The sequence below is a fragment of the Eschscholzia californica genome, unplaced genomic scaffold, assembly GCF_041429995.1.
Source record: "Eschscholzia californica isolate CP2 unplaced genomic scaffold, dmEscCali1.0.p SCAF_1, whole genome shotgun sequence".
Taxonomy (NCBI): domain Eukaryota; kingdom Viridiplantae; phylum Streptophyta; class Magnoliopsida; order Ranunculales; family Papaveraceae; genus Eschscholzia; species Eschscholzia californica.
The window spans coordinates 60,809,585-60,881,673 of record NW_028238198.1 but is presented as its reverse complement, the minus strand read 5'-3'; the positions used below and the strand labels follow the sequence as shown (position 1 = coordinate 60,881,673).

At 37.6% G+C, this 72,089-nt stretch overlaps 1 protein-coding gene, 3 long non-coding RNA genes and 1 other non-coding gene across 7 annotated transcripts; 3 read left to right on the top strand and 2 right to left on the bottom strand.

Moving 5' to 3' along the window:
• Positions 1 to 12,456: 12,456 nt before the first annotated feature.
• Positions 12,457 to 15,496, top strand: LOC147567986 (uncharacterized). 3 transcript variants are annotated; one of them, XR_015238017.1, is made up of 5 exons: positions 12,457 to 12,652; positions 12,946 to 12,968; positions 13,937 to 14,000; positions 14,309 to 14,366; positions 15,350 to 15,496. It is a non-coding gene; the product is annotated as an uncharacterized LOC147567986 (long non-coding RNA). The 3 variants fall into 3 exon arrangements; XR_015238014.1 differs by having other exon boundaries at positions 13,937 to 14,005; XR_015238015.1 differs by lacking the exon at positions 12,457 to 12,652 and having other exon boundaries at positions 12,717 to 13,016; positions 13,937 to 14,005.
• Positions 15,497 to 22,995: 7,499 nt separating this feature from the next.
• LOC147567985 (F-box protein At5g49610-like) lies at positions 22,996 to 24,943 on the top strand. Its single transcript, XM_086654462.1, has 2 exons — positions 22,996 to 23,014; positions 23,201 to 24,943. The coding sequence occupies exon 2, from the start codon at positions 23,260 to 23,262 to the stop codon at positions 24,655 to 24,657; it is 1,398 nt and encodes a 465-aa protein (XP_086510588.1). The 5' UTR covers positions 22,996 to 23,014; positions 23,201 to 23,259; the 3' UTR covers positions 24,658 to 24,943.
• Positions 24,944 to 42,486: 17,543 nt separating this feature from the next.
• LOC147567984 (uncharacterized) lies at positions 42,487 to 44,864 on the bottom strand. Its single transcript, XR_015230928.1, has 3 exons — positions 44,774 to 44,864; positions 44,056 to 44,126; positions 42,487 to 42,946 (listed from the first exon to the last, which is right to left on the bottom strand). It is a non-coding gene; the product is annotated as an uncharacterized LOC147567984 (long non-coding RNA).
• A 1,893-nt stretch (positions 44,865 to 46,757) lies between these two features.
• Positions 46,758 to 49,043, bottom strand: LOC147567983 (uncharacterized). The gene is made up of 3 exons (XR_015230927.1): positions 48,842 to 49,043; positions 48,124 to 48,194; positions 46,758 to 47,012 (listed from the first exon to the last, which is right to left on the bottom strand). It is a non-coding gene; the product is annotated as an uncharacterized LOC147567983 (long non-coding RNA).
• A 15,280-nt stretch (positions 49,044 to 64,323) lies between these two features.
• On the top strand, positions 64,324 to 64,430 carry LOC147567982 (small nucleolar RNA R71). Its single transcript, XR_015231609.1, has one exon. It is a non-coding gene; the product is annotated as a small nucleolar RNA R71 (small nucleolar RNA).
• Positions 64,431 to 72,089: the final 7,659 nt, after the last annotated feature.

The following is a 72,089-nucleotide window of genomic DNA, read 5'->3' as shown; positions in this document are numbered from 1 at the left end:
GTTTCATGTTGATATAACGGAAGACCATTGTTTGACATTAGCATTTGGCGCTAGAAGGAGGGCATATCTCTAGCAAAATCATCTGTTCGGTAGCCCGAACCCTCTTCATTAGTTTTTCCAGCACTAACTGTTTCTTCAAGACCCTCAGGTAAAACATGTCCTCAGAGGAGCATACTCCACGCGGATCCCAGAACCAGATACCCGACGCAGTTGAGTTCATGGCCACAATTGAACGACTTAAGGCCGATTGCGTACGAGGGAACGAATAGGTAAAGAGATTACCTGAAAGCCTCCGTAAGGCCGAAACAATCAAGAAAAGCGCAGTATCGAAGGAGAGAAAGGAAGCAACTAAGGTGCACGCCTGATGACTTTTCTCGCCAGGTAATGCGTTCTCAACAGGAACACTGGAATTACAGCCTGGCAATCAGATGCACTTAAAGAGCATCTTAGACGAATATGGAGCACTGGACCAGAACCACCCATACGTCCCTAAAAACAAGGGGATCGGAGAAGGATGTATCGATGATCCGACGGTCTGCGAGGTGCTCATACACCAAGTAGGGGAGCTGACCCAAGAGAGAGAGAAAGGTAAGCAGTGGGGAAGAGCAGTGATACACCAGCCCCCTCTAAGTCGGGAGATATTGGAGTCAGAAAAACCAAAGAACTTCAAATGGCCGACACTCGATCACTATTATGGTTTGGAGGATCCAGGAGTATTCATCAATAATTATACTTCGGTGATAAACCTTTATACTACCAACCAGAACGTGTGGTGTGTGGTTTTCCCCACCATACTAAAAGGACCACCTCAGGCATGTTACCAAGCATTGGCACCAAGCTCAATCAAATCCTTCGAGCAGCTCGCCCAAGTCTTCCGCGACGCCTTCTGAGGAAGCACCACAATCAAGAGAGAGGCCGACGAACTGTTTAATATAGTCCAAAGAAGAAACGAATCCCTTTCCACGTACTGGCAAAGGTTTTGGAACCTAATGGTACAGATTCCCGAATTGGAACCGAAAGTTGTGTTCGCTTCCTTGAAAAGGAGTCTCTGACAGGACGACATCATAAAAGAGATCTCCAGCCGACGACCAGGCACGCTCGTGGAACTGATAGAAAAGGTCCAACAATTTATAAGAAAGGAGGAAGATTATCGAAGGATGAAGGAAGTAGCTAACATCCCATATGAAGGAGAGTCATCCAGGAAGAAAGAATGAGAGGAAGCAAAGCCCCCCCAGGGAACGAGATCGGAGATCAAAACCCGATTTCATCACATACACCCCACTAACAAAGGGTAGAGAGGAAATTTTGCAGATACTTAAGTCAAAAGGAAAAGTAGAGCTGCCCAAACCTAATGTCGACAGAGAGGAGTTCAGCGCTAGAGATATGACTGCATGGTGCGCTTTTCACCGAGGATATGGTCATGGCACTAATAGTTGCTGACACCTTAGGAATCTCATAGAAGAAATGGTAAGGAAAGGCGAGCTAGACAAGTACATCCGGAGAGAGCAAGAAATGCTTGAATATAATAACAACATACCAACAAGCAAAGGAGGAATTGGATCGGGATTGGACAGCGATACACATTTCACGAGCTCCAAGAAGACGACCAAAGGACAAGAAGAGAATGCCAGAGTAATCGGCAACATCAATACCATTGCCGGGGGCCAACCCTTAGTGGAAACACCAAGGGAGAACAACGCCGATACGCCAATGAGGCAAAAAACATGACAGCCTTGTTCAACAGGCCCAGCGAGGAAACACCGCCCATCACCTTCACTAATGCTGACCTGGTTGGGGTAATCACTCCACACATAGACCTGACGGTAATAACAGTAGTGGTAGCAAATTGGAATGTCGTACGCATTCTAGTCGACACAGGAAGTTCGACCGAAGTCATGAGCCGTACATGCTTTCGAATGCTCGGGGTAAGTCCTCAATACCTTAAATCATACAAATCTTTTTTGATAGGTTTCGGCGACAATCAAGTAGAAACCGACGGAACTGCGTCATTACCTATACTAATAGGAGACAGGGAGGTAAAAAGGCTATGATGCTAAACTTCTTCATAGTCGACAAAATGCATGCCTACAACATCATATTAGGAAGGAACTTCCTAAGGGAATCCGAAGCCATATTCTCCATGAACCACCAAATGATAAAATTTCCAGTCCCGGGAACAAACCTCGCAGGGACGGTCAGAGGGAATCAAGAGTAGATCTCGGCCCAGAATTGTGGAGAGGAGACGACCAACCCGACGACCGTCGGAGGAGATAAGGTTTTCTACGGAGATCCCACAGCAGACATGCCAGAATAAAAGCAGCTCAGGTTGGTTGTGCGGCTACTACATCATCCTATTTTATTCTTAAAATAAAGCCGTTAGGCGGGAGAACAACGCTGCAAGCAAGATTTTTCTTTCAATAAATGATATTCTTAAAAAAAATATACATATAATGTATACAACTCGATGAAGGAGAAGTCCTAACGAAACTAGTCGTGCTCAAACCGACGAAAACAACTAGCTCTGGTAGCCCAAGCCACGACTAAAGGCATCAAGGAGAAGTCCTAACGAAACTAGTCGTGCTCAAGCCGACGAAAGCAAGTAGCTCTGGTAGCCAAAGCCACGACCAGAGGCCGCAAGGAGAATTCCTAACGAAACTAGTCGTGCTCAAGCCGACGAAACAAATAACTCTGGTAGCCCAAGCCACGACTAGAGTCCTCAAGGAAAAGTCATAACGAAACTAGTCGTGCTCAAGCCGACGAAAACAAGTAGCTCTGGTAGCCCAAGCCACGACCAGAAGCCTCAAGGAGAAGTCCTAACGAAACTAGTTGAGCACAAGCCAACGTATACAGCTTTGGTAGCCCAAGCTACGACCAGAGGCCTCAAGGAGAAGTCCTTATTGATGAGACATGAAAATGTTCCATCTGAATCTCTTAACTCGGGCTAGTTAGTCCATTTCGAGCTGTTACTCTGATGATTTGCTTGTTTTTCTTTCTCAGGTGCCTTCTGAAGAATTGTGCACGATAAACAGATAAAGACGGGAAAAATGCATGCTAAGGGTATTCTGGTCATTTGGAGATCAAAGTTGGCTGGATATTTTGGTCAATTGTGGTACTTGGATGAAATTAGAGTCCAAGACGAACCCAACGACGAAAGCGAAAGTCAAATCGGAGTTCGAACGAGAAAGATAGAGTAAGTCGAAGTTGGGAGAAAAATTAGTTGACTAAATCAACTCCAGTGACACGTGGCGCACACCCGAGCGTTAGCAAGAAGTTTCGGTACGCAGTTGGGCATAGTTGGCACGGGTATCGGACGGATCAGGTCACGCGCGGGACGGTGTTGGGCTAATCTGGATGGCGCTGGTGATTCTCGCGGAGACGTGATCCAATACACGCGAACATCAAAACATCGGTGTTTCAGAATAGATCCAGTGGCTGGTATGCTTTCAACGACACGTGACTTCATCTGGAGTAGCATTGTAACAGACGTAACTCCATTGAGGTGCACCAGATCATCTTCTCATTAACAACTCACCCACGAACAGCTCATGCAATTTCCTTTTCATCTCCTCCTTCTTTTGAAATAAGAAGATAATATGTTTTCAAAACTAGGGAAAGAAAAGAAACGGTAAACCGAGAGAGAAGAAAGGAAAGGGAGACAGAAATGGAAAGAAGAAAGAAGAGAAGGAAAGAAAGAGAGTTGTGGGATTAAAACCGAGAAGGAAAGAGAGGAATGGATGGAAGATTTTTAGAGAGAGAGAGAGAGATTTCGGATTTGGAGATCTTTCTCCCCTTTTATATAGTAAACACTCGGTTTTAGAAGAGATATCACTCCACGACTTACAACAGGAAAGCACGGTTTAGAGAGAAAAGAAAATCACGGTTTAGAGAGAGAAAGAAACAGAAACCAAGATTCATCTATCATCATCACTCATGTTCTTTTACTTTTCTTTTCCCATTTTTTTGTTCCTTCTTTGTGAGAGAGAGGGAGATTACAGAAAGAGAGAGAAAAATTATAGAGAGAGAGAAAAACAAAACAAATTACAAAAAGAAGTTGTTCTCGGATTTTGCTTATTGTTTGTTATTTGATTTACTGTTTTCTTAGTGAGAAAGAGAATACATAGAGTTCTAATATTAAGAGAAAGAGAAACAGAAACAGTAGAGTGAGGAAGGTTAGAGAAATTAATTAGAGATGACGAGAAAATAGGTGAGAAAATAATTTTCCCACAGGGAATCCATTTCCGGAAAGACGAGAAAATCGTTTTCCCCGAGGGTGTGTTTGGCTGCCAGTGGAAAATCAGAAGGAAACCGTTTCCACCAAAGAAAAAAGTCTGTTTTCTCTTCTCCTTCTTTACTTTATGTTCCAAATTTTTTTATATAATGTCCACGAGTAACTAATCTTTTATCTAGGGTTTTAGATGAAGTTCTTCATAATTAATTTTATCGATATGATTTGTTAATAATTTTTATTGTTTTTCATGATAAAAAGTCTGGATTTTTAGACCATTCATGGACTAAAATCTGAGTTATATAAAGAATTTGCTAATTAAATCATAATAAATCGTTGTTAGAATTGTTAGAAGGACGGATTCGAAAACCCTAGGTTCCTCCATCTCTTGAATTTTATATCATTTAAGTTTATTTGTTATTTTTATCCGAATTATATCATCAAAACCAAGTTAGATTCCAAGTTAGAATTAAAGTTAGAATTTAAGTTTGACTAAGTCTCTGAGGAACTTACCGGAATTTATTACAACTTGACACCCGTGCACTTGCGGGTGTAGACCTATTTAGGGTAACCTTCTAGGTCCATCAAGTTTTTGGCGCCGCTGCCGGGGACTAAGTTTGAATTTGTCTTATCTTATTTCTATATTTGGAAAGTTTTATTTTTGGTAAGTTTTTAGTTTTGGACACTTTGACTTGGTTTTTCATTTTTGGTGTGTAGAACACTAAGGAGCAAAAGAAAAGGTGCAACAAGGAGAGGAGCTCAAGAAGAAGAATTTACATTTTATTTTTAGTATTTTTTATTTTTGGTGAGAGAGAGACTTTTAGACTTTCTAGTTTTTATTTTGGTTTTAAAGTTTTGACCCTAAATTAGAGGGCTTTATAAATTGTAACCGAAAACAAAAACGAAGCCTCGGATTCGAACACTCACGGGAGAGTGGCCCGGATCGTCTGCAAGGGTCATTGCCCGTCTTGAACGGGAGGTAGTTTCTCTGATTACCCACGAAGCCCCTGTCAGTGGGTAATTGTGTGTTTTGTGTGCCTAATTACTTTGATCAAATTGTTTAGTATAAACATTCTAGTAAGGGCAATAACCCAATTGAAAGCTTTTTACCAAGAAACTACTTATCTTCCTCCCCATTGAATTGCCGATTAGGGAGCTATTCTACTTGGACTGGAGCTCTTGAAATCATCGAATCCAAAATGTTTCAACTTTCTTTACTCCTCGATTTGATAATTCTACTTGGACGGGAGTTATTCTATTTGGACTGAAGCTATTCTACTTGGACTAGAGTGAAAGTAAATTATTTTTCTTACGCGTAATTTTGTACAGTAAAGTACCTCATGTAAGTAATCTGTTGAGATACATTTAAGTATAAGTATAGTACAACCTAATTTTTTTTTCCAAATACATTTAGTTTCTATGATCTGTTTCCCATTAGTAGCAGAGAGATTCACGCCACACTTACTTGTCTTTTGGTATTTTTTTTCTGTTACTGTTGTATCTATGCAATTTTCAGTTCTTCACCTAATTACGTTATGTTGCTTCACGTAATTACATTGTCTTTCTAATGAAAAAATTGAACGATCTTATTTTTTCATAGTTATTTCTTCTGATCTCTTATTTTTGGTGTCTTTCACCTCGAAGATAGAAGAAGATAACATGGGTAGATGTGAAGAAAATAAAAAAAAATTAATTGCCACATTTGGTACTATGATCAATTTCTCTGGGTGAGTAAGTTCTTGGGTGTTGCGACGAGAACCAATCAACATCCCTCGGTTATTGAAAAGTGGGTAATTAATTCTTGGGTATTGCGACAAGAACCAACCAACGACCTCGGTTATTGAAAAAAACTATACGAGAGAAATGAAACTAAATTGTAGTATTTCTTCTTCTTATTGTCTTAATTTAACTTGATCTAAACAACTTATGCTTGCACCACGATTGATGTATTCCATTCGATTATTCTGGAATTTTGATATTCGTATTTTCCTAATTAACAAAGACATTATTATACGATTCTTGGTTTATGATGTTACTAATTTATTACAGTATATTGTATAGTTAATTATTTGGATAGGTTGTGTTCATGAAATTTTGTTTTTTCATCCATTTTTTGGTTAGGTTGTAGAGTTCAATTGAATCTCTCAATGAGTTAGTGTAATTTGTTGTGAATTGGGTAGAGATTGAAGTATTTCAAATCATTTGTTATCTGATGATTTTAGCTCTGGGAATCAGTGCATCTCCGTCAGAAGACAACATGCGATATCTTAATATCATGATTCTGGGACCATCGCAATCCCTTTACGAGGGTATTTCAGTAGATAACGTCCTCTCTTGCTTAATGATTATCTGTGAGTAGTATTTTTCATATTGTAGTTCGTCGTCATTTGGATATTATTGTTTGATTTTTGGTAGTCTATAGTTGCCCATGAATGTTTCTAATTAATATTAGTTGTGTCCTCCATTACCAGTATGAACAAGAATTGTGTCTTATTATGTTGTAGTGTATGAAACAATTTCTCTTTAGATTATTAGGGCTTTAGGCTTGATTATCAGTCATTTGTGTTCTCTTTTTTGCTTTAGTCTGATCATAACTACCAAATTTGAAAAATTATTTGTTTGCGATTCGCTTTTAAATTAGGCTTGATTAACAGGAATTTGTGTTCTTAACACTAACATGTGTGTCCAATAGGGTTATTCATGCTTTGATTTACTGTTTCGAGTCTCAACTATATTCCTTTTATGGTTTACTTATGCTTTAAATTTTTGCTCAGGCTTTTGTCTTTTCCTTTCATCTGCGCTACAACTTGCAAACGTTTTTTTCTCCTTTGTTGTGCTAAGGCTACCATGATATGTTTCTCTTACATAACCATGGGATTATATTTTCAGTCGAAAACTACTCTAGATTTTATTGTGTACTATTTTTTCTCTTTGCATGATTGGATTGAAGAAAAAAATATTTACTTCCATCCCCATTTCTACACCATCTAGAATCACGCAAATACTTGCAAATCATATAATTTTATGCAATGTTACTTATATAGCGTATCACATATGTGGTATAGGTACCGTACGCGATAACCTATCTTGTGAGTATCCGGTACGCTAGGGTTATAGCTCTTTGGTACATTATTTTTAGCGGTGGTGTATTTTGGACTATTTTTTTTGTATTTCTAGACTTTTTAAGCAATACAAAAAAGCTAGCGTTGGCGCTGCTTTTTTTGACATAGGAAATGCACATTAGTTTCATAGCTTGGAGATGGTTATTGTTTGATATTTCAAATCAGTTCATATTCTTGGTTGATATGTCGGAGATCGTATTTTTCAATTACAAAATAAATTATGTTGTTTAAGTTAAACCTCATGATATGAGAATTGTCCAACAGATGCAGAATTGGCCTATGAATACATAATTTAAGAGATTCAATTTCTTATTTAGTTGAATACACAAACAAAACTTATCATGCATAACGAATCGTGCTTGATTTCTTATTTAGTTGAATACACAAACAAAACTTATCGTGCTTAACGAATCGTGCTTGGCTTATGAATACATGTTATACCCTTTATGACGTTTAAAATGCTCAGGGAGAGTGTTCGTGCCGGAGGCACGGGTTATATCTAGTCTATATAATAAAATAGGTTGAAAAGTGCTGACTGGGACAAACATTGGAGATAAATCTAACCGTCCGTCCTAGATCAACACTAATATCAACCTTTAGATCCATCTACTAGCCTCTTGATCAAACTTGGAGTTACTAAGGAATAATCATCCTTTAAATGGTGATTATTGCGCATGAAAATGTTATTGATGTGAATAAGTGGTGGTTTATTGGTAATGAATTACTAATTACGTTGGACTAGATTATAATGGCATCGCATCTCTCTCCATCTCCCCCTAAATCCATACGTACATTTCACCTTTCTCTATTTTTAGTGCTAATCACAATGGTGATTCATTACCAATAAATGGTGGGTTATGACTCCCCAAAATCATGTTGTTAGATTATAAGTTTATAACTCCTTCATCTCTCTCCATCTCCCAAAATCCACCCTTCCCTTTCTCTATCTTCAGTTTTTGAGTTACCCTCATTAATCCTCTCGTTAGTCTCTCTTTTTATCTTCAGCAAACACGTCTCTATCCATTTGAATTTTTGTGCTAGCGTACGATTTAATCCATTTGAAATTTTTTTTTTTTTTTTGTAACACAGGTTTCTTCACAACAGGAAAAAGATGAGCCATTGACTCCACCCATCTTTTCAGGTATGACTTTTTTCCATTTAAATTTGGTTTTCATCAACTTTTCAATTTGGAATCCCTGTCGTAAGTAGGGAATAGGTCTTTCAGGATTTGTAGTAGATGCTCTTCAGGTCAGAAGACTCCTCTTAGTTGTTATATTAGATTACCTGACAAAATGAACGAATCGTTTTTCTGTTTTGGATATAGAGATTTGGTAGACATTTATTAGATAATCAATTTCTTCAAAGGATGAACATGAAGCTCCTATATAATTTTTCATTCATATGGTAATTCTTGCTACGTTGTCAATTATTAAAACACAAAAGCTTATCTTTTCAGATATTGTGTATGATTTAGTTCACTGTGCTCGATGCACGGTTCACAAAGATGCAAATACTGGGGGGATCTCTCCATCTCTACTTCTACTTCACATGAGGTTCCATTGTCGCTTTATGTTAACCAAATAGGGAAGTTCTTGATCTATAATGGTTTTGCGGTTCAAAATTGAAGGCGAAAATTCTCAAGAGGGCGTGGTGTGGTGGAACGCATAAAATGCTCAAAGAGAGTGTCCGTTTTGCAAAAAATGAAGGGGTATTTTATTGTCAAGGTGGTAATGCTAATGCTAATTAACCAGAAAGAGTTTTGAAAAAAGGTTTTCGGTAGGTGGAACTTAAGTTGCGACGAAATCAACCGTTACATCTCTTCTCCGTTCTCCAACATTTCGCCTTCAAAAATTTTCATCCATTAGTAATGAAATTGTTCTTATTCTATACGCTTGGTTTCAATGAATTGTAATTTATCGTTATGAAATGTTTGTTTTCGTTTCATTTTGAATTTCTCTTTTTTGTAGGTATGTGGCAATGAAATTGTTCATATTCTGTTATGTGATTTTAATTTTGGTTTTGAGAGTGTATAAGTTTTATTAAAGAAAAATAAATGTTTTGATCTTCTCGGAAGTGTATGAAAACAGGAATGCAATGTTCTGGTTTCGATTATGCTTTTCATTTTCATGGTCTTTTATTCTTGTGGATGATGTTCGATTAGAAATATCAAAAAATTATAATTTATATCTCTAGAAATCAACCTAATCGATTATAAAATTGTTCCTTTATTTGCCTAATAGCCTCTTAATGTTGTTGTGCAAGGAGAAACAATTGCTCATATAAATAGTCAAGTACGAACTCCAAGTTTTAACAACTGGGCCGAAAGTAAACAATTGTTCAATCTGGATGGTTGGATGGTTTTGTGAACTTCAGGGGACAAGCCTCCACCTCGATTCAATGTAATGGGTCTGAAATTATAAGTTTATTTTAATAATTTTGAGATTAATAATATGGTTAGTTTCAGTGATCTTTTGATAAAGTGATTCATTTTATCATTGTCATATTTGTTTCTATGTGAATTTGTAATGAATTTGGTTTGGTATGGTCTAGGTTCGTTGCAGTTATAGAATTGTAGTTTACAAATATTTTTCCTATATTTGCATTCAAAAATATTTAGTTTGTGTTAAAGAAAAGATCTAACATGTATGATAACGACAGAACTATTGAGCTTAGAAATTAATCTGTTTCTCCAAAGTTATTTCGGTAAATTTTAATATGTTTTTACTTTGCAATTTTCTTTTAGAGATTTACTTTCTCAAACATTTGGTCCGATTCATATCTGTTAAAAGGGGATTAAATAGTTGTGATAAGAAAGGATATCTATTATATTAAAATAGGTCAGTCGGTTATCCAGGGGATAAGTCTGACCGTCCATTTTATTTGGGAGATTTACTTTTGATTAGATCGAACGGTCAATACAAAATAAATTTATGTAAATAGAATAAAAAGAAAAGAATATTAGTGTAAATATTTAGTTGTTTTTGGATATTCGGTTACATCTCCCTCAAATAACTGAACCTCACACATCTTCTCTCTCTCTCTCTTTTTGTCTCTCACGGTTACACTAAGTTACGTTTTTTTTAGTGTAATTTTTCTCCCACTTTTTTTTGTAACCACCCACATAAAAGCACTAAACCACTAATATCCAAAAATAAAAAATACTACCAAATACAGGCGCCCAAAACTACCCACCCACATAAAAGCACTAAACCACTAATTTCTCATGAAATCAAAATTAATTTAGTAGTTACATTTCCCTCTCTCTCTCAACGTGGATTTTAATATATCTTTGAAACTTCCAAATTTGTTTTCAACTCCCCCTATTAAATCTCCATAATTATAACCGCTATAATTGCTCTCCACCTTCTTTCACTCTTTAAATTCAAAATATCGTAACTAAACATGTTTAATGACATTTAAAATTTCAAATCTAAAATTGGGAGCAAATGGTGTCAGAGAAAATATTGATTCATTTCCTGCTAGCTCTGTAATATTTATCATTCTTTTATTAACTTCTTACTCTTCCATTTTCGTAACTTCTTACTCTTCCATTTTCGTTGTCTTCTTTTTCTTTATAGACAGTGTTTTCTTTGTATAATGAAGAAGAACAACAACCCACCTGCATTCATAAATCCTATTATCAAGGTTGAAAGACATAAAGCGCAGGAACATTAATAATATCTGGACAGTTTTTTTTTTCCTTCATTGATTCTCTTTTCGTGGGTGTTATCTGATTCTATAATGTATTTTTTATTTTTTGGGTCTTATTGTTTGGACATTCTAAATTCTTGCTCATAGTTATTTTTTTGTTGAAACTTGCTCATAGTCTATAATGTAAAATGAATAGGTTTTTGATTGCCCTTATAAGTCATAAGTTATGCATCCAAGTGCCTACTGTCATATTCCAAAAGGGCAGGAGATGATGGGGTTAATCTCTTTGTAAAGTTAGTTCAACAATCCAAGTTCTTCACCTTTTTAAGTATTTTATTTTGTTTCTTCAATAACTTTTTTTTAGTAAAACATTTTTGCAAGGTCTTTTTTTTAAGGGAACTCAGTTGTGACTTTTTTTTTTTATGAAATTCTCAGTTGTGACTTAAAAGAAGAAATTTGTGAAGTGAATGTAGGGTATTTATTCAAGCACGTAAGGGAGCATGAATAATCTTTCCTGCAAAACAAACTGAATTGATCAAAGCACAAAAACGTAAAAGTCCAAATAGTTTCTCATCAGTCCAAATAGTTTCTCCACTTTCTTTGACTAACTAAAATAACCAAAAACTATATGTAAGAAGAAACAAATATTAAATCAAACTAAAACATCAAACAAAAATAAGAAGGTTCTGGAAGTTTTTGTAATACAAAGTGTTATATAATAAGACTATAATTTTGTAATACAAAGTGTTAAATCAAACTAAAACATCAGGACATGCCGAGCAACTCCTTTAAAAAAAATCTTTCGCTTTTTATCGACATTTTCCATTGACTATTTTTTTTAAACGGGTTTATTTTTCTTTCTTTATTGATAATATTTGTTCAGTTTTTGATATTTTAAGACTATAATTTTTTTTCTCATCAACTAGGTTCCCACCGCGTCCTACGGACGCGGTAGATCCCTTTTGGCTAACGCCTTTGTCATTGTATCCGTCGTAGTCAACCACCCTTCAGTGGTGTGTGCATCTCGAAGTTGTGCATATCCAGATGTGACTGCATCACTGATTTCATTGTTACACCATCTAGGATAACACAAAGATCCGTGATTCGCATAGAATATGCGAATTACAGATCCCTGTATAATGTTGGATGGTGTAACAATGAAATCAGTGATGCGGTCACATCTGGATATGCATAACTTCGAGATGCACACACCACTAAAGGGTGGTTGACTACGACGGATACAATGACAAAGGCGTTAGCCAAAAGGGATCTACCGCGTCCGTAGAACGCGGTGGGAACCTAGTATCTATTATATTAAAACAGCTCGGTCGGTTACTCAAGGTATAAGTCTGACCGTCCATTTCTTTTGCAAGATTTATTTTTTATTGCATCCAACGGCCCATAAAAAATACGTTTTGTAAATAGAATATAAAGAAAAGGGTAATAAAGTCATTTTTTACATCTCTCCAACGTCCCCACGATTTGTTTCAATAGAACAAAAAAAAAAACTCCCCACGATTTTCTCAAACTCCTCGCGATTCTGAAACCTCTCTAACCTTTCCATCTAACCTCTCCAAAATCTTAGTTTTTTAGGCTATAAATCTTCTGAATAGTTGGGCGAAAAGTGAAGTAGCGATAATAATCCGAACTGAAGGTCAGTAATTAGTAATCTGGTTAGAATTTCTTGAATTTGAGTTTGAGTTGATACTACTTAATTTTGTAGTTTTAGTTCTGCAATATTCACATGGTTCTAGTTTCTGCAAATTTTTGTTTGAAGAATTAACCTTTGAAGAATTTCTTGAATTTGAGTTGATACTTCTTAATTTTGTAGTTTTAGTTTCAGCAAATAAGGTGTTCGACGATATGTCTGTGAGGCGAATTTTGTATTTTTAGGAATTTTGTTTTCTTAGTTTCAACTAATTTTTTTTCATGTACACTGATTCACAGGTGAATTTGTCTCCTTCTTCCAGGTAAATTTTTCATGTACACTAAAGTTCTTCATGACTGACTACCCATGAGTAATGACATATCTCTTTTAGTTTTGTAGTTTATGGTGTTATTGTTTGGTTGTGAACCATCTCATATGCTAATTTTATATGGTTGTTAACTGTGATTTTACGCTACACAATTCTCTTCCAGAGAAGGAGCTGAGAGAAAGTAATTTTTCATGCTACACACTACACTCTCACAAACATAAATAACTGAGTTAGATCATACTATTAGGATGGCTAAATTTCTCTTTATGTAATGGTAATAATTTTGTAGTAGTATTCATAGGTATTCTACTCATCAGTAAATTGATACCTTGAGTCACCACACTTAAACACCATTGTATTAATTAACAAAACCACCATATTACAGTGAAGAAGTTTTACAACTTCAAAAAGAAAAATTCAGACACGGGATTGATTATTGAATCAACCTGTGATATCGAGGACCCTAATGACCAGTGAGGACTAAAAACATTTGAAGTATTACTGATGAGCAGAGTGATTATTTGTCGTCTGATAGGCTATATTTCGTAGTAGTATTTGTAGGAATCGAATCTCAAAATTGGGGTCTTTGTTCGTTTTTTTATTTTTCAATTGAAAGCCCTAATTCGTATTACGTCTTTTGATTCGTGAAAATTGCAGAGAAATTTCGTATTTCGTGCCTACGAGCTCTTTCAAGCTGGAGTTCGTAGTAGTATTCATAGGATTAACCTATATCAACCATTTTCTTCACACAGACATGTAGTTTTCTTCCTGTTCTCTATCAACCATAGGATTAACCTATATCAACCATTTTTTTTTCGGTTTGTTTCATAATTCATTGTTTAGTATTAGGTTAGCGAGCAGCTCGGTTTGTGTTGAAAATAGGTTAAAACATGTAATAGTTTTATTTCCCCGAACCATTGGTTTGCGATTAATTATCTTTTTTGTTAATTTACGTGTAATAGGTGTCGAGGCGAACCATTATCTCATGCTCTGAAGGGTACACAAGTTGTCCAAACAGGTCAAAAGGTTTAGTAAGTTGTTTCCGAACTTCTACTCTTCTTAATTCAGTTAAAGAACATTTTTGAAAGAGGAGTCATTTGATAGTTTTCTTGCCTCTCATCACTCTTTATTATTGGGTAACCCATGTACCATGTAACCTCTCCTTTTTATTTAGTCGAAAATCATTGAAACAAATTTTCAAATTTACTCTATACCCTTGCCACTCTCCTATACGGTGGTGGGTAAATGGATTATCGTCTTTTCTTTTGGTTTTAGAATCAGTTTGACTAAAAGCCCTAATTCGTATTTCGTCTTTTGATTCATGAAAATTGCAGAGAGAATAAAGGTTCTTCTTCATAGCTAAGAGCTCTTTCAAGCCGGAACACCCTCTCGGTTAGTTATTACTTCCCCCAAACCTATGTATTTTGAATTTTTTTTATCTCCTATTATATTCATCTCTTGAAATCTTATTAAAGTAAAACAACTCATTAGTTATTGAGGGTATAAGTATAGCCGTCCATTTTGTCTCATAATCTAATGGTTTATGCATCTTGATTACTTTTGTTACCAGTGTTTAAAAAAAATCTAATGGTTAGTGAATATGATATTGACAATGGCTACAATGGTGAACTACTAATGCAGTTGAAGAAAGAGTTCATGGGTTCCTCTTAAAATCTTATTTTTCTCACATGTTCCATAATAATTTGGTCTAAATTTATTCTCACAAGTAATTTTATGCTTTCAAACATGGCACAATTTTATGGTTCGGTTAATATCCATCGAATGCGAGTTAGAGGTTTTTAGCATAGTTTATCTCCATTCCATCTATATAAGGTTAGTTTGTATTTCTCACCTTTTAGTTGGAGACAAATTTTATGAGTAAATGCTTCTTAGAGATTGTGAGTTAGAGGCTTGCAACCTCTCCTCTCAAGAGTCTGTCCAAGGTGAACTTTTTGTGCGTTTAGACCTAAATCTTTAGTCTTCATTTTTTTTCGTATAGTTCTCTCTGTCTCAGAACGACTCACTTTTATGCAAAGCAAAATTGACCAACTATTATTTCGACTCTCTAGCAGAACAGTTTTGGGCAACTTCTTAAATTCAGTTCCTATCTAACCGGCTGTCCCTCTCTTTAGGAATCGCTCTCCGTGGTTGTTTGATTTTGATTTGACTTTGATTATCTTCCAAATTGAAGGGAGGTATTGTACAAAGGCTTGAACTTCGTGTCTCTCTCCCTTTACCCGACTCTTTCGTGGTTGTTTGAATAAACGCCTGACTGAATTTCTAATTCTTTGAAGTCTTTTAAGCTGTGTTCATGGTGTTTGAATAAACGTCTGACTGAATTTCTAATTCTTTTGTTATTTTATTTTATTTTGCAGAAAACAAAATGAAAACAACTACTATGTCGAGGCTACGGAGATTCTGTAACCATTTAGATAAAAGATATTATGTTGATGTAAAGCAATTACTTCGCACTCTTTGTTCTGATTTGTGTTTTTTTTCCTTTCATCTTCTTTAGTTGGATGTGGGGTCAGATATATGATTTTTTTATTTTTGGTATCTTTTGCCTAACAAATGCAATGAATGCATTTTCTAAGTTAATGTTATATGTTGATTTGGTTGTGAACCAAACTTTGTTATGTTATGTTTGATTCAACTGGATATTGTTGTTAGTTATTTCATTAAAGAGGCAGTTCTTAGTTTATCAATTTTTAGATTGTTTGTTGTAATCACTATTTGTTGTTGTTGAAATCATTTTGCTGAAATGGTATTCCAAAACCACTCATTATTAATTAAGGCTCTTTTTAGTGTTCTGGTTGATAGACAAAACTTTTGTTTTACATTTCAACTTCATTATTGTTTTCGCGAAAAATATATGAAAACTAGGTTCCCACCGCGCCCTACGGGCGCGGTAGATCCCTCTTGGCTATCGCCGTTGTGGTAGATCACATCTAGGTTTTATAGATAAAGTGTTATCGAGCATTATCTGAGCCTACGTGTATCGTGGTGTTTATGATCACGTTTGGGAGCACGTTGAGTTGAGTGTACACGAAGACGTGCATGTAAGTTATGCTCATTAACAAATCATGTGGTGTCACGTGAATGCCTGTCATCTGAAATCATGTACTGATTTTCAAATGTTTTGTGCTTTTCTACTCAATTTCAATATTATTTTGACCTTTCTAGAAATTACCCCATATATATATATATCTATATAACAAAAGACAAAAGTTGTGACTAGGACAAAAGTAAAGAACAATTGCCAACAAAAAAGCCAACTAGATTGTTGTTTCTACCCTCCATTATTTGATCCAACGATTGAGAACAATACAACCCTACACCTTCTCTCATTAACACCCGAGTGACTCTTCAATCTCTAAGGACGTTAAAAATTTTAATTTCTTCAATCTCTAGGACTTTCTACTGGGAGTTTGAAATCTGTAAATCCAGGAGAATCCATATCTGCCGGAGAAAGAAGAGAAGACGAAGATCACAATTGAAGGTAAAAGTGTAGCTGAGAAACCCAATTTCATGAAGAGAGAGAATAAATTATCTCCAATTTTTCCTGTGAAGAAAAGGGATTGAATTTCCAAGTTTTAAATGAGTCTTGAGTAGTTTCACGGATCTGAGGCATTCATAATAACCTGAAACTGGGTAAAATTTCACTGTGGGAAATAGAAATCATACGACAGGGTAGATGAAGAAACTAGAATTATCCACTCAGGCACAAGTTTAGGGCTTCCTCGGAGATTCAGGTCATGTTAAAAAACAACTGATTTTCGATTTTGTTCGTCAACTATCTTTCTTCTTGTGTCTGCCTTCCCACTTCCGCGTCTGCAGATTTTCATTTATAAATCGTCTATTGTTGGGGTTCTGTGTTCAATTGCAGGTTTTGTGCTTCTTCTGGTTTTGGGATTTTAGCTCCAACCCTATTGAACACAACACTACATGTTCCCAATTTCTCTGAAACTTAATCGGAAATCGAAGAACTAAATCCTCACAAGGTGAAAAAATTTTATATATTTTTTTGAGTGTAATGTGTTCGATTAATTTCCTAAATGGTCATTTTACTGATTGTTTGTATAATATTTTGTATGCAAATGTTAGTTATTATGGCCTACTACTTGTTCCTATTTTGCAGTTTTCAAAGCATCGATTGATTCAGCGATATGGATTCCATTAGTACCTGCACCACCGTTGGAGCTTAAATTTGGACATCATAAACTAAGTGCATCTATGAGTTGTTCCTGTTTGTAAGATCATTCAACTCTACCATTGAACTTGAATGGATCATTACTACCTACATAAGTTATCTTTCATTTAGTTACATCTTTTTCTAACTTCTTAGACAAACAATTTCTAAGAGAAAGTTACTGTTGTGTCCCTCTACAAGGTTGTGAAACATAAAGAAGAATTTATTTTTAGGTTTAGAAAGTTCATTCATAAAAAAAATTAGTTTTAGTTGGATTATAGAATTTTGACTAACTGTGTTCTTTTCGCAACAAATAGCTCATTGTTTGCTTCCTGAACAATCAATTAACTCACCACCTTGAGAAATTAGTCTCTTTATTAGAGTACTCAAGCCAACATTCACTCAATTAACTCCCTTTTTGTACCTCAATAACAAAGTTCACTTAATGTAGTCGATGATCTTATAAAGGAAACACATGAATTATAAACCAATATTCTGAAGGAAAGAACAGATCTAACCAATCCCTTACAAGTTCATCAAAAACATGTAACATTTCGACGAATTCAAGATCGGTGGGTTTCATTTAAACTTTCTTCCCTATAACGATATTTCTTTTCACCTTACTTCCTTTTCTTTGTTTATAGATGCCTAGAAAATGCGTTAGACAAGTCCTATTTCAAGATAGGTCCGTTTCAATGTACTAATATGTTCAAGATCATGCCCTTACTAGGGAGTTTCTGAAAGCACTTGACAATGTACTAATATGTTCAAGATCATGTATTATCTCGATCATCGACTTCTTGATTCACAGTTTACTTTATTTTATTTTACTTTTCTTGATATTACACGGAGAACAAATCTATGAGAAAGTAAACAGAGTCAATGGGAGGAAAAGATGAGAAATCTATATAATAAAACAGATGGATGGGTGCTGATTGGGACAAAACCCTGGATAAATCCAGCCGTCCGATCCACATCAGCACCATCATCAACCATTAGATTGAGTAAAATCAATTACTAATTGGCAACCGATTTCATTTTCCATCAACCGAGCACCTATAACAAATGAATGGTCATACCTTCTCAGTCCCACCGGACATATCTTCTCATTTCCCATCCTTTATATTTTATGGGTAGTAAAACCGACACACCAGATTACTTCAATCCTATTTCATGTTCCCCAAATTGAGTTCTCATCTTCCGCCATTACAACCTCCAACTTTCCCTAAAACGTCGAACCTTACGTTCATCCACGTCCCTTTAGATAGTTAGAACTTGTTTATAAACAAAACACGTATTTTGAAGCCATGTCAAATATAGACCAACTCGTATATATGAAAGGATTTGCATTAATGCATGAATGGTTGTGATATCTGTTCGAGGCATAAACTCATCCTCTGTTTCTACCCAAGTTTAATGGTTGTGATATGTGTAGTATATCTCATTGTTATTTGCTGGGATGACATATATCACAACCATTCATGCAAATCTTTTCATATATACGAGTTGCTCTATATTTGACATGGCTTCAAAATACTTGTTCGAGGCATAAACTCATTCTCTGTTTCTACCGAAGTTTAATGAGTCATAGTCCTCTTATTTTTTTTAATTTCATATGTGTAGTATATCTCATTGTTATTTGCTTGGATGTTGGTTGTGATATCTTTTCGAGGCTTCTTGATAAATCTAATGAAGGTAACAAATAGTTCCTTTTACTTTTGTCGATGCTTCTTCTTGAACTTAGTCATCCCCGCAGTTTTTCTTTGTAGTTTTTCGAGTTGGGAATGGAGGATCATCAAAAAATGGTGTACTTTTTATGTCCGAAATAATGTGAATGTATTTCATTGCCTCAATTTTGTTGATAAGGAAGAGCCTAGCAACTGAATACAGGTATTCTCTTGACTAATAATTATTAAGATTTCCATTAATATGATTGAGTAGGTTATCTTTATATCGTTCTAAAACTAATGAAAGTAAACAAGGCATTCTGAAATTGAGAAGTGAAGTTTTCGGGCGTTTTTTAGTGCAATGAAGTAGATGCTCGCAGTTACATTGGGTTTGATGATGATGTTTCGAGATAACCAGTTATATAAGTGTATGATAAAGTTAGGTATTAGTTTGATATAATGTGGGTAAACTTCAAATCGGATACAACCATTATAAGTGATGTTTAAATATGACCAGGTTATACAATGGTACGATAAAGCTAGGTAACACTTTTTATATCTGCAAAGTGCAGCTTCTGCTTATTAGTATTCTTTTTCTTTTTGACAGGATAATCAACACAGATATGTTTGGGGTGGCGAGATTCAGTTTGGTTTCTACCAGCGATAGTTTGATGTTATAGTTGTGGCAAGTTCTTTATGTGCTTTCACTTTCAGTTCATTACATGATGCAACAAGCTGTCAAGCACTCCATTGATTTATCTGTTTAAATTTCACATTTCTTCATATATAATTTTTGTAACACAGTAGAGCAATCTATTCATCATCATCTTCCTCTGGTGCCTTGAGTCAGTTCTTAATTACTTATGTGTAATAGACAAAATATAGAATTTAAGAGATTACATCATCAAAAGTTCAAGAGAGAGATTGGAAATGTAAATTATTACTACGTACAAACTAGAAATTAATTCAAACCAGAGTTTGAAGTGACATGTCTCTCTTTCTCATTCATGTTTTGATATGGTCTCAAGGTTCACACAAATGAATTTTGCTATGGATCACTCTGTTGGATTATTAATCAGCAAGTTATAACACTAAAAGCAAAAGTATGTTTCTGTGAATTAGTAATAGTTTATATATTATGAGAAAATGGTGTTTCTTTTCAACTACTAAAAATCCTTGATTTCTTCTTTCATCTCACATTAAGTACATAGATTATCCCTTCTAAACGGGTTGAGTTTTTCTATGGAATTTTTTAAGAGAACTACTAACAAGCTATAGAACTCAAGGTAAAAATATGTTTTAGTTAAGCCGCCAAAAAGATAATATCTCTAGAAAAGTCTACTGCTCTTCCTATGTTGTAAATCCAATTCTTAAAATCTTAAGGAGAGACAACTAAAGTTAAGAAAAGAAAAGAAGTACAACTAAAACAAAACATGATTAACTGTAACATTTGCAATCGTGTAAAGTGCTTAATAAATTTCACCGTGCCGGAGGCTAGGGCTATAACCTAGTAGAGAGATAAATTTAGTGGAGTTTGGAGGTTGTGTTTTATGTCAAATACTTCTCTGTCTGTTATTATCAGCTGAAAGGGTGGAATCTGCAGTTGATGGTCTAAGGGAAGCGTTTGGGGACCAACGTGTGTGGGTACCCCCTTCGTCTCTGATACCGTATATCTTTTATGCTTAGTTTTTCAGTTGATGGTCTAAAAGAACATATTGGGTATTTTTTTTGTTAAATGGTAGAATATCATAGTAATAAGAGTACCATTACAATACATAGTAACTAAAAAGTACGGAATATTAAACCAAGTCTGAGATTACTTCTTTTTGCGAGCGCATTTTGCCAGCTTGGATATTATGCATTCTCTTGTAGTGGCTGAATTTGACGCTTGTCAGGCTATGCCTAATTCCTTTGATTCTTTTAATGTGGATCATCGATTGCCATTGAACTTTATGTTTTGGGGTTTTCAGATGCTTAATGATACTGATATTATCTCTTTCAACATATATGTTCTCCTGCTGGTATTCTTTTGCCCAGATGAGAGCCTGGAGAATAACTATTGCTTCACTTTCTTCACTATTTCTAGCTCGGGCCGATGTTACTGTCGCTGCCTTGAATTTGGATTGATTATCATGCACTATGAGACTGGTCCCAATATAATCATTAATGTTAGTAAATGATGCATCAACATTTATTTTTAAATAAGGTGATGTAAATGGTTGCCATTTTTCTATTGGACAGGCAGACGGTTGTGTACTAGATATGTTGGATTTGGGAAAGGCGAAGATCATTTTTATTACTGCACTAGTGTTGTTAATAGTATGTTAGAAGCAGGGGTCACACCGAGTTTTCCATATATGCCAAAGTATAGTAGTAAAGTGAATATTGTTCGCTTTAGAACTGATTTGATTGTGATCCTGCCAAGAAAAGATCCATTCGGTTAGTGAAGTAATGTTAGATGAAATAATATTAAAATATAACCAAATATTTTTCGCTAAAGGGCAATGAAAGAGTCAATGTTCTATTGTTTATATCTCCCTGCAATTCGGGCAAGCCATATTGTTATTAATGTATTTGCCTATTCTCTCTCTAACTGGGAGCGCTTTGGTGCAAATTTCCAGACAAATAATTGAATTCTTGGTATAATGAGAAGAGACCAGATGAAATTCCAGTTATAGGGTTGAGTAGATTGAAGGAGGTTAGTCGTGTTATTAATACTTAAGTGTGGGTACATGGATTTAACCGAGAAGTTGTAGGAGTCAAATTTGAATTTTGGACAAATATGGGACCAAAGTTTCCATTAGCAATAAATTGGGGGCTATTTTATTCTAATAAAAATCCTAGTCCTATTTTATTTAGTGGTTGGATGATAACTTCATCCTGTCCATTCTCTCTCTAATAATGTATAGATACTTTTTTTTGGCAACTCAGTAATTACATTAAAGCCCAGAATGGAAAATAACTGCAACAAGAAGTTAGAATGAGTACAAACAAATAATTTGGCCAAAACAAGGGACCAAATCAAAGTAAGTAGAAAATTAACCTAACACCGACTGGGCCAAGGAATGGGCCTCCGTCGTAGCATCTCGCGGGCAATGGACGAGCGCCCATAAGTGAGAAGATTCCAGCTCAACCCTAGCATCAAGTATATACGGTCGTATTATCATAAGGCCAGCGCTTTGGGGAAAGCTAAATAGTTTCCGGGGTGTGAAATTTTAAAGGGAATATGTAAAATTTTGAAAATTTTCTGGGGAAATATATTTTATGGGGAAATTTTCCACCTCACCTCTCTCTCACCACCTCACCTCTTCTCTCTCTCCTCCACCTCATCTCTTCTCTCTGCCACCTCATCTTCTTGCCGCTCCATCATCTTCACCGACAAAGGTCGTCGGCCGGTCAATTTTCCGACCGGCGACCTTCAAACATAAAACATAAAACATAAAAAAGGTTTTTTTTTTATTTCATCTCTCCTCTCTCTCTAATGTGTCCGAGCAGACCTTGAAAGATCTGCTCGGAGCAGAATTTCATGGTCTGTTCCGGCGAAGGGAAACCCCCTTCGCCGGAGTTTAGAGAGAGAAAGAGGAGATGAAAAAAAAAAAGTTTTTTTTTTAAAGAGAGAGAAGAGATGAAATAAAAAAAATTATTTTTATGTTTAAAGGTCGCCGGCCGGAAAATTGACCGGCCGGCGACTTTTGCCGTTGAAGTAGCAAGAAGATGAGGGGGCAGAGAGATGAGATGGAGGAGAGAGAGTAGAGGTGAGGTGGAGGGAGGTGAGGTGGATTTTTTATTTTTCCCCCTAACAACTTACAAAATAAAAATGTCAAATAAAATTGACCAATTTTTGACCAAGTCTTCACACCCCGGAAACTATTTAGCTTTCTCCAAAGCGCTGGCCTATCATAACCACCATTGGATATTGCAATCCCCCTCTTATGCAACCGAGTGAAGCCCTAAATCCTTCCCCATTTCCATCGCTAGGAGGCAGGCTCTAGCCTCACACTATAAGTTCCACTTTCTGATCTAAGAATTCAGATCTTCTATTTCTAACTCTAGCTGCCATTGCTGCTGTCTAGATACATTATTGACGTCCCACCCCCCCTCCTTATTCTTGTTAGGATCTCCCCAGAATTCTTTAGGTTAAATTCTTTATCTTGATTTTTAGGTTAAATTCAAGCCCTCTCAAGGTAAGCAACAATTTTCCCCCTCTCTAGTTTCTCTTGATTTTTAGGTTAAATTCTTTATCTTATGTAGGGTTTTTATTTGGTATAGCTCGATTCAATCAAAATCATCTTATATCTGACGGTAATCTTTCTAATTTTTGGTTTTGATTCTAATTCAAAACTGATTTTCATTGGCTTCTGTTGAACTAGTTTAGTGGACTTACCGGCTATAATAACCAGAGAGAAGAAAACAAATTAATCAAATTACAATGAAGAAAAGTCGTTCGGATGAAGTCTATATGAGTTATGAATTAATGTTAGAAATACTAAGCAGACTTCCACCAAAGTCACTGATGCGATTTAAATGTGTAAGTAAGAGTTGGTTGTATTTGATCGAAGAAGATAAATACTTCCACCGTTCTCAATCATCAAAATCACACCAAAAACTCCTCATAACTAGTTCGCTTGAGATGTTGCGTGAAGAGGAACATAATGAAAATAATTTTTTTTCTGTAGATTTGTTTCAAGATAAAAGTAGGTATATGGAAAGATATTTGAGTCAATGGGAGAAAGGTCCTCACAGCATATTAGTATCTTCTTATGGTTTGGTTTGTTATGTGAACTATCGCAATTTTTCTGTTAGAATCTACAATAATTGCATTGGAGAAAAAACACCCTGGATCAAATCAAATATAGGAAAAAATCGGTCCAGATTTTCTTATAATCCTTTTTATGGACCTGGATTTGATCCTGTTTGTGGATTTGGATTTGATCCAATTACTCAAAAACATAAAGTAGTGTTTATGTGGAGTAGCTCGGTGAAGAAGGGATATAAATATCGAGATTCTGAGGAATTGCCTTTTTATGTTTGTGAGGTATTGACTGTCGGTGAAAATATTTGGAGAACCAAAGAAACTGACACTCGAAAAATAATTGTTAGGAGAGACCCAATTTATGCGAATGGTTTTTTATATTGGTTGGAAACTCCATTTTCCCCCGATAGCATATTGGCATTTGATGTTGGAAAGGAGAAGCTCAGAGTGATAAAGTACTCTAACGATATTTTCAATAGTCGTTTTCCTGGTGCTACTTGTATTACAAATTTATTGGAAGTGGATGGACATTTAGCAATAATAAACCAATGTTGTCATCGTGAAAACGAGACATGGTCCAAAACAGAGATGAAGTTGTGGATTTTTATTGAGGAAGGGAAGGAGAATAGGTGGATTGAAGAACCTATTGAATTGCCTTGCCATATGAGGAATAATAAACATGCTTATGATTTTCAATCAATTGCAGGAACAAATAAATTAATAGTGACAAGAAGACCAGTCAAAGACTCCGACTTAGACTTATACTCCGACTCCGACTCCGACTCCGACTCCGACTCCGACACAGAAGATGAAGATGAAGATGAAGATGAAGATGAAGATGAAGATGGAGATGGAGATGGAGATGGAGATGGAGATGGAGATGGAGATGGAGATGACAACGATAAAGTTTTAAGTTTATATATTTATGACAGGAAAGAGAAGAAGTTGAATGAATATGGTCGTATCATCGACCGAAGGTATAAATCTCAAAAAAAGTTTTTCATGGATCCATATTGGTGTGAGATTTCTGTTATCGTGGAGAGCATTTATCCAGTTCGCACAAGAAAGGCGTGATGAATATAGTCCCTATCATTATTACTAGAATTATTAGCTCCGTAGAGTTTGTTCATATTGTCATTTGTCTTTTTGTATTATTACTATAATAGTTTCTTGTCAAGTACACAGTAGTTTCAATCAAGAATGGATTACACTCCCAAAAGTGTTTGGGTGAACAGAAGAGTAAATTATGTTGATTTTATGTTAAGTGGGATAATGATCAGGTAGTTATCGTGACTGCAAGTGCTCCTGAGAACTAGTTTTCTTATTTTATGAGGGATAGAATATCTACTTTACGGTTTGCTAAGTTAGAGATTCATAAGTTCACTTATACAACTTGCATGCAATATGTTATTACTTGTGATTTTTCAACAAAAAATAAATGTTATTACTATGATGGTGTAGTTATATATGCTGCATTAATGCTCGGGATGTCGTTAGCCAAAAGGGCCCTCCGTAGGGTGCAGTGGATATCTTGTTTGACAATAACTCATGATGGCGTTAACCAAAAGGGTCCTCCGCAGGGTGTGGTGGATCTAGTTTGACAATAATTTCGTTACAGAAAAAGTACATAAAATAGATAAATATATTCAACAATATGATGGAGAAAGAACAGTCAATCGTAGGGCTCCAGAAAATGGAAGCAATATTAACCCATTTATATTTAACAGATAGAAGAAAAACAAAACAAAAAATGTTACTCTTGTCTTTATGTTTTGTTCTTACAAAGCTTACATAGTCAATTTAATTACCAACCGTTCACGAGTAGCAAATTTGATCTCTTAGGGTCCGTTTGATACGGTGGAAATTGGAGTTAGAAAGTCGATTTTCTTAAGTTCCGTTTGATACGTTGGAAAATGGGGTTCGAAAGTCGATTTTCTAAAGAAAATCGATTTCTGCTGTTCCATAGGCCTAAGAAAGTGGGAAAGTCACTGTCACGTAGGAAAAAAAGATGGGAAAACACGTAGGAAAAAAAGATGGGAAAACACGTAGGAAAAAAAGATGGGAAAATAGGGTTAAACTTTCTCCCACCCAAAACATGGTACAACACAATTCCCACGATCATCTCCCACAAAAAAAACACCCTCTCTCTTCTCTATCTAAACTCGTCTCCCTCCCCGATCTCTCTGTAACACAACATTTACTCTTCATCTTTCTCTCTTAAAAGGTACTCTCAATCTTTTAAACTCTCTGTTAATCTCTCCAACATATCTCTATTCTATTTCTCTCTAGTATCTCTCTGTAGATCCAAGATAAATATGGGTTTTACTCTAATCAACTATTACTTTGCTTCGTTTGATAGTGTGAAGATGTGAAATTTAAGGTTGCAGACAATTGGGATTATAGGGTTTCTGATATCAGTACTAAAATGGGAGCACGAATTTGGTGAATGATGATCTGGAAATGAATGATGATGATCCCAGGACCATGCCATTAGGGTTTCTGTATTGGTATTATTAAATCCGGAAGATGATGATCTCAAATTCTAAAGGCACCTCTAGTGAATTTGTGTTGAAAAGTACATGACTTTTTAGAGGCACCTCCATTAAAGTTGGGAATAAGAGAATAACATGACTTTTAAAGCACCTCCATTAAAGTTGGGAATAAGAGAATAAGGGAATAAGAGAATAACATGACTTCGAAGCTCTTAAAAAAAGGCCGAAACTAATAACGCCAAACTTCAAAGGTCTTAAAAACTTTGAAGATCTGTTACAAGGTCTAAACGAATAACCCCCACTAAAAGCTCAATTCACATGAAAAACTTAATTTTCTTTCCCATTAGAAAGAAAATGACTTTCACATCAGTTATTTTCACACGTATCAAACAGACCCTTAATGAACATTAATGCAAAAGGATCTAGCAAAAAGTTGTATCTTCGTAAGATAATGCCGTAGAATAAGAATCTCTCTAGAAATGAAAAATGTTTTTTTGTCCTGAAATTAAGAAAGAAAAAACCAATTTCGACAAAGATTATCTGTGTTTTCTTCTGACTTCTGAGCTCTCCTCCCAGTAAAAGTAATAACAGGTCGTTGGGCGATCCTAGACGGTGTAAAAACAAGTACTACAATGCATACACGTATGCACTACTCTACGAGCGTGGTGGACACTAGTGAGAGAAAGAAGAAAGAGAAAGAAGAAAGAAATAGATTATTTTGTCACTCTCTAAAATAAATATGTTTACGTGTCAGAAAACAAGAAAGATTTAATTGAAACACAACTATTACAATAAGACAAAGAAAAAGGAGAATACAATTAATTAGCCAAAAGATGTTACAATATGCGATCGCTATATTGAGCCATTAACACTGAAGAGATGGAAAGAGACAAAAACTGATGAAGAGCAATTACAAATCGAAGAAAAAAGAAAGAGAGATATAGTTACGTTATAACAATGTATATAGTCCATTTATATTTGGGGAAAACGATTATACGTTAAATACTAAGCTATTTACATTTAAGAAACAGAAATAGTTACTAAAGAACAACAATTGTAAAAGAGGAAGATAAAAGAATGAATGCAAAGTTAAGACGGTGAAGCCAACAACCCTTGGTTGGAGTGGTGAGAAGTATAGTCTTCCACCTTAGAGGTCAAGGGTTCGAGACACGCTAAACAATTCAAACAAGAAAATGTCAAGATGGTGATGGTGAAATAGCCTTCTATCTTATCGAAGCCAAAAATAAAATTAATATTTCTTTTGAAATCACTTACAATAACATCTGAATTGATATCATTAATTAGAGGCGAATGCGAAAATTGACATGAGAGGTTTTTTTTTTTGTCAAGATCGACATGAGAGGTTATTAGGTAGGTTACAATAAAAAGGAATGAGGCAAAATAACTATGGCAAGAGTCCTATTTATATATTTTTTTTGTTGAAAGCAAGAGTCCTGCTTATGTACTTTTAGAAGTCCTGGAATCAAACAAACCGTGACAATAATGAATCAACTGTTTCTTACAAATTTTAAGCACTAATCATTTCTAAAATGTCTCAAATATCTGACTCTTGATCATATTGTAGAAAAAGATTTCAAACCTTAACATAATTTGTCTTGGTAGGAAAAGTCTTAAAGCAAAAGATATAACATAGTCTATGTAGGTCATGATGTATTATGAGCAATATTTGATACATCATATGTCACCGTCCTCGAGAAGAGTGGATTAGCCATTGATAAACAAAAAAGAACCTTCATATGTAATTGAAATACAAGCTACTAATTTTGGATAAAAGCTTATCCGGAAAACTAACTCCAACTTCAATCAAACTTCTACAAGATACAAGGAGCAAATCAGAAGGGTGATTTCTCCCAAAATAGAAATAACCAAATTTTTAAAAGACTAAATCTTGCGAGGTCCGGTAAGGTGCTCCAACGGAGACTCCCCCGACCTAAACTTCCCATATTGATTAGTCAATATGGTTATGATTCTATGTGGGAATGTTGCGATTTTATGTGATAAGTATAAGTTGTGATTTCATGTAATCTTTTTATAGGTTATAAACTCTATGTAACTTATAAATACCCATGTACAATTGATGAATAAACACAGAGAAATACTTTCTTAATGCTTCTCTTCTCTCTCTCTCTACCTCTCGGTTTCTACCTCTCTCTCTCGGCTAACTCTATAACCATAAGGTTCAACATCTTCACATGGTATAAGAACTAAGTTCGATCTTTTTAAGCGAATACCAACTTATTTCATCATGCCAAATCCCGCTGATGCTTTCTCTGATTATACCCCAACTACACCACTACATTCTAATCCGATGTTTGATGTTCATCACTCTAACTCACCTACTAAGGTTCTCACAACTGCTTTATTAACCGAAGATAACTATTCCTCCGGGTCAAGAGCTATGAAGATGGAACTTTGTGCTAAAGACAAGTTAGGATTTGTTGGTGGTTCCATTCCCAAACCCTCTTCTGCTCGGAATTAAACTCATTGGAAAGGTGTAATGATCTTGTCAGTAGTTGGATTATCAACTCCGTTGCTCAAGACATCCGGTCTTTTATTCTCTATGATGATAATGCGGCCCATATATGGCGAAACCTTCATGATAGTTTCTTTCAAACGAATGCACCAAAGATTTACCAACTAAAACATGATATTGTTGGTAAAATACGGTAAAAATAAAATTATTCTTCTATCCAGCGGAAAAAGGATGTTTAGCATGTTCTATAAACATAAAGCAATAAAAAAGATAATATTATATCATACCTGAGAATTCTGGATTGAATAAATAAAAAATAGAACCAATCCGCAACCTATCCCCAAGCTTTCTGATTTATGCTTAATCCGTACCGCTGTAGTATTGCGGCTATAACTCTCTAGACATAACTCCGAATGCTCTGAAACTTTCAGGGGCGACTGGAAATCTTATTCTGAACCCTAATCCTTATCTTCAGTTTTATCTCTTCTTCTTTCCTGAATAACCCTTAATGTGCATCAATGGTTTAGAGCTTAAGATTAGGATCCAAAGCCTATTATTGAACCGGCTAAGTGGGTCCATCAACCCACAGGACTTATCTACGTCCACCATAGGATATCGTCGTGACTCCCGTTTCAATAAAGAAAGTTAAAACACTTCGTTCCATCGGATATTAAGTATATTGCATGTTGAGCATCCGTGAATGTCTTCCCGGAAATGGTGTCACCACGGAGGATCATTTACATCTTGTTAGTCCATTAGTAACCAACATATAACTACTTAGATCTTATCTCATGAGGAGACATACGCTTTTTCACACCCCGGCAAATCACTTAAGTTAATGCTGCCTAAGGGGACACTCCCATAGTCCATACTAGACTATAATAGCTTTGTCACTATTCACCTAGTGACAGTGTACTCATATCTGGAATCGATGTAATGAACCATACGTCTATGTGACCAGTTACAACGTACTTCATTAAGGTGATCCTGTTCGACCCACCTAAGTGTGCCAACACCACATACCAGAGACTCCCACTCTGATAACTGAGATAAGCCACTTCTTTTGTTTCGGAGTATGTGATGCTACAGTTTCCATATCGACGATTCCCAAAGTCGATAAAACTGAGAACTGATTTATATCGATGTCCTATTACGAAGTATTCCATATCCCTCGCATCAATCCTAGATACCGATGAATACTATGGACTTCGATAATGGATACATATAACCTGCAAACAATATGTGAAACATACAAATGCAAATACTAAATGCTCGTAAGTCTCATGAATATGTATAAGTTGATATTAAATTTCAGAATTCTAAATGTCTTATCACAAATTTGCTTTCAGTTATTTCCTCTTTCAAACAAGAAGGAAGCAATATTTCTTCCTACTTTACTCATCTTAAGTCTCTACAAGATGAACATCAATCACTATTAGCTGTCGACCCATGCATTTGTGAACATGGGAAGTCGATTATCGATCGGTCTTATCAAGAACGTGCCGTGGAATTCCTTTAAGGACTTGATGCACCCGAAAAGGTTGCACACTCAAGCGGAGGTATCAAGTAGTAATCCGGCAAAGCCGGGATCGATCCAAAGATAGGAAGGTGGCTTAGATATCGAAGGGTCTTATACCTCAGCTTAGATGTCAAATACTAACTTAGACAAAGACGGAAAAGAATAAAGGTAAAATGAGGAGTTTTATAATCGAATAAGTAACAAAAGAAGAAAACAAGTACAACAAACTAAATTATCAATGTAAACGGCCGAGAGAGATTCAAGAGAAGTTGGGAGAGCAAGAGTCGGGGAACAACTAGTAAGAGAGGTGTCGAAGTCCGAAGATCAGATGTGGTGGACTTACAACTATGTACGGTCCAATCGAACAGATTGATGTAAATCTAGTCTCGATTCCTAAGGTGGACGTTCATAAGCACTACGTATGTCCGGAGATAATACTTAGTCAAACAAACTTCCTAAACGATTAAAACCGAATCATCGAAAATGTCGTCTAGTCGCCCAACTATGTGAAGTGCGTGACGAGACACATGAAATTTGAACCTAGACTACGAGCGATATCGATCAGTTTGCCTAATCGATTAACTATGCGAAGTACTTAATAAGACACATGAAAAATGATTGAAACAAGTGATGGGCCTAGAAAGTTTCCTAAATAGGTCTACACCCGCAAGTGCACGGGTGTCAAGTTGTAATATTTCCGGAAAGACAGGTTCGTTCCTCAGAGACTAGTTAAACTTATTCTAAAACTAGGAAGTAATAAGATTTTTCAAGTGTTTTGATTTTGGTTTTAAAATGAATAAAATATTAAAATAAAATAATGAAAATGAAAATAAATACGAATGATACAAGGAACTAAAATGGGGGAGAGTCTGGATTTTCTAAATTCACCATATAAAATCATTTTTAAGAACAAATATTTAGACAAATTAAATCACTTTCTTTTTGTAACTCAGAATTTCGGATAATGAACTATCCTAATCCCGGGAGATGTTTTCGTTAAAACTCGATTAAAATTCTGAACATGGTTTCATCATCTACCCTAGATGGAGAATTAACTACTCATAATACGAGATTAAATTATAAAGAATAAAAGAAAAATAGGGAGGAAAACTGAACTTTTCTCACTGATTTTCCAATGGCAGCCAAACGCATCCTAAGAAAAATATTTTTCTCGTCTTCTCCGAAGTATTTTCTCTCTGGGAAAATTATTTTCCAACCAATTTTCTCGTCTTCCCCAACTGATCTCTCTCTCTCTTCCTCTACTGTTTTTCAATTTTTCTAACCTTTCTATCATTAAACTATAAGAACAAGAAAATACAGAAATAGTTTGAATGAATACTGAATTAAACTTCTGATTTCTCTACAGTAAAGAAATTAATCAATCTCTCTTCTCATTGTCTGTTTTATATATCTTTCTCTTCATACACATCTCTCTTGTCACTCCCTGTTTCTCTTTCTGATTTTTTATCTAAGAAAACAGTAAGAAAAAGAAGAATAAAACTTCTATCTCTCACTACAATGGATATGTTCTTCTCTCTCTCTACAAATATAATTCTTGAAGCTCAAAGAAGAGGAGAAGAATAGAGCTTAATTGATGGTTCTAGTTCCCCCCCCCAAAGATGAGATGATGTCAACCCCTGTTTTCTGTCTTATATAAGAGATGAAAGAGCTCCCAAAAACAAGTCCAATCTCTATAATCTCTTCATGATCTCCTTTTATCTGTACACAATGCGAATATTATTATCGATTCTTTCTCTGTCTACCAAATATCCTCCTCTCTATCTAAAACTTTCTATGAGAGAATGAAAGTCGACCAACCCCTGTTCCGTGAGAAGAAGAATAAGACCAGGTTCACTTTATTCAAAATCTCTTCTTCAATCACCCTCTCTATTTTCGAGAAAACCCCAGCCATCAGTTTCCTTCTCGGTCTCTAGTAATCTCCATCTAGGATTTTGTCTTCATCTCTTTCTATTTCTAAAAAAAAAAAGAATCTCTTTCCTTCTCGGTCTACAACTACTGTTCACGTTAAATATGGGAAGATTTAGAGAAAAGGAAGGAGAAGGGAAGTACCCAATCAACGTGTGTTTGCTGGCAGGAGGAGAAAATTCGGTGCTATGCGACTTACTGGAACAACATACAACACACTCCCTGGATGACGCCTGGTGTCACCATAGCAAGCTGATCGTCGTATCTAGTTGCCGCACGGAGGGAAACATTGTAATATCATGCGTCACATTATACAGGATCAGCACTTGGAGAAAATCCCGAGAATGTCCCGCTGGTGCCCACCTTTGTACCGAATTTTTCGTACTAACGTCCAGATTCGGGCCACATGTCATTGAAAAGCCCTAACTTGACCGGATATTGACCAAAACTTCGACGTGATAAAATTGTCTCATCCGAACTCTGATTTGACCTCTGTTTCTGCCGTTGGACTCGTCTTGGGATCTACTTTCATCCGAGCATCAAAAAATTTCCAGAACAACCTCATCTCCAAATGACCAAAATGCCGTCAAGTATGCCTTTCTCTCGATTTTATCTATTTTCACGCTCCATTCCGTAAAAGGCACCTGGACAAGAGAAACACACAATTCATCAGAGTAACTGCTCGAATTGGACTAACTAACCCAAGTTAAGAGATTCAGATGAGACATTTTCATGTCTCATCAAACATCCCCAAACTTAGATTTTGGTAGTCCTCGAGCAAAACAGAAAAATACAACTAAACCCGGTTTCACCACTTTCGTAGGGAATCACGATTGCACTTAGCCCGTGCAACTAGCTGTTAAACCTCTAGGTTACCCAAGAGGACGAGTTTTGTCTCGTGAGGGTTTGCAGTGAATATACCCACAAAATTCAAATATCAAAAATGCAGAAGGGTCTAAATATGATGTGGACTAAAAATGTTCATGCGTTGGATTTTCGAAAGTTAATAGAAATGAGATCCAAGTCAATCAAACCATACAAACGCTAAAAATCTCTTCACTAGTAATCAAGACTCGAAGTGCACGTGACCAGCCAATATGAGCGTCATTTCAGTTTCGAACAAACAAGACCTTGATTACCGTCTCAATACATTTCGCCTCGACTACTGCCTCACGGTCATACGCTCAAAAATTTAAGTCACTCAGAAATGGTTCACTCAATGTGCGAGTATGAGCATGAAAGAAAACTCAACACATGGAAAAGATCGACTAAAAATTTGCTGAACGACTGATCTCATAGGAAGGAAACAACCACTAAAATACGGGATGGGAAAGCTTACCAACTCTTCTCACCTGATCTACTATGTAACAACGTTTTCTAAAGGTCAATAGGTTACAATGATGAAGTCCTATCTTTCTCAGGGTTCTAAATGGTGAATGGAGGTCCTATCTTCCTCTAGTTGGCACTGTTTTCAAGTTTCTCAGACTACAAGAGAAAGGTTCGCTTCTTGATGACATCAACTGAGCTCTAATGAAGTGTTTCGAGGTTGAGTAGCTCTTCACTCTACTCGGAATTAGCGCAGAAGAGATCACTCAAAGCAAAAAGAAAGGCTCAGAATCTCACATAGGTTAAGTCTCCACTAATGATCGATTAAGTTCTCTTAGAAGAGTCTACTCTTCACCTATCTAACACTCACATGGCTAGTGCACAGACAACTTCAAGACTCGAAATTCGTGGAAAAACCTTTAGCAAAAGCATAGTACAACCAACTAGATTCTATGACTATTAACAAGCAAAAACAACTAGACTCACGTTTTCAATCCAAAAATTTTAAAATTTTGAAAATTTTTGAACCCTTTTGAATTTTTGAAATAAGGACTTTAGCAAAAATTTCAATCCTCTATCCCCAAACTTAAACCGAACATTGTCCTCAATGTTCTGAAGACTATGTAAAAATAATAGGATGAGGGAAAGATATTACCTGATTCGGAAGTCCTAAGCGTGGGTTGCCTCCCAGAAAGCACTAAGTTTAACGTCTATAGCCAGACGAAACATATGACTCAAAAAAATAGAAAGAATTAACCTACTGGATTACAAATATGTGATTAACTGTAAACCAATATTCGATACATCTGTGGGTCCACCCAAAACATAAAGTTTTCAGTGAACAATAGTCTCACATTTTTGTGAATTGCAGAGAGTGCATGCGAGACTACCAAAGAAGAAGGGCAATCCCCAAACTTAGTGGATGCACAATCCACTAAGTAACTATAAATACTAGGACGAACGAGTAGAAAGTTATCAAAAGGATCGACATAATAGTGAAGGGCCAATATATCTGTTGAAGATAAAAAATCATCTGCAAGCTTAGTGGATAGAATATCCACTATCTCCATAGACGTTCTTGAAGGAGTTTAAGGAGATGTCCTTCAACCAAGATGGCAATGTGTGCAATATGTTGGCTAGCACAATTGATGAAGAAGATCATCAAAATCGATTGATTTAGGGGTCGTAGTGTTTAGCTAGAAACCAACTACGATCGTCGAATTACGAAGTAATTCGCGGCTAACTTCGATCGTATCCTACATCGGGTTACACATAAGAATGGGTATTTAATCAGATGATATGACTAGTGGGAGTGTGATATAACATTGGGAATATTCCATAAACATATCTCACAGGCCTAAATAGAATTTGGGCAAAAGATAGCAAAAAGGCCCGAAATAAGGGTTTTGGGCCTAGACCGATTCGGGTACTTCTAAGACTCGGATTGGGCTGAATTTTGGAGGGTTAGTTGCTGAAATAATAAGCATTATATCTGCCAATTTTCGTGGTGTTTGGACACCTACTCCTTAGGGAATTGAGAAAATATCAATAGTTGCTATTTTCGACAATTTCCCTAAATCTTATTCTAAAGAGTGTTTTAGGAAACCTAAAAGGAGGTGGATTCTTATTAGGGTTCTATATAAACACTTTTAGGGCAGAGAATAAGGTGTGGAATTTCTCTCTAAGCTTTCTTACTCTACCACATCAAGTAGAGAGGAGAAAGTGAGCTAATTCCCAAGCTATCTTCTAGTCAAGCAAAAAGAAGGTCTTCTTACTATTAAACCACTATTGGAGTGCTAGCGAGCTTTCAAGGAGGGAGATTAAATTCACTTTTCGGTGTCCCAAGTAGAGGAGCTACGTTTGAAGCTCTTGGTCTTCTTTAATCTATATCTATTCAACTAGCTCGAAGGAAATAGCGATTAAGGTAATCTACTATCTTCTTATTAGTTAATTACTAGTTTTGCATGATGATCTTGGGGATACTAGTGTTAGACATTAGATGTCGTTATCCGCTATAAACACTAGTATAAGGGTATAAATCCCTTCAGTGGCGTCAGAGCCTCTTGCAATTAACTAGTTTTTGCTAAGAATCGAACTAATTGATATTTGATATGCTTGATAGTTTGAGTTTATTAAGTTTTAAAAGTGTTTTAAAAGGTATTATAAAATCATGATTTGATTACAATGAATATGATTCAACTAGTATTCAAATTAAAAATCGAAATTGAAGATTGAAATTGTTCCAAAACATTGAATTTCATTGATTTTGAATTGGTTTTCAAAATTGTTCTTGAAAAAGTTTCAAAAACCTAGAATTTTGATCCAAAATTGGTTGATTAAAAGAGTTGTTTTGGAGTTTTAGGAAACTCCCAAAAACCAAAAAATTTGGAATTTGGAAGTATTCTAAAAGGAGTTGTTTTGAGTTTTAGGAAACTCCCAAAATAAAATTTGGAAAATTTAAAAGTTTCTAAAAGTTTTGAAAAATTTCAGAAGTGTTCTAAAAGGATTTCAAAATTTAGAAAGAATTTTAAAAATTGTAAGTTAGCAAATAGAGATTTGCATAACAAATTTTGTTTTTGGAAACTAGGGTTTTGGAAACCCTAGTGTCCGGCCAGGAAGCTTCCTGGCCGGACAGAAGCTGTTGGACGCGTCCAGAGCAGCTGCTGAGACGCGTCTTGGAGACGCGTCCAGGTCGAGTCTAGGACCCGACCACCAGCTGCGGTGGAAGCATCTGGACGCGTCTTGGAGACGCGTCCAGAGCGGCTGGGGACGCGTCTTAAGACGCGACCAGAAGCTGCACTGGTAGCTTCCTGGACGCGTCTAAGACGCGTCCAGAGCTCTCGACTAGACACGTCTTGGAGATGCGTCTAAGAGGTTCTGGGTGTCTCGGACTAGGTTCGAGACACCTAGTGCTGGTCCAGTCCAGCACCAGACGCGTCTGGTACATGGACTAGCGTCCTGGCTTCGGCCAGGACGAGACCAGGCCTTGATAGGCCTCGTCCTGGACATGCCGGCCCTACGGGCCGTGCTATGTCTGCACCTTGTCCGAGCCCTTTTGTGGGCTTGGGCCGGGACTTGTCTAGGACTTGTCCCAGGCTTTTTCGAGGCTTTTCGGACCACGAAAAGGGACCATCATTCGAGTGGGAGTTTTTGCCAAATTTTCTTCCGATTCCAACCAAATAATTCCAAAATTAATCTGGGCCATCCAGAAGGGCAAAACGAATTTCTCTTTAAATTGATTTATGAAATCGTTAAGATTCGAACCAATATTTTTTCCGAAATTGACCCGGGCTTTCAAAACCCGAAATGGAGTTTTTCTTAAAATTGATTTTAGAAATCATAAAAGATAAAATCGGAACGGACCATTAATCTAATTTTTCGAATTTGGACTTGAGGTCCGTAATGTGACATGTGATGTCGGCAAAAGTGTTTCCCAAGATAATCATGCATATATAATTCTTAGCCTTAATATATTATATGAATGCATGTGATGTGAATGCGGGGAACTAGTATGGTCATAGATTTGTTTCAATATTCTTGTTTTAAGCACGGATGGGTGCATATTTGTAATTAATTTTAATTTCAAGTTTATACGATCTGCGAATCGTTAAAGTCTTGTAATTAGAGTTTAGGGTCTATGAGTCCATTGAAGAAACTCAAGGAAGGAATCCAAAGGCGAGTGGGAGAAATCAATGGAGGTTCCAAAGATGGAGATCTAGACGAACCAAAAGGCGAAACAAGAAGCAAACCAAAGGAGATTAGATCTTCTAGGTTAGGGGCCATACTAGCATCCATGTCTGCTTGATTTATTTTCTCGCACGCATTTACTTACTTATGTACGCTTTATGTCGTGGATGTTAGTTAGGCTAAATAGTTCACTATAACAAACGCCAGACTAGCGTAAAAGCCCCCAAAACGTAATCTTGAGTAATCGCCTATCCAGATTAAGACACTCGTTGCGCCCTTGTTCGAGGAAAGTGGGTCGGCCTTCGCAGAGTACCTCCTCTACCTTGGGACAATGCGGGTAGGTCTATAGAAGAGGCCTACACGTCTAAATGGTTCTACTCAACGAGATCAGCAAGAGAGTCTTGGATACTCGAGGCAAAAGGATAGATTAGTCATTCATTAATGAAATCTATCAACCAAGAGTCATAAGGTATGATCAGTGAAGTGGTTCACTCATCCGGAACAACGGAGTCAAAGGGTAGGGCCTTCGTCCGCTTTACTCCGAAGAACTGGGATCTTGGAATCACTTATTCAATCGGGGACGATTTGTATTGAATAATATGGGAAAACTAAGTTTTTCAAAACAATAACGAGTTTTAAAACTTTGCCATTTCTTTTATGTAGTTTTAAGATGACACATGAAAACGGTTTCAACATTGAATCACACCTAAGGGAGGTGCTGATCAACTTCCTAGAATGGAAGAATAAATCCGAGAATAGTTCTCAGATTCAAAAGGAAAGCGTCTAGAATACCCAATCCCAATGTTGACTCATACCAGATAAGGTCAAAAGCCATTTGCAAGCAATCATATATAATTATCTTTGGAAGAGTAATGGATGCTAGCACGACCATTAAGACAAACTGAGGAAGAGGTTCCTACAGAAGTCACAAATGGAGAGGTACGAGACCTCCAAGGCAATCTGAATGCCATCCTAATGGAAGACAACAGAATTCATCTATCACCCAATTCAATATCGATTGAACAAAGATAGATAAGACCTTAGATGAGTCACTCAGATTGTTATGAACAACTGAGCAAAACACACGGGAACATTGACTCTAAGAAACAGTTCTTGAGATTCAATGGAAGGAATCTAAGAAAGAGTTCTTGAGATTCAAAAGGGCAAAGGGTTAGTAAAGTGAGAAAAAACATGTGATCAAAGAAAAAGGAAACAGTTGCTGAGTATATGATCAAGAATATTCCTCATTACTGTGAATGTTTCCAAACAATGGCTAGACCATTTAAGAGGAAACTACCTTTAGCACCTGGAGGACAAAAGGAATGAAATTATGAATTCCGGTTCCAGTATCCTTGTTAACAAAGTTAAACAAGTTTCATAGAATTCCTTCATCAGGTATTTAAGACCAGATGAGCGGCTCAGTGGGAGCTTAAGGGAATTACATACTTGACCAAAAAGAAGTAATGATCCAAGAGGGAGCAGAAGCAGTAATGCTAGGGATGCTGAAAGGGATCAAAGTCTTCTTTTAGACACTGTCTAGCTTAGAACTTAATAGTGATTATTTGTTATTCTAGAAACATCTGATGTTTTAAACCAGTGGTAAATTAACTAAAGGTTAACATTAATAATGGCTGATATCAAGAGATTCAAACTCATTAACTTCAGCATTGTCAATTAGGTCTTAAGGACTAAATTGACATAGTCACCCTTTTCAAAAGGCATAGAGACTAGTAATCTATTAGGACTTATACATTGTTATGCAGACCTATAAGTTTACTTGGAGAAGCTAACAAGAGAAGCTTCAATACGTACTCTGACAAGTTCATTAAGTATGGAAACGTACAAATCATAAAGTATAAGTCGGAATGTTTGAAAGGTTCAAACAGAGTACAAACCAAAGTAAAGAATCATTTTTCACAAGAGAGTTTAAGTCATCCGATTAGATTGGAGTGGTAAAACTTGAGTCAAATACTTGATAACCATAAAAGGAGTTGAGAAACCGTTTCCCAACTAGCTACATGGAACACATCTGAGGGATGATGGATTCAGTGGGAGTAATCGAACACTGCTATGCATGATTCATGATGGGTTTAAGCCAGTCTTCCGAATATTTTTGGGATATATTCCAGAAATGATTGTTTTCACAGTTACCAAAGTCCGTCTAACAGCTAAGCTTGTAAAAGCATTACAAAATTAGCTACAAGTCTGACGCAATTTCTTTAGAAGAAATTTGGGCTTCTTCCACAACCAATCAAGAGAACAAAGTGTTTGTTGCTCATGATAGTATTCTTGTAGTAATTAGCACACCTAGTAGTCTAGGAGAAAAGTACTAATTATTACAAGAATAAGTGGGAGAAAAGTACAAGTCGATTTAATTCGATCATGAGAAAAATCATGAAGAACAATCATGAAACTTGTACAAGACGATTAAATTCGACCAAGAGCAACAAACTTCGGCTCCTCGGAAAAGGAAAGGTGTCTTTAAAAGAATATCTCAAAGTAGTTGAGAAAACTCCAAATTGTTGTTCAAAAGCCCTAAAAGGTTAAAAGTAAAATCTCAATGACTTGGAAAATAAAGGTTATTTTTGAAGAGATAAAAGACCTGCGCAGAAACGGAAACTGACTCTAGATTTTGGCTAGAAGCCAAAATCATCATGGAATCCATATCTCGTCAAGACATGAAGCTTGATAATTTAAGTCAACGAAAAACCTAAATTGGTTTTCCAAAGTAGAAAACTGAGAAGGATGGAAACATTCATGTTTCCCGAAACTAGACAAGAAGAATAAGATTCTTCCAATCAAGTTATGTCCATAAGCATGCTTCAGAAATCCATCGACGGATTAAAAGCACGGAAGAGTTAGAATCTTCAATTCAAAGAGGCAATCAAAGAAGTTTGATTCTTGAGGAATGAAGAAAAATCTTGAATCACGAGTTTTAAGAAGTTAATTGGGAGAAACAAACCTTCCGGGTCCGTATGCAGAGTACATATAAAAGATTGAGTACGACATAAGATGTTGTGTAACAGTGAACACACTAACTCAATAAAAGGACCACACAAAAGGATGAAATGCCATTTTTGGGCATCTGAAGATCTATAAGCATAGATCAAAAAGATGATAGGATTAGAGAGACTCAGTACGCTGAGATGCTTGAGATCCGAAACAGAAAATCTAAGACTCGGAAAAGTCTAAAAGAATTTCGACCCAAAACTCATGACAAAGAGCGTTGCCAAATCAAAGTTTGAAAAGACACCGATGGAGCAAACACACATGAGAGAGACGTTTATGTTTGAAAACATAAATCAAGTCATGTTGAACGTGATGAGCATTTAGACATTCAATTCGGATTGGAATCTCGAAACACTACAAAAACATCCTAGAAGGCTAAAGGATGAAAGTAGTACAAATAGTCATCGTAGCAAACTTCCAGACATCGAAGGAAAGTAGGCTTAATTTGACCATATCCATCACTAATTTGACCAAGTCTGTACATTTGTCGGTATTCTCCTAATGTCGTATGAGATCGATCAGGCTCATATGGACCATCTCTACACACTTGTTGATAATCTCCAAATGTGATACCAGGTCGGTTAGGCTCATTTCTACACATTTGTTGGTATTCCCCGAAGGTCATACCAGGTCGGTTAGGCTCAACTTTCCTATTCCCCTCGTTAAGTCGTTGATAATCTCTTAGAGTCATACCACGTCGGTTAAGCCAGTTTTTACGCAACTGTCGGTATTCTTTGAACGTTATATCAGGTCGGTTGATGACGGGTCCCTTTAGATCAAGGTCATCATCATCAACAGGGTACGTCCAACCATTAGAAAAATGTGCCATGATAGTAAGGCACGATCACAAGATGAGAATTGACTCTTACAAAACTACACTTGATTCCTTTCTTTCAGTCCTATATTTTTTTTTAAACACGAAAATCGAGGAAGCACTACGAAGATCCTAGAAGGAAAACAACCACAATCAAGCTGACTCAACCAAGCAACCTAAAGAAAATCTAGACGACAGACAGGTTGGTCAATTTCACTTATAAATCTAGACAGCTCCTACTTCGTAACAAAGCTTGAACTATGATTGTTATAAGGGTTACTCCGTCAAAGTACTATGGTCAAACAATTGTCCAGGTGACAGCCAACTATGAAAAATTGCAACCGTCCAACCTGAGGCAACGTTTCTTCTTCTCGAGGCGGTCTTTTTTAAAGAATCGTATGACACTTTCCCTTTTGGAATGCCCAAATAAAAATCGAGTTCCTGGATTGTTTTAAAGATCCTATGAGCTCGATACCCTAAGACCAATGTCTAAACCAGATTTTAATTTTAAGTGAGGTTTGGGATTCGCAAAGTTGTTTCCCAAATGGGCAAGAGATCGGTGATGAAATCCGACTCCTATCTTGTAATGGGGTTTGTGCCCTTACTAAAGACGATTAAACTAAGCAGTTCGTCAAATCAATTAGGCACACAAAACACATACAAGGACCCACTGACAGGGGATTCGTGGGAGATCAGAAAAGTTACCTCCCGTTGAAGACGAACGACGACCTTTGTAGACGACCCGGGCCATTCTTCCCTTAAGTGTCCGAACCCGAGGCTTCGTTAGATTTTCGGTTACAATTTAAAAGCCCTCTAATTTAGGGTCAAAACTTTAATCCAAAAAAATAAAATTAAGAAAGTCTAAAGTCTCTCTTTCTCACCGAAATAAATACAAAAAATAAAAAAAAAATGTAAATTTCTTCTTTTGAGGTCCTCCTCCTTGTTGCACCTCCTCTTTAGCTCCTTAGTGCTCTACACACCAAAAATAGAAAAGCAAGTCAAAGTATTCAAATAGTCAAAACTTACCAAAAATAAAAAACTTTCCAAGTTTAGAAAAAAATTTAAAACTAGTCCTCGGCAGCGGCGCCAAAAACTTGACGGGCCTAGAAAGTTTCCTAAATAGGTATACACCTGCAAGTGCACGGGTGTCAAGTTGTAATATTTCCAGAAAGACCGGTTCGTTCCTCGAAGACTAGTTAAACTTAGGGTTATTTCCCTAATAGCCCCCAACTTTGTGACCAGCTTCCCGCTTGGCCCCTTAAATTAGCAAAAATACCCATATGGCCCCCTCTTTCTGTTACTCTCTCTCCTCCATCTTTTTTTCTCTCTCTGCCAAGTCACGCCACATCATCATCTTCTCCGGCATATTCAATTTTGTATTTTTTATTCTCTCTCTCTCTAAAAAAAAAAAAAAATTTTTTCTCTGACATCTCTCTCTAAACTCCGGCGAAGGGGGTTTCCCTTGGCATTTTGATAACCGAACCATTATTAGTTTTCTGTTCCCTTGGCATTTTGAAATTTTTTTTTCATCACGAACAGACCTCCGGCGAAGGGAAACCCCCTTCGCCGGAGTTTAGAGAGAGAGAGATGTGAGAGAACTTTTTTGTTTTTTTTAGAGGGAGAGAGAATAAAAAAATATAAAAAATTGAAGGTCGCCTGTGACGCCCCGTGTCCCAAAATAGACACGACCACGCCCCGGCAATTCACAGACGAGACTAAAATCCGGCAGAGTCTCCTCTGTAAATCGAACCGGTCGCACCTGTAAACTTGTCATGCAAACCATACATTCGCATACACAAAGAGATAAACTATCGAGCGGAAGCTAAACAAACTCAACTCAGTTTCGGGTCGGAACCCGAACCACAAAAATATAAAAGCCTCATAAACAACGACACAATCTATAAACAACTCTAAGTGTTATGTATATACATATTAGAGTTTGGTTTCTGCAATAAGTACATAACTTTAAAATAATGGAAAGCCAATAAACGAAAACCAAAGAAAACGACGCAACACCTCTAGCCTCATCAGACAAGATCACCGGCTGGAATACAACTCCGCCTCGAGGCTACAACCAAGCACCTGTAAACTAACAACTGGTAGGGGGTCAGAATACTCACCGACACGAGTTATTCTGGTAGAAGACCAATCCAAAACCCATCACGTTTTCAAAAGTTCATTTACTAAGTTGTAAACATCATGACAAAATGAGTTATCAAACCAGTTACCATATATACTATATACAAAACCATTTTCCTTAATCTAGCAAGCAATAGCAGTGATTAGCTGCCCACCCATGGTGCGTTCCCAATAAGAGGAGAGTTCCTCAGGAGAGCCTAGAGTGCGTTAGATAGTACCAGCCCATTTATGGCACTAGCTAATGCACTACGTCTCCTCGAGAAAGAGACTTACCCCTAGCCGGTAAGCCCCTCTCCCACTAAGGGACTCCGCAATCATTGAAGAGTTTACCTCATGATACATATGTACCTTAAGTATCTAAATACGTTTTAGATCACCGAGTTCGAATAAGAGAGCCGTCCCCCAATACCCATGGAAGGACCTGAACCTCATTCTCTTCGTTACCCCGTCATCCATCTAATGCGATCTTTCAAAATCAGTTTCATTCGTATATCAAAACCACATTCTCATATTCGATTCAAATCAGTTTCATTCGTATATCAAAATCCATATTCTCATTCGATTCATTATCTTATCAAACACGGAAGTGGAACAACCAAAAGTCATATCGCCACAAAGCAGAGGGATTCCCAATCAATGTCACCTCCCAGACGAGCGGTCAGGAGTACGTCCCTAAGCCTCGAACTGGAGGCACGAGCACCAATGGCCAGCAAGTGAAGCACTCTACTCCCACAGGTCTCATGACTAGTGTCGTCCACCTCACCGGTCTCACACGGATCACAACCATGTCCACATGTCATCCTACCCTCAATGCCTACGTGCCCGTAGGTTGACATAATCCGCAGTCGGGTACATACAAGAAAATCCCAGTAGTTCACAATCATCGTAAAATCAGTTCGAAAGCATTTCTCGTATCACAACAAACCATTCCAGCATATTTCAGTTCATCACATAAATTTGAGTTTCATGCTACCTAAACTCTAGTTATAATGGCGCATATAACTATAGAATCTAGCATATTCATTATCTATAAAACCATGCTGGATCAAGGATTCAGAACCCCTACCTCAGTCCTTGCATCACCAAAGACCTCCCTCCCGCCTACCAGACGACCTAATTCCTCCTCATTCGCATACTCTGGAATAAGGAAGAATAACCAAAAAATCGGATAGAAACATTAGGTTCTAAACGAAGAACCTTCGTTCAATAAAGAAAATATCAAAGAGAAAACGATGAAAACTTAAAACACGACAACAATCAATAACGCTGGAAGACTTCGAATAATCTATTTGATCTCTAACTTTCATAGCCATGTCCACTGAATACTTGAAATGCATACCAACCGACCAACCGACTTCCCATAAATTCTATTTTTCATGTTAGAGGCTTCATAAGCTGACAAATCATATAATGAATTCCATACTATAAATCTATAGCTGAAACTGTCCATTTATATGAAATATGAAAAAATTCGGGTAACTATCTCTAATCCAATTTATTCCAAAAACTAGTCCAAATGTGAAATTCGAGTCGTAAAATAATTCGGCAGCACTTCGTCGATATATGGTCACCCCAATATAGTCTATAACATTCTAAACATGATCCTGAACATAAATAATTAGAAGAAATCGAATAATAATTGTCTAAATAGCTCCAAATTTCGATCCCAAATGAAATTAGTACAACTATATAGTTATCGGAATAACCATCCAATAACCATCAAATTTGGACGAAATTGAAAATTCTGAACGGATAGATATGTAGAGCAAGTCGAATAGAATTACCTGGAAGAAGTTTCGCTGAATTCCGACGACCAAATACGAAGAAATCAAAGAGCGAAAATCGAACGGACAAAACCACCCAAACTGCTCGAACTCCTGTTGGAATGTTTCAAAACCATGGAGTTGGATAAGTGCCCCTTATTTCAATTCACTTTCTTTATTTCTATTCAAGAGAAAATGGTGGGTGACGTGCAAAATAATAGATTCCAATAGTGGATTGTATCACCAAATATAAAGTGGCATGTGACTAAATTGTGTTTTAGTCCCTAACTCTTTAGATACCGCATTAACAACTCCCACCATTTTTCTTCTCAACTAATTCAATCCCATTATTTACTTTATAACCCTTGGTTTAACCATTTCTTCTTTTGTTTTTCATTCCACAACTAATCATGAATAAAATGTATAGTCCTTATTAATTTGATAAAAAGAAAATTACTGAAAATAAAACGATAGCTAAACCATGTCTGATCTTTCCACGTGACCAATCAAAATTCATTTTTTCTCGATATCCATCTAACAAATATTCCTCCAAACCCTAACCCCAATTGACATGATTGAACAGAGAAAGAAGAAAATTCTGATCTTGTTTCTTACTTTTGAATAAGTCCCAATGAAATCTCAGTTTAGTCCCTGGTTTTGTCCCGATTGCAAAATACCCACTAAATTGTCCTCTTTGCTGATTTGGCCCTTCTTTTGACTTCACCCAATTGTTGAATAGTTCCTAAACCAACCTTTTAGAACACGGGATGTTACAATCCTCCCCCCTTAAAGAAATTTCGTTCCCGAAATTTAGATCAGCTCACAAATTATCCTAAAGTATCCCTCGAATTAAATCGTTTTCCTTTAACGACTTCTTAACCAGATCATATCACAACTCTTCTTTATCATTTTATACTATAATGGTTAACTTTTGACACCATAGATTGATTCTCTACGAGTTTCTCTTCTCACAATAACTTATGAATTTATTCAGATGACATGGTGTCTTTCACCATCCTTACATCCTTCACGCAGCTGAATCTTCGAACCTCTCTACTACCCTCATGTATCCTTCCTGAAGTTATGGTCACTCCATTGTGGTCACAATACATCTCCAGTGGTTTAATCAGTAGCTTCTTCGTTACTCAATGGCATTTCTCACATTTCCGGTTCGCCTAGGGTAGCTACTCCTGGCAATGCCTTCATATGAAAATCACCTACTCGAGTGACTTAGGCTCACAAATTTTCACCACTAGTCCATCGATCTTGAAAAAGTTGACCACATATTTTAATCCCTACCTAAATAAACCAATATGTTGCAAAATTCTTTAACAGTTCGTTGTTATCGATCGTTGTAAACTTGTGTACTGGCAAATACCAATCACACTTAACCTCCTCGTACACTCTTCGACACTTCAACATCTTCAATATGTCGACCTATCCAAAATTTATCATCAAAACCTCTTAACCCTTGGTTATCCTCTTATAACATCTTGTACATCAATGAAGGAAATACGTAACCATCTTAAACCATGCTCCGAGTCTTCCTTTTGCGAGTAAACCGACGTAAGAAAACGAGAATCACAAAGAAAACGAAACAAAATCAAATACTATATATCATCTTTTATTCTTGGTAGTTATTAATCTTGAAGCTTTTAGACACCTAGTCTTGTCATTTTTTATCTTCCCCTAAAGTCTAGAGCAGTCAATGCTCTAAACTATACACGACTTATCGGACACCAGAACTAACTGCTATGATATAGGTCACCAGAACTAACTGCTCTGATATAGGTCACCAGAACTAACTGCTCTGATACCAACTGTGACGGCCCGTGTCCCAAAATAGACACGACCACGCCCCGACAATTCACAGACGAGACTAAAATCCGGCAGAGTCTCTTCTGTAAATCGAACCGGTCGCACCTGTAAACATGTCATGCAAACCATACATTCGCATACACAAAGAGATAAACTATCGAGCGGAAGCTAAACAAACTCAACTCAGTTTCGGGTCGGAACCCGAACCACAAAAATATAAAAGCCTCATAAACAACGACACAATCTATAAACAACTCTAAGTGTTATGTATATACATATTAGAGTTTGGTTTCTGCAATAAGTACATAACTTTAAAATAATGGAAAGCCAATAAACGAAAACCAAAGAAAACGACGCAACACCTCTAGCCTCGTCAGACAAGATCACCGGCTGGAATACAACTCCGCCTCGAGGCTACAACCAAGCACCTGTAAACTAACAACTGGTAGGGGGTCAGAATACTCACCGACACGAGTTATTCTGGTAGAAGACCAATCCAAAACCCATCACGTTTTCAAAAGTTCATTTACTAAGTTGTAAACATCATGACAAAACGAGTTATCAAACCAGTTACCATATATACTATATACAAAACCATTTTCCTTAATCTAGCAAGCAATAGCAGTGATTAGCTGCCCACCCATGGTGCGCTCCCAATAAGAGGAGAGTTCCTCAGGAGAGCCTAGAGTGCGTTAGATAGTACCAGCCCATTTATGGCACTAGCTAATGCACTACGTCTCCTCGAGAAAGAGACTTACCCCTAGCCGGTAAGCCCCTCTCCCACTAAGGGACTCCGCAATCATTGAAGAGTTTACCTCATGATACATATATACCTTAAGTATCTAAATACGTTTTAGATCACTGAGTTCGAATAAGAGAGCCGTCCCCCAATACCCATGGAAGGACCTGAACCTCATTCTCTTCGGTACCCTGTCATGCATCTAATGCGATCTTTCAAAATCAGTTTCATTCGTATATCAAAACCACATTCTCATATTCGATTCAAATCAGTTTCATTCGTATATCAAAATCCATATTCTCATTCGATTCATTATCTTATCAAACACGGAAGTGGAACAACCAAAAGTCATATCGCCACAAAGCAGAGGGATTCCCAATCAATGTCACCTCCCAGACGAGCGGTCAGGAGTACGTCCCTAAGCCTCGAACTGGAGGCACGAGCACCAATGGCCAGCAAGTGAAGCACTCTACTCCCACAGGTCTCATGACTAGTGTCGTCCACCTCACCGGTCTCACACGGATCACAACCGTGTCCACATGTCATCCTACCCTCAATGGCTACGTGCCCGTAGGTTGACATAATCCGCAGTCGGGTACATACAAGAAAATCCCAGTAGTTCACAATCATCGTAAAATCAGTTCGAAAGCATTTCTCGTATCACAACAAACCATTCAAGCATATTTCAGTTCATCACATAAATTTGAGTTTCATGCTACCTAAACTCTACTTATAATGGCGCATATATAACTATAGAATCTAGCATATTCATTATCTATAAAACCATGCTGGATCAAGGATTCAGAACCCCTACCTCAGTCCTTGCATCACCAAAGACCTCCCTCCCGCCTACCAGACGACCTAATTCCTCCTCATTCGCATACTCTGGAATAAGGAAGAATAACCAAAAAATCCGATAGAAACATTAGGTTCTAAACGAAGAACCTTCGTTCAATAAAGAAAATATCAAAGAGAAAACGATGAAAACTTAAAACACGACAACAATCAATAACGCTGGAAGACTTCGAATAATCTATTTGATCTCTAACTTTCATAGCCATGTCCACTGAATACTTGAAATGCATACCAACCGACCAACCGACTTCCCATAAATTCTATTTTTCATGTTAGAGGCTTCATAAGCTGACAAATCATATAATGAATTCCATACTATAAATCTATAGCTGAAACTGTCCATTTATATGAAATATGAAAAAATTCGGGTAACTATCTCTAATCCAATTTATTCCAAAAACTAGTCCAAATGTGAAATTCGAGTCGTAAAATAATTCGGCAGCACTTCGTCTATATATGGTCACCCCAATATAGTCTATAACATTCTAAACATGATCCTGAACATAAATAATTAGAAGAAATCGAATAATAATTGTCTAAATAGCTCCAAATTTCGATCCCAAATGAAATTAGTACAACTATATAGTTATCGAAATAACCATCCAATAACCATCAAATTTGGACGAAATTGAAAATTCTGAACGGATAGATATGTAGAGCAAGTCGAATAGAATTACCTGGAAGAAGTTTCGCTGAATTCCGACGACCAAATACGAAGAAATCAAAGAGCGAAAATCGAACGGACAAAACCACCCAAACTGCTCGAACTCCTGTTGGAATGTTTCAAAACCATGGAGTTGGATAAGTGCCCCTTATTTCAATTCACTTTCTTTATTTCTATTCAAGAGAAAATGGTGGGTGACGTGCCAAAATAATAGATTCCAATAGTGGATTGTATCACCAAATATAAAGTGGCATGTGACTAAATTGTGTTTTAGTCCCTAACTCTTTAGATACCGCATTAACAACTCCCACCATTTTTCTTCTCAACTAATTCAATCCCATTATTTACTTTATAACCCTTGGTTTAACCATTTCTTCTTTTGTTTATCATTCCACAACTAATCATGAATAAAATGTATAGTCCTTATTAATTTGATAAAAAGAAAATTACTGAAAACAAAACGATAGCTAAACCATGTCCGATCTTTCCACGTGACCAATCAAAATTCATTTTTTCTCGATATCCATCTAACAAATATTCCTCCAAACCCTAACCCCAATTGACATGATCGAACAGAGAAACAAGAAAATTCTGATCTTGTTTCTTACTTTTGAAAAAGTCCCAATGAAATCTCAGTTTAGTCCCTGGTTTTGTCTCGATTGCAAAATACCCACTAAATTGTCCTCTTTGTTGATTTGGGCCTTCTTTTGACTTCACCCAATTGTTGAATAGTTCCTAAACCAACCTTTTAAAACACGGGATGTTACATCGCCGGCCGAAAATTTGGCCGGCCGGCGACCTATGCCGGAGAAGATGATGATGTGGCGTGATAGATGATGTGGCGTGACTTGGAAGAGAGAGAAAAAAAGATGGAGGAGAGAGAGTAACGGAAAGTTAAAGATAACTGAAAAAGGGGGCCATATGAGTATTTTTGCTAATTAAGGGGGCCAAGCGGGAAGCTGGTCACAAAGTTGGGGGCTATTAGGGAAATAACCCTTAAACTTATTCTAAAACTAGGAAGCAATAACATTTTTCAAGTGTTTTGATTTTGGTTTTAAAATGAATAAGATATTATAATAAAATAACGGAAATGAAAATAAATACAAATGATACAAGGAACTCAAATGGGGGAGAGTCTGGGTTTTCTGAATTCACCACATAAAATCATTTTTAAGAACAAATATTTAGACAAAATAAATCACTTTCTTTTTATAACTCAGAATTTCGGATAATGAACTATCTTAATTCCGGGAGATGTTTTCGTTAAAACTAGATTAAAATTTTGAACATGGTTTCATCATCTACCCTAGATAGAGAATTAGCTACTCATAATACGAGATTATATTATAAAGAATAAAAGAGAAATAGGGAGGAAAATTGAACTTTTCTCACTGATTTTCCAATGGCAGCAAAACGCCACCTAAGAAAAATAATTTTCTCGTCTTCTCGGAAGTATTTTCGCTCTGGGAAAATTATTTTCCAACCAATTTTCTCGTCTTCCCCAAATGACCTCTCTCTCTCTTCCTCTACTGTTTTTCAATTCTTCTAACCTTTCTATCATTAAACTATAAGAACAAGAAAATACAGAAAGAGTTTGAATGAATACTGAATTAAACTTCTGATTCTTTCTCTGTCTACCAAATATCCTCCTCTCTATCTAAAACTTTCTATGAGAGAATGAAAGTCGACCAGCCCCTGTTCCGTGAGAAGAAGAATAAGACCAGGTTCACTTTATTTAAAATCTCTTCTTCAATCACCCTCTCTATTTTCGAGAAAACTCCAGCCATCAGTTCCTTCTCGGTCTCTAGTAATCTCCATCTAGGATTTTGTCTTCATCTCTTTCTATTTCTAAAAAAAAAGAAGAATCTCTTTTCTTCTCGGTCTACAACTACTGTTCACGTTAAATATGGGAAGATTTAGAGAAAAGGAAGGAGAAGGGAAGTACCCAATCAACGTGTGTTTGCTGGCAAGAGGAGAAGATTCGATGCTATGCGGCTTACAGGAACAACACACAACACACTCCTTGGATGACGCCTGGTGTGACCATAGCAAGCTGATCGTCGTATCTAGTTGCCGCACGAAGGGAAACATTGTAGTATCATGCGTCACATTATGCAGGATCAACACTTGGAGAAAATCCCGAGAATGTCCCGCTGGTGCCCACCTTTGTACCGAATTTTTCGTACTAACGTCTAGATTCGTGCCACATGTCACTGAAAAGCCCTTACTTGACCGGATATTGACCAAAACTTTGACGTGATAAAATTTTCTCATCCGAACTGCGATTTGACCTCTGTTTCCGCCGTTGGACTCGTCTTGGGCTCTACTTTCATCCGAGCATCAAAAATTTTTAGAACACCCTCATCTGCAAATGACCAAAATGCCCTCAAGTATGCCTTTCTCCCGATTTTATCTATTTTCACGCTCAATTCCGTAAAAGACACCTGGACAAGAGAAACACATAATTCATCAGAGTAACCGCTCGAATTGGACTAACTAACCCAAGTTAAGAGATTCAAATGGGACATTTTCATGTCTCATCAACAAGTAATCGAATTAAGAGAACATCGATTTATTATCAAACCATTAAATCATCACATAAATAATAACAAATTTATCACATTTCATCTCATAATCCACACACAAGAGTTGGCTAAAGTGTTGAATGAACAATAAATGAAAAGAAGATGAAGAGAGAATCTCCCTTTTTCGATGTGGTGCGAGGCTAAGATTGTCGGAAAATGTGAGTCTTTAAGGTGCAGCCGATCTCCCCTTTGCAAAAAACAAGGGTCCCATAGTAATCAGCATCATCTTCTCAATTTTTCACAAACCACCATTAAAGCTTCACCAAGCTTTCTCCCTTTAGACATTTCCAACCCAAAATCATAACAAACACAATGGAAAGCAAGACCATAGCATGGGGAGTAAAAACCCTATGGTTTTCAACCAAAATGATGGCCGGAAAGCTCTTGAAAAGTTCGGCCAAGATATGACGAAATCCGGCCAAAATCCATGAAGATCCGGCCAAAAGTTGGTGTCCCGTGCATGCCCGAGCCGTCCCGAGAAACCGAGCAGCCGTCCCGTGCTTGAAGGTGGTAACTCGAGCTGCTCAAAGAACTCCCGAGCTGCTGTCCGGCCGTTCCAAGCTGCTGTTGCTGTGTGTGTAACCTGAGCTGGAGCTGGTGTTCCGAGCTATCAATGGCCGTCCCGAGCGTGTCTTCTTGAAGTCCCGAGCTGGTATGCAGCCTCCTTGGTTGTCCCTCGATTTTTCCAGCTAAGCTTTTGCTGGCCTTAGTGTTGGCCAGCCTAGCTTGGCTGGTTCCTCCTCTTCTCTTTCTCTTTTTCTCTCTCTAGCTCTAGAAGCTTGTTGATGAAGAACCATCAAGAACCCTAACCTCTTTTTTCTCTCTCTTTAGCTAAGGAAGAAGATGAATATGTGATAATTCGCTCTCTCTATTCCGAATTACACGCCAAATCCCAAATAAACTACCTAGCAATAAAAACACATAAATAATTAGAAATAAAACCCGAAAAGAACTAACTCATCAAAGTTAAGTGACCTAAATGTGGCATTTTCACGCCACATCAACATCCTCAAACTTAAAATTTTCTAGTCCTCGAGCAAACAAACAAAACTAGACAATAAAGTAAACCTAGCTCACTTTCGGAGGACTCCCGGTTGCATTTAGCGTATGCAACAAGCCTTTAAACCCTTAGGTTACCCCTAAAGGACTAGTTTTGTCTCGTGAAGGTTTCCAGTGAATACACCCACAAAGTTCTAGATTTCCAAGAGACATAAGGGTTCAACTATCGATGAAAATAAGGTGATGATCAACAAGTGAGAGACTTAAGTATGTCAAACATATGAACCAAACCAATAAACACAAAAACATGCTAAGAGTCTCCTCACTAATAGTTTTCATACTGAAATGCAAGTGTCCTATCATCATGAGTATCATCCAAGGCTAAAGTAACAAAACCTTGTCTCCTATCATAGCACATTTCGCCTCGACTTTAGCCTCACGGTCATACGCTCTTAAACATGAAATCACTCAAAATCTAATCGTAATGGTTCACTCTCATGTGTGAGCATGGAATAAAGTAAACTCAACACATACAAAAGTAAATGAGGATAACAAGTTATAAAACGAAATGATCTCTTTGGAATAGAAATATCCACTAACGGAATGGGGAAGCTCACTCACTCTTCTCACCCACTCTACCCCCTCATAGTGCCTCCTAAAGGTAAATGGATACAAGTGGTGGAATGGAAGATGAAGAAATCCCGAGAATGTCGACGCCTTTAATGATAAAAGAACACTCAAACAACCTTTAAACTTAACTTCTTGCATTGAATACTTTATTTTCATAACACTTACACAAACACAAAATAACACATATAAACAAACTTTTTTTTTTCTTTTTTCCTTTCTTTTCTCTTATTTTTTTTGTTTTTTTTTCTTTTTCACTTTTTTTTTTACACACATACCCAAACACCAAAACAAAAATACAACTAGTATTCTCAACAAATCACCTTTACTTTCACATTTTGCATTCACAGACTTTCTTCTTTACTTTTCATGCCTTCATTCTCGGGAGTAGTATGATGAATGGATGGTGGAGTATCCGTTTCCCTAAAGTTGACACCATTATCGGGTTTCATGGACTACAAGAGTAAGGTTTATTCGCTATCCTGATGTCACTCCTAGTGGCTAAGGAAATTGAGCTCATGAGATCGTCTAAGCTCTATTGAAAGTTGCGAAGTTGAGTAGCTCTTCATTCTACTCGGAGTTAGCGTGGAAGAGTACACTCAAAGGCAATAAAAAGGCTCAGATATCTCACATGGGTTTAAGTCTCCACTAATGACTATTTTAGGTCATTGAGCAGTGTTTCTTCTTCCTTAAGATGCTACTCACATGATAAGACACCAACACCAAAGGACTTAACATTCATGAAAAGACTAAGAGCATGCCTAAGATTTATCAAGAAAGAACCACATGTATCAACTGAAGGGTTACATATGAGTGTATCTAATACATCTAATTGTCTAGTATTCTAAGCGGAATCTCAAACATCTATATGTTTAACACTAGTTTCCAGGATCTATATATGAACATATCAATGAACTATAATAGAAAGAAGATTACCTCTAATCGCTTTCCCACGAACTAAATCCTGACCAGTTTTCGGAAGATAAGAGCTCCAATTGTCGCTCCTCTACTTGAGACACCGAGTATATAACTTGAACTCCCTCCTTCGAGTCAGCTAGGACCTTCTTGAAGGTTGAGATGAAGAACTCCTTCTTCTTGACTAGATAGTTGAGAAAACTCCTTTTCTCTCTCTCTCTGAGATGTATATTCTTGTTTGTGTGTCTCTTTGATTTTCACACACAGACTTGATTTTCACCCTTTGAAAATTCTCTTAGCTTTAGGTTGTTTAATAAGGTATATATAGAAATCCATAGAAAAGGTATTAGACCCAAACTAGGATTTCTAAAACCTAATTATAGGATAACTTTCAAAATTACCCTTTTAGGGTTCCCTTGAGTGGCCGGCCAATATAGCCCTTTATGGGCTTCCTTGGCCGGCCCACTTAGGGCCTAACCGGCATGTAATGGCCGGCCCCTTGCCTTGGTCGGCCATCACATGGCCGACCCACCTAAAACCTTTCCAGGACCTTCTGTAAGGCCCGTATGTGTTTATCTCTTATTCGGACTCTTCCGAACTAATTGGTCTTACCAATAATGGATCCAATCCATCTATTTGCCATTCCTTTTCTAGTCAATTCTCTCCGTTCAAATCATTACTCTTATGTGTAACCCGTTGTAGGATCCGGTCTATGTTAGCCGCGGATTACCGAAGTTATCCGACGATCGTAGTTGGCTTCTAGCTAAGCATTACGACCCCTAATTGGACCGGACTAATGATCTTCCGAGTAAGGTCATTAAGATCCTATTCGCCAAATCGTACGCCTTGCAACCTTGGTCGAAGGACATTCCTTCGGAAGGATACCATTCCTTCTGACCGAGAGAATATATCCTTCAGTCTCCCACTTGTACTTAGAACAAGTGCAATGATCGATTCCCATTTTTTTTTTCGTATCTCATCTGATATGTCATATATATCAGATTCTCTTGATCCCGAGAACAACTTCCAATCCAAACGATTAACTCTTAATCTATTTGAGCATGACCATGCATTTTTCAGTTGTTTCTCATCAAGTGGCCCGGAGATACTTTGTCCTGATTTTACTCAGGAAAATATATTCCATTCTTGTACTCCCACTCAATTTCATGTCTATCCTGTCTCCCATAGTAATCCGCCTTTATAACCACTTTTTACGGCTGGCGTTTAACGGTACTAAAGTTCGGTATTCCTTACATAAATTGAGTGAGTACTCATGTTTTGAGGAATCTCTCAAATTTGCTTAAATTAGAGTTATGACAGCTCATAACTTCAACTTTTGAAGTACTCTCATTTGGTGGGTTTCCAGTGTATCATATATACACCCACGAAGTTGACCTTGAATACTCCTATTCACATAGCCCAAGAAACAACGCTATCTTGTCAATCACTCATGCTAGTCTTCTTAAGTCATTGTTGTCCAATTAATGACTTGGACTAAGGATAGCATGATGGTGTGCTTCCATGTTCACTTAGTAGGGTTTCCTTCATTAGATCACGTATCTAATAAACCTACTTGGAACACTCCATAATTTTGGACTGTCGGCTAAATTCTAAACCATAATTTAGATGACGAAATAAACTAAGTTTATTTCGGATAACAAGAGTCTGTAAAATTTGAGCGCCCGCGCAAACTCCTTTACGTTCTCAATTTTACAAGTCTTCTTAGGATACTTTTACCTTGATCCTAATTCCTTAGATTCGTGCATCTTCCATGATCGTTCTAAGGTGACAGTTTAGTTTCATTTTCACTTCGCCTTGTCATTATCTTGCTTTCGAACGCCTTCGCAAGCTTTTATTATAACATTAGTTTCTTCAACTGAAATCAGTACTTCCTAAGTTCTAATTTTATTTTCTTATTTAGTAGAGTTAGTAACGACTCCCAGCATAAAAAACTCTTTTCCATCTGTTTGTCCTTCCTAAAAGATTCTTATCTTTATTTTCGGAAGATTACTTTTATGACTTTCTTCAATCTTTTGATTTCAGAGACTCACTCCTGGATGATCCAAGCATCCTAGGCTGTCTTCTGACTTGTATGGGTGACGACATCCTTTGTACTCCAAGTATTTCTCAGATGTTCGGGTAAACAACAATCATCTTCATGATCGTTCTTATATTTTTAAACATAAGTGTCTCTCTCATGTTTGTTTTCGCTTATCAGAATTTTCAAGTTTCGAATTTGCTTGACAGTTTATAAAGGGAGATGGGTAGAATCTCTCTCTGAGAGATCTTCTATTCAAATCTCTTCAAAACTTTTTTTGAACGAGTCTTTATCATCTTTTGATCTATCGCTATAGACTTCGGTGCCCATAATTAATTTACCCTCGTCTATTGTCCTATTGAGTCAGTTCTCTAACTGTTTTGACGTTTCTTATCGTCTTCTCAATTCGAGTATGTTTCCTACATACAGGACTTGAAACTATCTTGTTTCACTCCCACTTACCTTCTTGTCGAACAAGACTTAACCATTCGTACTCTATCTCTTTGGATTTCTGGTCCAATTTCAGGGTGGTTCTACTATAGTCTGTTTGAATCTTCCCAAGACTCATTTGGGGTTTTTGAGCAAATTTGATAAACTTTCTTAACTCCTTAAGATGTTTCTAGGCGATTGATCCCTTATTCCCAAGGCGACATCCCCAATGAGGCAAGAAACTCTTGCTCCCTTTTGTTGCTCTAATCGAATTCAATTCGAATATTTTCCTCCCACTTGTCTTCTTTGAAGGACTCTTCCTTTCAATTAAGACACCATCGAGAGCAACAATCTCTTTGTGTTTCGATGATCCGTGAGAAAACCCCGTTCCTCCTTTTGAAGAACTTTTGTCTATCATGCTGTAGACATTTGAATAAATGACTGGTTTTATAACTCTTTCTAAAAAATCCATATTCGTATGGACTCAATTATTCACTATAGCTTATTCTAGGTTTTAGTGGGCTGGCAGATTCGTATTAGACTTTTATGTTTTTGGAAAGTTGATGACCTTTGGACTTATGATCTCATCATATTCTTTAGTCATATTGACCTTTTTCTTGATTTAGGATTGGTTTCTAAAACTTTTCCAAAATCTAGTTCTTAGTCTATTCTAGTCACATTATTCGTAGGTTTTTATGTCTAACATGAGTTTCTACGATTAACTGACCTCTGTTTTGTCTTAAGAGATCTTGTCAAATTTATTTGTCTAAACCATGATTAACTATTGTTGAGAGATACGTGATCAAACAACTTTAGTTTCATTCATGTTCTTTCAATTTTATTTGACTAGATTAGAATGACTAAGTCGGATCGCTTGGTATAATTCTTTAAAAGTTAAATAGGCTCTTTTAAGAACATCATAAAATACCAAATATTTTATTCACTTCCATAATCTCATTACAGAGTCAATGTTCTAAAAGAAAAAGAAAACTAAAATTGATATAAAGTAGTGCCTATTGAGTCTATGATCCTTCATGAGGTTTTCCAGCAACCTTTGCCTTCTTAGCTTTTGACAGGTTCATCTCCTCTTCAATAAATACTCAGCTCCCACTTGCTCCTGTCATTCACAATGATAAGAGTCTTTTAGGTATCACATACCTTGAGGAAATGGTAGTTCCATCAGAGATTTATCCCATCCATTCATATTGTAGTGCATTCTGAATTGACTGAATCCATTATGAAGTGAATGCAGGATAATATCAGTGGTGAAATCTCGGCCATTGTCGACTCCAAATCGGTTTAGTTTTTCAAAAAGACTAATCATTTCGAAAACATGTGGCCCTACAGGCTTTCCCTTTTCAAGACGCATATCCAACATTGTCCTTGAAGTGTCATACCTCTCCATTCTTGACTTATTTTGAAACAAATTCCTAAGTTGTTGTATCATGGTATAGGCATCCATTTCAATGAACCTATCTTAAAGATTAGGTTCCATGGTTGCCAACATGAGGCATGTTATGGGTTCGGACCTTTTCCGAATATTTTTTTCTTGCTCCTTTTCTTGATCAGTCGAATATTCATTGAGAACCAGAATAGGTGTGTCTAAGACATTTGCCTCATGTTCGGATCTTAGGACAAGTCCCAGATTCTGTTTCCAAACCATAAAGTTGTCACCATTCAACTTTTCTTTCTCCAGAAGCCAACGTATGTTGCTGGAGTCTTTGGTCGTCATAATTAAACTACATGTAAGAAATGCGAATGTGATTAAACTTGTTATCCGGGCATTGTTCTTAATTTGCCTATATTATGTTTGTTGTCCCCTAAGAATAATATAATTCCAAGATCCCATTCCTTCGAAATTAAGCGTACTTTGGCACTGCCGTTAATTCGTCGTCCTGGGTGAGTAACATCTTACTGATCATACTCCTATGATTCTTGGTTAATGAATTTCACATTTAAATGTCAAATCGTCCTTTAGCCCCGAAATCCAAAACCCTTTTGCTAACTCGTTGAGAATAACCATTTAGACCTCTTCATAGATCTACCCGTATTGTCCCGAGGTAAAAATGGCACCCTGCTTTGGCATGACCCACCATCGATGAACAAGAGCTCAACAGGTGTCTTAATCTGGGTAGGCTTTACTCAAATTCTTTTTGGGACTTATTACGTAATTTATCAAGTTGCGTTACTGTGAACTCTAGCATAACCATTCATGATTTATTACGTAAAATTTTATGTAGGTTTGCGTAATAGTCTTAGTATTACCCCTTAAAAGATCTCATCTTTTAAGTTTATTTCTGGTTCGCCTATGGTTCGTTTGGATTCGTATCCATGAACCTCTATTGACTACTCCCACTTGAACCATGATCTCATCGTTCTGTTCGTCAATAGATTCTAAGACCCTATACTCTAAGTATTATTCGGGCACATACACTTGTGCAGGGGCGGAACCAGGATTTCAGGCTCGGGAGGGCAGACTCTTCACTTAAAAAAAAAGTTACCAAGCTTTATGTATTAGGATTAATTATGTGTTTATCTATTTATTTTGGTATTAGACGATGTTAATGTTTGTATAAGAATCTATAATGCTGAAAATTTGTTAGTTTACTAGAAGAGATCAATGTGGTACCTAAACATAATGTTTAAGACTTGAACAACAAAGACTCCGAAGCCAAGTAAAAAACCTAATTAGGCTTGTAGTTCATTTTCATGGAAATTAAAAACTTATGGTGAGGATTTATGGGTGATGGGTAGAATTAAAGAACTCAATATATGAGAAGATAGAAGCACAAAACTTCTTACTTCATAACATGAAGAACCAAAATCAGAAAAGCGGAGTTTGATATCCAGGCAAAACCAAAACTAAATTTAGAACTTATTGGCTTCTGAAGAAGATTCACAAACTTATTAGTAAAATCAGAAACAAGTGACAATGTTAATAAAATAAAGTATACCAAAACTTGAGCATAAGATAGATTTACCAGTAAAAAGAAGTTGGAACACAAAAATCTTAAAAAGAGTAAACAAAGTGAAGAAAACAAACACATAATTAATCATAACCCAAAATGGAGTATTAAAGAACTAAATCCACCAACAAAAAGATTATTGAAAGATTTAAAGAGACAGAAAATTTCTTCTTGGTTGAAAAAATACAAAGAAGAGGATCAACAACCAAAAAGTACCAAATTTACATTAGAAAAAGAAGACAGGAAGACTAGGTTTAACATATGTCCAAATCATTGGAAACTAGGTTTTATGTAGACCAAAATTACCAACCTTAACTTAGATTTTGATCTATAAAGATTAAGACTGGAAAAATCGAATTGTTTGCTTGTTCCCAACTAGGGTTTTCTTGGATTACCTCATCGTTTTCTCCTTCTTCCTCAACACTAAATTACTTCCAAAATTAACCACCCGTACAAACCCTCAACCCTGAAAAAAAGGTATGATAGGAAAGTACTAAACTTCCCTAGTTTTGTACAAAAATCACGATTTCCAGGCGGGGCAGCTGCCCGGCCTGATCTCTTAATGGGTCCGCCCATGCACTTGTACTTAGAAACAAGAAACGATAATCTGATCTAAAGGTATACTATTCTACACAATCACATACATTCATACATACATTAATATGACATTCATAATTAAACAAAGTATGTATCCTAGATTCGTTTCTAGGTTTGCTATGTGTCGTATAGCTAATTGTGGGCAATTGTGACATCTCTATGTCTAATGGGCTCTAAAGTTCGTTTTCATAATACTCAAACTAAAAGCACATTGTGTTTCTTCCTTAATGGTTTCCTAAATCGATTCAAGGAAAAACTCCGTTTGGGCTCTCCGATGGCCCCGGTCAATGTCAGAAAAATAAGCTTGGAACCGGGAGAAAAAGGTTTGAAAAACTCCCACTTAGGTCAAGGCCTAAAAGCCCTCGAGTCAAACTCAAAAAGACCTAAGTCAACCTTGGTCAAAGTCCCTTGACTGGTTTCGGGTCAACCCTAGACTTTGTCTCGGATCAGCCCAATCATAGGCCGGGCCTAGGGACATCACGTTCCTATCATGCTCTGTCCCTCGGCCCGACGCGTCCTTACCGGGTCAGATGCGTCCTAGACGCTTCTGGCTTAGGACAGACCATAGGCATCTCGGAAGGGATGCCTTAGATGCATCCTGGATGGGTCTACTGCATATCCTCTCAGATGCTTAGTCCGAGAGGTGTTGGAACAGTGAGACGCGTCCTAGACGTGTCTCGGGTCGGGACAACACATAGGCCATCTCGGATGCTAGGTCCGAGATGCTTTGGTGCATCACAGTCGCGTCCTAGACGCTTCTGTGCATGGACGACATGGACATCCTGCACGGGATGCCTTCTGGACACATTCAGATGCGTCCTAGACACTTATGATTGCTCCAGACGCATCCTAGGCTTGTCAGGAAGCTTCCATTCGCATCCTAGATGCATCTGGTTGCTCCAGACGCGCCCTAGACGCTTTTGGATGCTCTGGTCACATCCCTGGTGCGTCTGGAAGCTTCCTGTCGCATCCTAGATGCGTCCGGACCTTTGTCCAGTGTCTCGATCCTAGACCGAGACTTACTAGGGTTCCCTAGAGCACGTCCTAGACGCGTGAGGGACGTCTGAGACGCGTCTGTCTCGGACTCCTAGTCCGTCTCGGACTGGGATATCCCTGTCGAGTCTTTCACGCGCTGGGATGTCTGAGACCTTTCTGTCTCGGACTCCTAGTCCGGCTCGAACTAGGAATCCTGGTCCTTCACGGACTAGGATTTCCAGTCCGTGTCCCACCAGGTCTCGGACTTCCTGGCCGGACCGGCCAGTTGGGTTTCCAAAATATTTGGAAACCCTATTGTTCCAACCTGTTTCTTTTCTGTTTTTCACTGTTCCAGCTGCTGTTAGGTACTGTTTTTTGATGAATTCATCAACCAAACTTCATGGTTTTGATGATTTTTATCAAGAAACTTAAACCCTAAAGCTAGTTTATGAAAACCCTTTTCAAAAAACTAAGTTTTTAGTGTTTTAGGTCATTGAATCATATCCAAAACCCTAATTGATCTAATCAAAATATGCTTAAATCTCCATTCAAGCACCATTAACACTTTTATCTAGTTATTCAAGTTTGAATCTAATTCGTCTAGTCAAAGATAGTTCATGCAAACGGCTCGTGATGCCACTGAAGGGTAACCTATGAGTGTATCTAATACATCTAATTGTCTAGCGTTCTAAGCGGAATCTCAAACATCTATATGTTTAACACTAGTTTCCAGGATCTATACATGAATATATGAATGAACTAGAATAGAAAGAAGATTACCTCTAATCGCTTTCCCACGAACTAAATTCCGATCAGTATTCGGAAGATAAGAGCTCCAATTGTCGTTCCTCTACTTGAGACATCGAGTATATAACTTGAACTCCCTCCTTCGAGTCAGCTAGGACCTTCTTGAAGGTTGAGATGAATAACTCCTTCTTCTTGATTAGATAGTTAAGAAAACTCCTTTTCTCTCTCTCTCTCTGAGATATATATTCTTGTTTGTGTGTCTCTTTGATTTTCACACACAGACTTGATTTTCACCCTCTGAAAATTCTCTTAGCTTTACGTTGTCTAATAAGATATATATAGAAATCCCTAGAAAAGGTATTAGACCCAAACTAGGATTCCTAAAACCTAATTATTGGTTAACTTCCAAAATTACCCTTTTAGGGTTCCCTTGAGTGGCCGGCCAACATAGCCTTTTATGGGCTTCCTTGGCCGGCCCACTTAGGGCCTAACCGGCCATGTAATGGCCGGCCCCTTGCCTTGGTCGGCCATCACATGGCCGGCCCACCTAAAACCTTTCCGGGACCTTCTTTAAGGCCCGGATGTGTTTATCTCTTATTCGGACTCTTCCGAACTAATTGGTCTTACCAATAATGGATCCAATCCAGTTATTTGCCATTCCTTTTCTAGTCAATTCTCTCCGTTCAAATCATTACTCTTACGTGTAACCCGTTGTAGGATCCGGTCTATGTTAGCCGCGGATTACCGAAGTTATCCGACGATCGTAGTTGGCTTCTAGCTAAGCATTACGACCCCTAATTGGACCGGACAAATGATATTCCGAGTAAGGTCATTAAGATCCTATTCGCCAAATCGTACGCCTTGCAACCTTGGTCGAAGGACATTCCTTCGGAAGGATACCATTCCTTCTGACCGAGAGAATATATCCTTCATCAAGATACTTAAAAGTACCACTTGAGTAATACCAAATCTACCCAAAAATTTTCAAATTTGGTCAATTTGTTGAACCCTCTTGCCTTTGAAATCTAAGGTCATGATGTCATGCGACCAAAAGTCGTATCCCCATCCCCAAACTTAAAACTAACATTGTCCTCAATGTTCTAAGCATATGTTCATTAAAATATAAGAGGTACAATAAGTTAAAGAGATGAGTGGAAGGATATTACCATTGCCAAAGGAGATAAAAAGTGATACTACCAAGACTTATGTATTCGAGTTCCAAGTTGATTATAAGCCTATCGCCATCCCAAATTTGGAATGAACCACGTCCTAAAAGTATACAAAGTGACAAACGCTCCTAACATATCAATAAATAACATAAGAATGAAGCATAAGCATGACCAAATAAAAATGACCACTCACGCAGGATCACTCGATTGCATCGAACCATGCAATTAGTCATTGATTCTCTTGCTTTCACAAGAGCACGAGTTAGGTCTCGTGGAGGGTTTCCAGAGATGCTACCCACAAACATCAAGGTCCATCTCAATAGACCAACCAATCATATAACAAAAGACGAAATATTTGGGGGTCTACCCAAAGAAAAGATGTAACCGGTAAGAACCGTCTCAACAAAGGCAACAAAGTTTGATGTAATAACAAAGGGGGCATGCATTTCACCAAAATGATCTACAAAGGTCCCATGAATCAAACTAGTCATGTTGTTATGGTCCTCCTGGGCATTAATAGTATTGTCCCTTTGAACTACCGGTGCAAGCATATATATATCACAGGTAGTGAATAATTGTTGAGAGAATGAGGGTTTAGGTTTATCAACTGGTTTAGACTCAGATTTTGACTTTAAAACCTCGTTATGCCCACCTCCATTCTCAAAAATCGCACGATCCTCGGGTATGTCTACCGTCATGGGAGTATCCAAGCTAATCATTTCATCACTTTCGAGAATGGAGTTGGACTTAACATTAGCACTAGGTGTATTACCTTCACCTGTACCCTTGGGATTTGTTGGAGTTTGGGGTTGTGAAACCCCTTTCTCGATGTCTTTCAATTTTGCATCCATCTCTTTAAGAGCGTGCAAGGTGTTTTGATTAATCTGAGTTTCTACCTCATAAAATGATTCCGAAACATCTTCAAGAGTCCTCTCATGATGAGGCGCATAAGTGAAACCAACTAAGGGCTCTTGAAGATTCTCATAATCATTTGTAAAGGCATCACTCCTTGAACCTACAGGCTTCATATACGTGTCTACGACATTTGTGCATTCTAATGAGACATCTCGACAAATAGAAATAGTCGGGCATTCACCCGCCAGATGTTCTCGACTTGCACAAATGCTACAAACACTATCAATCACTAAATCACCATCATGCATATCTATAAATTCTTTTCGAGACACATTTAAAATTTTATCATGTACTACCCCATTTTCCTTTAAAAAGCATATGCCTTTTTTTGAGTAATGGTTTCCTTCGGCTATATCTCGGTCACTTTTAACGGGTGTGTCCCAATCTTGGGTCTTCTCCGCTAAAAGGCGAGATGCTCCCAAGCCTCATTAGGACTTTTACTTATAAACTCTCCGTTGCACATCATTTCCACGAAATGTTTCCTTTTGGAGGTCAAGTCATCGTAAAAGAACCCGATGACCCTCCATATTTGGTAGTTATGATGTGGACATGCGAGAAGGAGTTCTTTAAATCTCTCCCAACACCCAAAGAAGGTCTCATCTTTGTGTTGCACAAAATTCATAATTTCTCTTCTTAAGGTGTTGGTTCGATGGATGGGGAAAAACTATTTCAAAAACGCCCTAATCATCTCATCCCAACTTCTTATAGTCCTAGGCCTTAGAGAATGAAACCATATCTTCGACTTTTCTTTCATTGATAATGGAAATAGTTTGAGCTTAGCGACTTCCTCAAATACTCCATTGACTTGGAGTATTGAGCAAATCTCATCGAACTCTCTTAAATGAAAGTATGGATTTTCATTCTCTATGCCTCGAAATATAGGAAGCAATTGAATAATCTTACGGTCTATGTCTAAATTACACTCATTACTCGGAAAAATGATGCATGAAGGTGATATGCTAGCCATATTAGGTTTAAGGTATTCTCTAAGACTCCTAACCAGCCGGTGAACCTCATACCCATCATTCAAACTATCATTCCCATAAACATCCTTTAAAGCACAATTAAAGCAAAATGCAACCAATCACAAGTGTTCGATTCGACTCCTACTATCAATAATACACAAGATGCAAATGCACTTAAGCCGCTCATGTAAGTAAAGGTTAGGGAACGATAATAGAGGTGGCGTTCTTTAGCACAATTTGATCCTAATCCCTTTCCTTGTCTTTACCTTTTATATCCCCAAACTTGTTTACTTTCGTCCTTTAGAGCTCCTTGGATGAGTATCTTCGAGAAAACAAAAAAATTGAGAAGAAACTACGAGAAAAGATATACAAAAAATACGTCTAAGTAAATAAATAACACTAAACTAATGAACAAAACAAACAAACGATTCCCGAACTACTAAACTTATCCCCGGCAGCGGGGCCAAAAACTTGATGCACCCGAAAAGGTTGCACACCCAAGCGGAGGTATCTAGAAGTAATCCGACAAAGCCTGGATCGATCCAAAGATAGGAAGGTAGCTTAGATATCGAAGGGTCTTATACCTCGGCTTAGATGCCAAATACTAATTTAGATAAAGACGGAAAAGAATAAAGGTAAAATGAGGAGTTTTATAATCGAATAAGTAACAAAAGAAGAAAACAAGTAAAACAAACTAAATTATCAATGTAAATGGTCGAGAGAGATTCAAGAGAAGTTGGGAGAACAAGAATCGGGGAACAACAAGTAAGAGAGGTGTCGAAGTCCGAGAATCCGATGTGGTGGACTTACAACTATGTACGGTCCAATCGAATAGATTGATGTAAATCTAGTCTCGATTCCTAAGGTGGACGTTCATAAGTGTAGACGGTAAAATGTCTACGGGTCGAAAAGTCCGACAGTCAACGGGTCGACGGTCAAAAGTCTTGTCGGGTCGGGTCGGGTCGGATGCTTCGGGGACCGCCTACGTATCGAAAAGAACTTGCACACAAAAAGAGAAAAGAGATCGTGAAGCCTCTGGGACACCGTGATGGTGCCGGCCTAAGGGGGCTCCAACGGTCAAGTCAGATACTCGATCAAATAAAAATAAAGCGAAAGTGGGCGATAGGGAGGTAACCGTCGTCGGAGTGCTTAGGTGTCGCGGCTCGTGGAGTTGTCGGAACATATCCCCACGGTAGTGATATACTTACTGTACTAAAAAGGGTGATGGTGATGATATATTGTCGTTAACTTGCTGGTCGTAAGTGGATCGGACGTTAAGGATCGTTGGATGGATGATGACGATACGCCTAGCGCCTTATCGCTAGGTGAGTGATGCGGTAAGGAGGTGGCCGTATTAGGATGGTGATACGGCCAGCTAGTTACTGTTGGATGGGTGTTACGGTCAGCTCGTTACCACTGGATGGGAGATATATCAGACCCGAGAGCTCTTATGCAATAAGGTGGTGGTCGTATGGTGTTGATACGGTTAGCTAGTTGTCGTTTGATTTGTGACTATCAGACTCTTATCTCCCAATTTCTAAGACGTTGAGTCAGAGGAGGATCAGAAGAACTTTGAGATGTTTATGAGAAAGCAAGTGAATGGAGAGAATGAATTAGGCTACTCGAGTAATGTTGTCGAATATTGGATGCCCTTGTCTGAGTGTTGCTTCTCATATTTATAGTGGTGGAGAGGGATTACCTTGATGACGACCAGCTAGTAACCGACGTACTTATTCCGTGTCATTACTCCTGAGAGATACATTAAGGGCTAGGGAATCTGACCATCAGATGAGTATTCGAATTGCTCGAGGGACGGCCAGGATGTTGCCGCGTGTGCGCTAAGCTGCTGGCCGGTAACACCCGTCTTTAAGTGGAAGATGCGGAATATTCACCATTAGGGCGGTTATGGATTGCGCAATAACCTTTTAGCCGACAGATAGCTTGGTACTAGGAGGTGGCTATCGCGTGACACGTGTCAGATATGCTTAGTGTTAAGCGGGTATGGATCTGGTGATCATACTAGCGACTTGGGCCGTTACCGGGACTTCATATCGAGCTTCGCGGATTTTATCCTTACGAAGCGGTTGTTCTTAAATTCTACAGGCACCTCGTAGGGCGGATATTTGCCCATACAATTTGCCCCCCATTCTCTAAGTCCGGATGCGGAGTTAGAGAGTAGCGAGGTATGACCGTTTCAGCGGAAAAGTGCGCGTCTCGATCATATTTTACTAGTGGGAGTGCCACTTTGCATCGTAGCGATGGTTGTTTCGAGGTTGACTGTTGTGCTCGTATTATTGAGGTGCCAATAGGTTTCAGATACTTGGTCTGATAGAATCACGGGAGGATTCGTTTGACGGAAAAGTGGTCGCGAAGAGGGGTGCCATGTGAAAAAAAAACAAATATTTCGGGCGCTGGTTGTAAGTAGTTGGGCGCCGGGCGCAATGGGGGCGCGCGGGGCGCCCGGAACGCGAAAAGGGCGCTCCTGCGCGCCCGCGCACAAGAGCGCGCCACGTGACGCGCGCTGGGTGTTTGGGATACGCCCAGCGCTCTCCTGCACGCGCACAGGAGCGCGCCACGTGGGCGCGCGCTGGCCACTAACCGGCCAGCGCTCTCCTGCGCGCGCTGGCCGCTAACCGGCCAGCGCTCTCCTGCGCGCGCTGGCCGCTAACCGGCCAGCGCTCTCCTGCGCGCGCTCACAGGAGCGCGCCACGTGGGAGCGCGCTGGCCGTTAAACGGCCAGCGCTCTCTTGCTCGCATGCTGGCCGTTCAACTGCCAGCGCTCTCCTGCGCGCGTGCTGGCCGTTCAACGGCCAGCACTCTCCTGCCCGTGCGTTGGCCGTTCGGACGGCCAGCTCTTTCCTGTTCGGATAACCAGTGGCCTATTGCACCTTGTTTGGACGATCAGATCTCTTCGCTCTGTTTTGTCCGGGCGTTGCCACCTCGGTTCCTGCGTATGTCCCAGATATGTCTTGGGTTCTTGGGACGCCTATGTTCTTCGCGTATCAGTGTTCAAATGTATTTGCGCGAAAGACCACCTCGCGGGAAGGAGGTGGGGGGGGGTACCCCTTGGCTTGGACCCTATAAAAAGAGGTGAAAGACCATTGTTTCACTTGCCATTTGGAGCTTGGAGAGAGATTCTGGGGATTCTTCACCTTGATAAGGTATTTTTTCTCTTTGCTACTTGATTTTGTTGAGTTCTTTGATCGAAATTTTAGTGTTCCTCAATTGTTCTTGATTCGTTCTTGAATGTTCATAGCGTTTGATCTTCTAAGTTACTTTCCTTGTTTGTTGGCATGTGTTTTTGAGATACATACCTTGAGTTAGTTATTGCTAGGTTAGATACCTTGATCGAGTTGTTGATATGCTCGATACTTTGAGTGAGTTACTGCTAGGCTTGATACCTTGAGTGAGTTACTGCTAGGTTTGATATCTTGAGCGAATTATCGCTAGGCTTGATTAACTGAATGCACACACCAAACCAACTATTGCTCACCTCCTTAGCCTCACGCATTTGTCGTGTTTTAACCTTAGTCGTTGTAGGATCTGAAACCTTGTCCATTTTCCATACAAACTTTGCCTTCTTAGATGAGTCACCGTCAGCACGGTAGTTCCTCTTGTCCGACTCATGCGCCAGAACCTTCTGAATTTAGGCGGATGTTGGCGCTGAAACGCGCATCCTTGAAGCACTAATCTGAAAACCCGGCCTCCACTATTACGAAGGAGGGACTTCAGAATGTAAGACTCATGTATAACATTCCCGACTTTATAGAGCTCAGGTTTCCTCAACCCGATGAGCTAATTGACGAAGATCATGGTGGCTGGATCGCACTGTACACGACTCCTTTCTCCATGGGGTTTAGATTCCCCATCCCCCGCTTGGTTCACGGGGTCTTAGATCATTACAAGATAGCTCCTTCCCAGCTCATGCCTGGCGCGTGGAGGCTTTTGTTGTGTTTGAAAGTGTTGGCCTACCTACAAAGCGTAGATCTCTCAGTGAGCGATGTCCTCCGCTCTACCACTTGGCGAGTCACTCTAGGGACAAGGGTCGGTGATGGACCTAGAAAGTTTCCTAAATAGGTCTACACTCGCTAGTGCACGGGTGTCAAGTTGTAATATTTTCGGAAAGACCGGTTCGTTCCTCAGAGACTAATTAAACTTATTCTAAAACTAGGAAATAATAAAATTTTGAAAATGGTTTTGATTTTGGTTTTAAAATAAAATATTAAAACGAATAAAAACGAAAATGAAAATGAACTCAAATGGGGGGATGGTCTAAGGATTCAGAATCTATCAACGGAACAACTCTAAAGGTGAACTAATGAGTCAACGAGTACTTTTATTACTCAGGCTTTAAAACATGAATGGTCTAAAGTCTGGAAGATATCTTCGTTAAAGTGAGAAAAACTAATAATGTATGCACAACTTTCTTATGTATTCATCGCTCAACTATTATGCATCAACCAAGAAGTATAATCCATCAAAGATTTAGTCTTAGCATGAAATATCAACTCTAGAAGCATGAATAATGAAGAACTAATCAATCATCAAGAAAGAAAATGCAAATAGGAAATGAACAACCAAAAGATTACTCGACTCAGAATTTAATCACGCCTAGAAAGTAGATAACATAATGGATTCCATCAAACACCCTAGATAAAAGACTAACTACTCATAATCATCAAATGCAGTCTCATCTCAAATCATCAAAATAACAAGAAAGATAGGATAGAGTAAACCAAATAGGAGATTTGTTGATGATGAAGATGGTTTCACACTTCTATGTAAATATCAATTAAGGCTCATAGATGAAGAGATAAATGTAACCTCTTTCTCTGTTAAAAACTTAAAGAAGAATGACAAAGTTATGATGAATAAATCTCTTTGTTCTCTGAATTTCTTTTTCACTCTCTCCATACAAACTCTCTGTTCTTCTATTCACTCTCTCTCTCTCTCTGACTCTCTAAAATTGCTCTCAAATAAGAAGAAGAAGATTACAAATAAAAAATGAAACCAGACTCTCAACAGAGACTCTGTTTTCTTCTACAATTTCTCTCTCTCTCTCTACCTCTCTCTCTCTCTCTCTCTATATATATATATATATAAAATTACACCATTAAAGCTCCAGAGAAGATGGAGAAAAGATTGATTAAGAACAAGAAAAATGGTGATCTCCCCCAAAAATAAGATAAAAGATAATCCGATTAAGCTCTGGTTTTATCCCCTATGATCAATCTCATAAAATCTTCTCTCAAATCTTCTAAAAAATAGAGAGAAGAAAGAAATAAAATTATCTCTTTGTCTCTAATACCACTGCTGAAATATTCCTCTCTCACCCTCTCTAGAAAGATAGCAATCTAATCCTCCAACCGATTCCATCTATCTTCCTGTAATCTCTGTAAAACTATCAAAAAAAGGTATGAAATCTGCTCCATTGTAAGGTATGAAATCTGCTCCATTACCCATTGATCTCTCTTATCCCAGTTTCGGATTCTCTCTCTCTAGAAAATATTCAGCTTTATCTCTTTCCATCTTAGTAAACTAAAGAACATCTCACACTCTCTTTGCTTCTCTATGATTCGGTTTGATTCCAAAAGTTCTCATTACCATTCTCTCTGTTTCCAGCTTTCCTTGTGAATCCCTCAATCACTGCTTTATTTGAATCTCCAAAGAAATCTCCCTCTCTAGAAAATATTCTTCCACCATGTATCTCTTTCTCCATTTACTGTTAGAGATAGAGACTAGCAAGGAAAGGAAAGAGATGGTGATCCTATTTTGCTAATCTTCCCATATAAACCTATGCCTCATTCCATTTTATCTTTCTGCCCAGATTTTTTTCCCTCTTTAATTATGAATAAGATAAAAAAAAATTAAGTAAGAAATCTTACCCAAATATAGTCAATTGACTTGATATCTTTTTGAAAGATGAAGGAAAAGATGCCCATTAATGTGGCTATTCCCGTGAAACTGTTGAGTAGGAGGACCACTTTGCTATCATAGTAATGGCAAACGACTGTTTGGGTTCAAAATATTATCATAATAACCAGAAAAACCATCATTTTTTTCTATTAACCAAAAATTGTCATAATAATATTGGTAATGTTACACAAGGTTTGAAATAATATGAGTAATTATAAGTCAGGTCATTTTCTATTCTTTTAATTCCGAAAATACCCTTAACCTTAAAAATCTCTTTCTCCCTAAAAAAATCGTTAGCCATTTTAGGGTTTATTTTTCATCTCCTTCCGCACTTCTTCATCGAATCTTCGAACAATGAAATCTGATCTACCAAATTAAGGCATGTTCGTTCTCCTTGCGATCCTATATATAAGTGATTCCGCCTGAAAGTAAAGGAACTTGAGATTTTCTGCTCTTCATGTGGATTTGAAACTAAAATTTTCAAGTACTCGGAGTAGAAGAATCCGATCTCAATCTCTTTTCAGGTTGCCACAACAAAAATGATCTCAATCTCTTTTCAGGTTACTTCTCACCTGTTAATCTAAATTATTCAACTTAATTTTGTTTATCTTCTGCTAGTCTATTAGATTTGAAAGTATTGAACTTAATTGTTGTTTTTCTAGTTGAATTTGTTGTTTTTAGAGCTGAGTTAATGGCGTTTTGCGGAATTGGATTTAATTTGGGGTTTAATGAAATTGAATTGATTCAATTCAATGGAAATTCGTCGACTTTACTAGTTATACCTAATACTTGGAAGTATTTAATTGGAAGACGAAGTAGTTTATCAGCTAAAACAAGTTTGAGGATCAATTGTTCATCGAGGAAAGCTTCTTTTACTTCCTCGGAATCAAAAGGAGAAGGAAATGATCATGTTGTTGAATCTGTTTGTCTTGAGGAAAAATTGGGACCTGTTATGAAGTTTCAGATGTCTGGTTTTGCTATGTGTGATCGTGTCAGCGTTGGACTTGTGTTTGGGTATGTTAAAACCTAACTTGATGGTATTTTGGTGTTAGGTTTTGTTAAAATAATTTTTGGGTTTAACTCAGTTTTGATTTTGTTGTGCTTGTTCAGGGGGATGAGATAGTCATTGAAGCAATTATTAAGAACTCCGAAAGGTCAGTTTTCTAGTTTCATATAGTTCACTATAGTATAGTTACAAGTATAATTTATTTTAAGTTTGGGTTCGTAATTTGGATTTATGCACTTCAGTCCTGTGTATAACTCGAGAGTCGTACTTCAACAATATACTAGTTCTCAAGCTCAGCGGAGAGGGAAGCGAGCCATTGAGGTCGGTGGCATTTCTTTGCTCAAGAATTCATTCTTTCGTGTTTAGCCCTACATTAATTTATAGACTTTATATTATCAACTTACATATGTGC

Excerpts from the sequence above, each read along its gene's own strand:
- LOC147567985 (XM_086654462.1), top strand. The coding sequence starts at position 23,260 with ATGAAGAAAAGTCGTTCGGATGAAGTCTATATGAGTTATGAATTAATG.